The sequence below is a fragment of the Glycine max genome, chromosome 6 (genome assembly GCF_000004515.6).
Source record: "Glycine max cultivar Williams 82 chromosome 6, Glycine_max_v4.0, whole genome shotgun sequence".
Taxonomy (NCBI): domain Eukaryota; kingdom Viridiplantae; phylum Streptophyta; class Magnoliopsida; order Fabales; family Fabaceae; genus Glycine; species Glycine max.
The window spans coordinates 39,510,139-39,582,227 of record NC_038242.2 but is presented as its reverse complement, the minus strand read 5'-3'; the positions used below and the strand labels follow the sequence as shown (position 1 = coordinate 39,582,227).

Sequence of the window (72,089 nt, the reverse complement as noted above, 5' to 3'; positions counted from 1 at the left end):
GGTGCTTTGTTGGCTTTAAAGTACAATGTTACAATGGGAATAAGTATGGAGAGAACAGGATATCTTTCCTTAACAGGATATCTTTGCAGGATTAGCTATTGGGATTTAGAAAAAAGATTATCTTTTCAATACTGAGGACAAGTTGAGACATGGATAGAAGACATTTATCTACCCCTCCATGTATGTATTGTTAGACAAGTGGCCTTAGATATCTTAAGAAGGGGGGATTGAATTAAGATATTACAAACTATTTTCCCAATTAAAAATTCTACTTTGATTTTAATGCAAATTCCAAGTTCCCTTAAAGATAAATTTCTAAATGATAATTAAAATTAAACAATCTGAATGTAAATGTTAAGCAACAATAAATAAAATAGTTTAAGGGAAGAGAAAGTGCAAAAACAGTTTCTATACTGGTTCGGCAAAGTCCGTTGCCTACGTCCAGTCCCCAAGAAACTCGCTTGGGAGTTCCACTATCTTACAAATCCTTTACACTTTCTGAAACACATAAGGACAACCCTTCCTTTGTGTTCAGATACTTTACAACAAGAGACTCTCAGTCTCTTAGCCCTTTGATTAGAAAGAGAAGAAGAAGAAGATCTTTCTTGAAAGAGATAGATGTTTAGAATGAAGCACTCAATTCCTTATTGAATAACACAAGTGTTTGACCAAGGAATGTTGGATGATAAGAGATTTTTGTTTGAGAGGATTATGCCTTTTGTGAATAGGGAAAACTCTCAAGAAAATTCGCACCCAAGTCACCTATTTATAGGCCTTTGATGGCCATTTAAAAATCCAATGAAAAGATGTGACTGTTGGCAGATTTTCTGAAAACTCTCCACTGGTAATCGATTACAATGTTAGTGTAATCGATTACACATTTATTTTTCTTGAATAGTTGTGACTCTTAATTTAAAATTTGAATTTCCAACGTTTAGAGCCACTGGTAATCGATTACATATTTTGCGTAATTGATTAGAAGGTTTTTCAAAATATTTTTGAACGTTAGAAGCATTGGTAATCGATTACAATGCCATGGTAATCGATTACACCTTTGAGAAACCTTGTTCAGAAATGTTTGGGCTTCTGGTAATCGATTACTAGAGAGTCAAATGCTTGGAAATTTTTTGTTAAGATAGAAACTCACTTGGCCAATCATTTGTGCTTTTCAAAAACTTTTCTAAGAGTCTATCTTAATTCTTATCTTGAGATCTTTGCTTTTGCTTGACATCTTGCTTTCTTCATCCTTGAAATTCATCTTGAATGATCTTTGAAATTCCTTAGCATCATCAAAATAGTTCTTGAAGCTTTGCTTCTACATGTATGTATGTATGTATGTATATATATATATATATATATATATATATATATATATATATATATATATATATATATATATATATATACACATACATACATAGATACACATACATAGATTTACAGATTTTAGATATGTGCATGCCTATAAAAACTACTAACTAAAACTTGCTACAACCTTAAACAGAATATGAACCTTCTCTCAATTAACCCTTTGTTCATTTAATTACTAAAATAGTTTACCATAGAACTATAGATCTGCCGAGAGAACAAGGCTCCCACCCACTATGGTAGATATATGTAGTCTTACCCTCACAAGTGGGAAACTGTTTCCATGATTTAAACCTGTGACCTCCAGGTCACAAGGCAGCAACCTGATTGTTGTGCCAAGACTCACTCTCATACAAGTCCAAATTAAGAAGTCTGAAGTCTGAACATACCATATGATTCATGAAACACAGGAACCAAAAGTACATAAATCCAACGAACAAAGCTTAAGAGTTAAGACTTTTATGCAACTATGTAACAATAATCAATTTTAATATGTTTTATCATTAAAATTATAATTATTAATCCAATAAATTACCAATCAATAATTACTTAATTCACAATAGGTCTTAAATATTGTCTTAAGAGTGACGTGATGTTGGACTGCAGGTCTTAAATATTGTCTTAAGAGTGACGTGGGTGGAGACTATCATGCACTTCAAAGTAGGGTCTGTTCATTCACAACTACTACCCTTTTTATTAGTTGCACTTGAGGTTATTCGGAGAGGGCATTGGAATTTCTATGGGTATATTTTATCATATTTTGAAGACATGACCGAATTTTTTATCCTTTAGAATTTCCTTCTTGAAATAGTACACATACTTAAAAATGCCTATCTCATCCAATGTAACACAAACTATTTCACTATTTGTGTTTACCAATAAACAAGTCCTATTAAAACCACTTACTTTTAGGTACTAGCCTGTTAAAACTCAATGTTTTTAATATACTCCTGACATCAAAAAAATGACTTTAGAATTTTGAATTTGCCTAGATATTATACTGTAGAACTACTTTTTTAATTATAATTGTTGGGATACATTTGCAAAACTATAGGGTCCAACTTGGCAATTTATTTTCAAGTATTGCTGACCTTGTTTGAAAAACCAATAGGTCTTATAGTTCTTACTCAAAATCAATTATCTTGGCTGCAAAACCTACTACTGAGTTACTTCCATAGAATTCATTCCTAATACGAATCAATTCTAAACATCTTAACCTGACAACAAATACTATAAGCATTTATTTTGGCCTAACCAGATTGATTTTATATGGCACAAAATCTAAACAAATATGGCATTAATGTCCAACCATAAGCATTGAAAAAGAAGATACATGATTACTATACTCATACTGTAGCTTAATATGAACAAATTAAACTGGCACAATAAATAGAACTAACTCAGTTGCTATTACAGATGAAGGAAACAAGAATGAGTCAAGTATATATAGGGAGATAAATTGGTGAAATGGATTTATCAGTCCTTGCACCAGAGATTTCTTTTTCCTCTTTGTCTGATTCACTTGTTTCTTGGGCAGAAACAACATGGGTAGTGAACATGACATGTTTCGCAGAAGACAAATTTGACATTCTTAAGCACAACAATCTGAATTCTGCCAAAGAAGTAAGGGGACTTTTCGTCATTCAAATTGGGGTCAATGAACAAGTTCTGTACATGCATTGGAGTGGAGTTGCATCCACAATATTGGATAATTATGCACTGTACTATGATAGTATAGGGGAATGCCATGCCATAGAAAATTAGAAGATCAAAGTTGGGCAGGTGATTCAAGAGATGGGGGATGCTGGCCTTAAGCCAATTGCTTTTGCTTATAGACAAAGAGATGGAGAACAACTTCAGCAAAAAGAACTAATCTTGTTAGGACTGATAGGTCCCAAATGCACAGCTAGTGTTCAATCCATAAAATTAGCTTTGGAAAATGTCAGAAATGATGCAAATATATAGATGAAACTAGTCTCAGAGGATGACATCATGGAAGTGAAAGACATAGCTCCTGGACTAGGACTAGAACATGCTATTATGCACGAAGGAAGAAAAATTAAAGATTTGAATGAGGAAGCTATTAAACAAAGTGGATCAGCCCATGTAATGGTTAACTTGCATCCTGAAGACAAACTTTTATGATATAGTGCTTGTAAGACAAAGGTAAGGTAGTGAAATTCATTGAAACAAGGTTGATGACTAATCATACTTTCACTTCTAAAGGTAGCTGATGTAGTTTACATTCACTGGTTAGATTATGGAATGGTGCCTGAATTGAACAATAAATATACATGTCTGCCTCACATTAATAATACCATGTTCTGTTAATGGGTTTTGTATACAAGGGGTGTGTGTAGAAGAAGCTTATGCATGCCTCGCATTAAACAATAAATGTACATGTACATACCAACTTCAATCACACTATGCTCAATTTCTCTAAACGTGATTTGATTCATTACAAAGTATGTACATTTCTTGATCCTTGATTACATACCTTATCCTATAAGCCTAACTACAAATTTCATTGGCACTTACAGGTTATAGTCAGATCATTGCTCAATATTATTCTTAGTTACAAGATAGAAATGCCTACTTAAAATTCAAGTTAAGTTGATATAAACAGGAAGGAAAAAGAAATATGAACATCCACTTAATAAATGAAATAACACTATGCACAAACCAAATAACTTAACATGCCAAAACTTGTGTAGGTGAGTACCTTATGAAGAGGCCAACTACCTTGTTGATGAGGACATGACCAAGAGCAAGGGAAAGGATCCACTAGAAGGACTTGGAGGACCTATGACAAGGACTAGAGCAAGGAAGGAAAAGGAAGCTCTTCAACAAGTGTTGTCCATACTATTTGAATACAAGTCCAAGTTTCAAGGAGAAAAGTCCAAGGATGTGAGTTGTATCATGGCCCAAATGGAGGAGGACTAAATGGCACCACTTCATCTCAATTTTAGAGTGTTTAGTTTGTCTAAATAATGGCCCAATCCATTTAAAGTTGGCTGACCAAAAATATGTTTTGGGTTAATCAACTAAAGGGGCTTTAGTTTGGTTTAGTTTAAGTTGTAATAAGGGCCCAATTGGCAGCTTAGGCATCAGCCTTGGGGTGACTTTTGGTTGCCACAATTTCAGTTACACTCAGCCATTAAGTTCTTTTAATTCCCTAGGTTAGTGGATCATTACTAAATTTAAGTGGATTGTAATTGCCTTTAATGAAGTATATGTAAAATCTGATGGTAAAGCTTCTTTATAAGCTGAACCATTTTATCAATAAACACAAGTTGAGTTTTATTCAGAAAAATTAGAGTTTATCTCTTTTATCTTAGTGAGAGTGATTCTCCTAAGTTCTTGAATGATTCAAGAACACCCTGGCTATATCAAAGGTCTTTCACATCCTTTGTGTGTTGCCCTCGCCAGAAAGAGTGATTCTTTCCTTCCACCATTTCATCTTCAACCTTGTTCTTTCAAACCACAATTCCAGAAAATCCAATTTTGCCCAGAATTATCTCGTGACCATAACTCTCATTTTACTCGTTCAAATTAAGTGATTCTTGAGCCTAAATTGAAATTCAAAACAAGAGCTTTCACCTCGTTTTGGAATCACATCATTTGGAGCCCTGTAGCTTGAGTTATAGCCATTTCTATATTTCTGTCCAGTCACCACTTAACCTTCGTTTTTACCATCTCATTCCTCTATTTTATGTCAAGATTCACCTTATTAAGTCCTAGGAAATTAGCCACTGCCAACCCTGGAATGTTGCCAATTTCCCATCCTTTTCTTAATCAATTTTTTGAATTTTCCAACAAGGTTTAGTCCTAGACAATCCTAAGTCAGCCCTTGTGCCATGAGGGTTCATATCATTTGGTTATCAGAGCTCCGATTCTAGGATCATCATTTCCTTTGATGGTGTTCCTAGACAAAACCAAATTGATGGTATTAAACTCAACATTCCTCCCTTTAAAGGAAAGAATGATTCGAAGGCCTACTTGGAGTGGGAGATGAAAATAGAGCATGTTTTCTCATGCAACAACTATGAGGAGGACCAAAAGGTGAAGCTTGCCACCACAGAGTTTTCCGACTATGCTCTTGTGTGGTGGAACAAGCTACAAAAGGAGAAAGCAAGAAATGAAGAGCCAATGGTTGATACATGGGCGGAGATGAAAAGGATCATGAGGAAGTGGTATGTGTTGGCTAGTTACTCAAGGGACTTGAAATTCAAGCTCCAAAAACTAACCCAAGACAACAAAGGGGTTGAGGAGTATTTCAAGGAAATGGATGTGCTCATGATTCAAGCAATGATTGAAGAAGACGAGGAGGTAACTATGGCTCAATTTCTTAATAGTTTGACTAATGATATCCATGATATTGTTGAGTTGTAGGAGTTTGTTGAAATCGATGATTTGCTTCACAAAGCAATCCAAGTAGAGCAACAATTAAAAAGGAAATGAGTGGCTAAGAGGAGTTCTACCAACTTTGGTTCTTCTTGTTGGAAAGACAAAGGAAAGAAAGATGGGGCTGCTACTTCTAGTAGTTTCGTACCTACCCCATTAAAAACTCGTTCAAAGTTCCAAGAAGAACCCTCTAAAAGGAGTAGAGATGTGAAGTGTTTCAAGTGCCAAGGCCTAGGACACTATGCTTATGAGTGCTCTAACAAAAGGTCCATGGTTCTTAGAGATGGAGAATATAAAAGTGAATCCGATGTTGAAGAGGAAGAGGAGAGTGAGTACATAGAGGAAGAGGAGACTCTGGAGGGAGATTTGTTGATGATTAGGTGGTTACTTGGTGGTCAATTGAAGCCTGTGGAGGAGAACCAAAGAGAAAACATCTTTCACACTAGATGTTTAATCAATGGCCAGATGTGCATGGTGATTATTGATGGAGGTAGTTGCACCAACGTGGCTAGTGCTAGATTAGTGTCAAAGCTAAATTTAGCTACTAAACCACATCCTAGGCCATATAAACTTCAATGGCTTAGTAAGGATGGGGAGGTGCAAGTGAGGCAACAAGTTGAAGTGGACATTTCCATTGGGAAATACAATGATAAGGTACTTTGTGATGTTGTTCCTATGTAGGCTAGCCACTTACTTTTGGGGAGACCATGGCAATTTGATAAAAGAGCCAATCATGGCAGTTTCACCAACATGATCTCTTTCATGCACCAAGACAAAAAGATTATGCTCAAACCATTGAGTCCACAAGAAGTGTGTGAGGATCAAAAGAAAATGAGAGAAAAACTTCTGCAAGAGAAGAGAGAAAAAGAAAAAGTGAGCAAAACACTTGAGAGTGAGAAAAAGAGGGAAACACTTGAGAGGAAAAAGAGTGAACAAAAGAAGAGTGAAACACTTGAAGTGAGGGAGAGCTATTTAGCCACAAAAAGTGAGGTCAAGAGGTTGTTTCATGCTAAACAGTCACTATACATCTTGCTTTGCAAAAATCAGATTTTGACCACTAACACTTTTGATGGTTTTGAAGTGCCTTCTAGTGTTAAATCCCTTTTGCAGGATTTTCAAGACATGTTTCCATCAAGTGTGCCAAGTGGACTACCACCTTTGAGGGTAATTGAGCATCAAATTGATCTCATTCCGGGAGCTTCTTTGCCCAATAGGCGAATATAGAAGTAATCCACAAGAAACCAAAGAGATTCAAAGACAAGTGGATGGACTCATTAGCAAAGATTGGGTAAGAGATATTATGAGTCCTTGTGTTGTCCCGGTGATTTTGGTCCCTAAAAAGGATGGGACGTGACGCATGTGTTCCAATTGTAGAGCCCTTAATAACATCACCATTAAATATAGGTATCCTATACCTAGACTTGATGATTTGCTTGATGAATTGCATGGTGCATGTTACTTCTCTAAAATCGATTTAAAAAGTGGATACAATCAAATTAGGATTAGAGAAAGGGATGAATGGAAAACCGCTTTTAAAACAAAATATGGTTTGTATGAACGGTTGGTTATGCCTTTTGGCCTAACTAACGCTCCTAGCACTTTCATGAGATTAATGAACCATATCTTGAGAGAGTTCATAGGAAAGTTCATTGTGGTGTACTTTGATGATATTCTTATCTATAGCACTTCACTTGATTTGCATATTGATCATTTAAAATTTGTCTTGAATGTTCTTAGAGAAGAACAATTGTATGCCAATCTTGAAAAATGCATCTTTTGTACTAACCATGTTGTGTTTCTTGGTTTTGTTGTGAGTTCAAAAGGAGTGCAAGTTGATGAGGAAAAGGTTAGGGCTATTCAAGAATGGCCTACACCTAAGTCCGTGACCGAGGTGAGGAGTTTTCATGGCTTAGCAAGTTTTTATAGACAATTTGTGAAGGATTTTAGCACATTGGAAGCACCTTTCAATGAAGTGCTCAAGAAAAATGTTGGTTTCAAATGGGGAGAGAAACAAGAAGAAGCTTTCAACGTTCTGAAGCAAAAGCTAACTAATGCTCCCATTCTTGCGTTGCCAAACTTTCAAAAATCTTTTGAAATTGAGTGTGATGCTTCAAATGTTGGGATTGGGGCTATTTTGTTGCAAGAAGGTCATCCAATTGCTTATTTTAGTGAAAAGCTAAGTGGTCCTACCCTTAACTATTCAACTTATGATAAGGAGTTGTATGCCTTAGTGCGGGCTTTGAAAACATGGCAACACTACCTTTATCCGAAGGAATTTGTCATTCATAGTGACAATGAGTCCCTCAAATATATCAAGGGACAAGGTAAGCTTAACAAAAGGCATGTCAAGTGGCTGAAATTCCTAGAGCAATTCCCTTATGTTATCAAACATAAAAAGGGAAAAGGTAATATTGTAGCTGATGCTCTTTCTCGGCATCATGCACTACTTTCTATGCTTGAAACAAAATTGATTAGTCTTGAATGTTTGAAAAACATGTATTAAAGTGATGAAACTTTTGGTGAAATTTTTAAAAATTGTGAAAAAATTTCAGAAAATGGTTTCTTTAGACATGAAGGCTTTCTTTTCAAAGAAAAAAAAATTGTGTGTGCCTAAATGTTCTACAAGAAACTTGCTTGTTTGTGAAGCGCATGAAGGAAGTTTAATGGGGCATTTTGGGGTCCAAAAGACTCTAGAAACATTACAAGAACATTTTTATTGGCCTCATATGAAAAAGGATGTGCAGAAATTTTGTGAACATTGCATTGTATGTAAAATGGCAAAGTCAAAGGTAAAGCCTCATGGATTGTATACTCCATTGCCAATTCCGGAGTATCCTTGGATTGATTTATCCATGGATTTTGTTTTGGGGATGCCAAAAACAAGCAGTGGTAGAGACTCCATTTTTGTAGTCGTAGATAGGTTTTCTAAAATGGCTCATTTTATTCCATGTAAAAAAGTTGATGATGCTTCCTATGTGGCTGATTTGTTTTTCAAGGAGATTGTGAGACTCCATGGTTTGCCAAGGAGCATTGTTAGTGATAGGGACTCTAAGTTCCTAAGCCATTTTTGGAGGACTTTGTGGGGCAAGTTGGGCACTAAATTGTTATTTTCAACCACTTGTCACCCACAAACCAATGGGCAAACGGAAGTTGTTAATAGGACATTGGGAACTTTGCTTAGCACAGTTTTGAGGAAGAACTTAAAAACTTGGGAAGCTTGTTTACCCCATGTTGAGTTTGCTTACAATAGAGCTGTTCATAGCACTACTAATAGTTCTCCTTTTGAAGTTGTTTATGGTTTTAACCCACTAACTCCTCTTGATCTTTTGCCAATGCCTAAAGTTCTATTTTTAAGCATAAAGAAGGTCAAGCAAAGGCGGACTATGTGAATAAGCTTCATGAGAAAGTAAAAGATCAAATTGAGAGGAAAAATAAAAGTTATGCTAAACAAGCCAACGAAGGGAGAAAGAAAGTTGTCTTCGAACCCGGAGATTGGGTTTGGGTGCACATGAGAAAAGAAAGGTTTTCGGAACAAAGGAAATCAAAGCTTCAACCAAGGGGAGATGGACCATTTCAAGTGCTTGAAATAATCAATGACAATAATTACAAAGTTGAGCTACCCGGTGAGTATAATGTTAGTTCCACCTTCAATGTATCTGACTTATCTCTTTTTGATGCAAATGGAGAATCCGATTTGAGGACAAATCCTTCTCAAGAGGGAGAGAATGATGAGGACATGACCAAGAGCAAGGGCAAGGATCCACTTGAAGGACTTGGAGGACCTATGACAAGGTCTAGAGCAAGGAAAGCAAAGGAAGCTCTTCAACAAGTGTTGTTCATACTATTTGAATACAAGCCCAAGTTTGAAGGAGAAAAGTCCAAGGTTATGAGTTGTATCATGGCCCAAATGGAGGAGGACTAAATGGCGCCACTTCATCTCAATTTAAGAGTGTTTAGTTTGTCTAAATAATGGCCCAATCCATGTAAAGTTGGTTGACCAAAAATATGTTTTGGGTTAATCAACTAAAGGGGCTTTAGTTTGATTTAGTTCAAGTTGTAATAAGGGCCAAATTGGCAGCTTAGGCATCAGCCTTGGGGTGACTTTTGGTTGCCACAATTTCAGTTACACTCAGCCATTAAGTTCTTTTAATTCCCTAGGTTAGTGGATCATTACTAAATTTAAGCTGATGGTAAAGCTTCTTTATAAGCTGAACCATTTTATCAATAAACACAAGTTGAGTTTTATTCAAAAAAATTAGAATTTATCTCTTTTATCTTAGTGAGAGTGATTCTCCTAAGTTCTTGAGTGATTCAAGAACACCCTGGCTATATCAAAGGTCTTTCACATCCTTTGTCTGTTGCCCTCGCCGGAAAGAGTGATTCTTTCCTTCCACCATTTCATCTTCAACCTTGTTCTTTCCAACCACAATTCCAGAAAATCCAATTTTGGCCAGAATTATCTCCTAACCATAACTCTCATTTTACTCGTTCAAATTAAGTGGTTCTTGATCCTAAATTGAAATTCAAAACAAGAGCTTTCACCTCGTTTTGGAATCACATCATTTGGAGCCATGTAACTTGAGTTATAGCCATTTCTATATTTCTGTCCAGTCACCACTTAACCTACGTTTTTACCATCTCATTCCTCCATTTTATGCCAAGATTCACCTTATTAAGTCCCAGGAAATTATCCACTGCCAACCTTGGAATCTTGCCAATTTCCCATCCTTTTCTTAATCAATTTTCTGAATTTTCCAACAAGGTTTAATCCTAGACGATCCTAAGTCAGCCCTTGTTGCATGAGGGTTTATATCACTTGTGACAACTAATAAGGAAGATCGAATTGAAGAAATTTCTGCATATATAATTCAAGATATTTTGTGTCAGCAATGTATGTTGTGTGAATAAAGCTTCAAATAAGTTAATGAGGTTGACAATGATGCTTCATAGAGGCAATGTAAAATTTACTCAAACTAACTCAAGCCATTCTAGCTTAAGACCAGACTGACTATTAAACATGATTCCAATCTAAGCAGTACAAGTTGTAGTAAAATTAATTTTAAAAGGTCAAACACTATTAAAATTGTCCAAATTAATCTCAATCTTAGATATCTTTTCAACTCTTGAAGATCGTTTGTTGCACAGTTATTCCTAAGATCCTTAAGATTTAGATAGCACATACATTACTCTTGCTGAGTAGATAGATATTTAAGTTACTAAATACTGACACACTCAATGGAAACTTAGTAATGAACTTCACTTGTCTTATTAACTCATTTCTAATTAGCTTTAAGCAACATTCCCCATTATTAAAATCCTAGTACTACATAGTGATAATACAAACTTCCACAGAAGAGCAATGTGGTATAACTAGACTAGTCAAGGATGGTTGAAGTACTTCATAGAAATTATTCTAGCGTCATATTACAAATCAAAAACCTAGCCAAGACTGAATATTTAAACACGGGACGAACATGGGTTCTTACCTTTAACACAAAGTTGATAGATGAAGTGCTCTGCCATTGCTTCACAAACCTTCAAGTGAGAGACGACCCAGGAAAAGCTTGAGTGATAAAGAAAGGGTGAATTCAAGGGTCACAATTGTGAACATAAGCACAAATTCCACAAGGGTCACACTAAGTGGAAGACAAACAGAAAACTAATAAGGGGGCTTTGAGGGAATGTATTGAATACAAACCTTTGAGCGAATGATCTAAAGCTTTCGAAGACTAAGTGGAAGACAATGATGAACTAAAGCTTTCGAAGGAGGATGAAGCTAGGTTAATTAGTGTCATGGAAGAGGGAGAAAGGGTTTGCCAAACTGAGTACGCAGGCGGGGAAGAGAATTTGCTATTTTAATTTATGAATAACACAACATCGATTTTCTTGAAAAAACCGATGTTAACGGTATAAACTTAACATCGGCTTTGATGAAACCGATGTTAAGAGATTAATGTTAATATCGGGTTTCAAAAAAACCAATGTTAACATCAACTACTTCACATCGGTTTTTTCAAAACCGATGTCAATTAACCGAATTTATTACCATCATGCCCTTGTTAACATCGGTTTTTAAAAAAATTGATGATAACCTACTTTGTTAACATTGGTTTTTCAAAAAAAGGATGTTAATAAAGTCTCATTATTTACCATTTTGCCATCGCATTTTCATTAACATCAGTTTTTGATAAAATCGATGTTAACTTAACGATGTTAAATCTAGATTTTGTAGTAGTGATTGTTTGATAGAAAATTACCTTACAACTACCCAAACAAATTATTTATCTCGTGCATTGCATGGGACAAAAATTAGTTTATAATAATGAGAAATAACAAAATAATGTAACAAATAAGATGATCAAGACTAGGGTGAACCATTTTGATGATTAGTTATGGATGAATATTTTTAACCATTAGATTCATTTGGTTCACACATACTAGATTCCCCTAACTTCCTCCCACCATCCCTCCAACAATCATTCGCCGCCACTGGAGGTGATTTCTGGCGACGGTGCACCGTTCACAGTTTGCTTCAACTTTATCCTCTTTTCTCATAAATCATAAGAAAAAACTAAACTGCTATTATTCACTTTCCATATGCGATCTATTGGGCCCACAAAGAATGCACCTTTGTGAATGCCCTTTTCAAAAATTGGAATGCCAAATCTTCTTTGTTTGGAAATGCCAAATCCCCCTTTTTGGTTGTTGAAATTTTCTCAATCTCAGGTGAAAAAAATGGAAATACTCTTGAGTTGAGGAATGTGGTCTACGTAGTTGCGGAAAATTGAAAATAATCGCAAACACACTCTCTGTCAAAACATCCAACCAACGTCGAAGTCGGGTCTGAGAGGCAAGGTGCGATGAGTCGTGTGGAAGATCCTGCTGCAACGGAGGGCGAATCATGCTCAGGTGAGGCTTAATGCGCAAACACTGCTTCCGTCGCCGACACTCCCCGTCATGGTTTCTTTGGTGGAGAATGTGTTGGAATAAGTTTGGGTGGGGCCAAAGAGGAGGGACAAGTGGTTCGAAGTGGTGAGCAAAGAAAGGAAAAAAACTTATACGCTGCTGCCATAAATCGTTATCACGGGCGACAAATGGTGGTCGAAGGAATGGTGGGAGGAAGTTGGAGAATCTAATATGTTAATTATATTTATGATAACGGATGAATCCAATATGATTAAAAATATTGGTCCATAATGAAACACCAATCAAGGTGATCCTCCATAGCCTTGACCCAAATCAGATAGTGTAATAGTGTCAAACTTAGAAACCGAACTAACTAGTAGGGGTGGGTAAGCGGGCTAGCCCGCCCCGTGTAAGGTTTGCCCACATAAGCCCACATTGGCAGCGGACCGGGTCAGTCCGCTCCGCTTCTTACACGGACCAAATAAATTGGTCCGCCCCTGTCCCGCGGGTCAAACGGGCTTAGTTTTAAAAGAATTTCAATTTTAATAAAAATACAATACAATTAAATTAAGTTCAATACAAATGTAAATAAAATCTCAATAATTAATGAATTACATCAATAAAATAAATAATGTCTTAACAAAAGAAAATCCAAGCAATAAATCTAAAATATGAAATTTAAACATCTCCAACAACAAGTGATTCCATATTTGAAGTAGCTTGAGCCTTCTCCATCTCCACATCTTCATCTCCTTTTCCTAAAACTCAAAATAATAATAAATATTAGAATAAAGTGTTCTTAGCCTGCTACAATGATTACTACTAAATATGATGTGAGCTATTTTTTATAATAAAAATATATTGAAAAATTTTTAAAAATATTTATTTAATAATTATTTTTGGTTTAAATGATAAGAATTGATATTTTTATTGTTTATGGCTTACAGATATGAAAATGATAAATTAAAAGAGAAAAAGATCAAGAAAATATCAAAAAGGAAGATTTTTAACATGTTATCACTTATCTTTTTTATCTTAATCTTTTATTTCTGTTATCTTTTATTTTTCTTATTTTATCATTTTTTATCTTTATCATCTTTTAATTTAAATCTTTTATTTTTATCTTTAAATCTTTATCTTATCTAATATATTTCTTTATCTATTAGTTTAAAAGAAAAGTTTAAAGTGAAAAAGAGAAAACCAAACCTAATATAATTGGATCAAGGTCACACAAATCAAATCTAATGCGGGTTGCGGGTAACCCGTGGGTCAAACCCGCATAGTCCATGAATTAAGCAAGGCGGACCAAAAAATATGACATAACCATGGACCATTTAAAAAAATTGATCCATAACCCGCACGAATCATGAACCCTGTAGGCCAATTCATGGACCATGCCCCGTTTATCCATCCCTACTCACTGGTTTGTGAGCTCGCCAGCCAACAGGTTCAAATAAAAATCCGTTGTTTGATGACATATAATTTATGATGTCCACAACATTGTTCAAAGCAATTGCAAATTGGTTAACAAAGAATCTCCTTACAAGTTTTCCCTCCACGGTCCACACGCCAGTCTTTGACAATTAAATATCTAAATCCTTAATTAATCAATGATTACTCCTGTAATCATGAAACATTTATTACTCCTGTTTTTGGTCACATACCACGAGATCTTAATAAAATATTCTCCAGCAGTACACCTTGGGATAATGCAAGTTAGGATACCACAATATTTTTTGGGTTATTAAATTAATTACCATGGGCATTTACTACTGGTTTTAAAATTCCTTACACCATGTGTCCTAATTGTTTATATCCCTAAACCTTGTTGAGAGGTAAGGCCACGTAGTTTAAAGCGGAAATAAATAACCAATAACATGAAGAGCTCACGCTCGTGGCTAGAGCTAGTGGGTGAGAACTCGGAAAGCAAACACAAAAAAATGCTTGGATAATTATTTTAACAAAAAATTATGAGAGAAAAAATAAAAATAAAATTAAAATGAGTTAAACTTTTTTATAAGTTAATTAATTTATAAAGCCCTCCCATTTGAATTTTTTAAAAGCTGATTTTAAGAGATATATAAGATAATTTTTATTTATTAAAAATACTCATATATTTTATTTTCTATAAATTTATTTACAAATATCCAAATAAAATTATAGGATATTGAAAGAGACTCAATGTGAAAAAGGTCAGAGAATGCGTAAAAAAACTATTTCCCTTTTTTTTTCATTTGTTAAGATACAATGTTCTTTTCTTTTTACCCGTTCTATTAAAGGATCTTGATTCTTGAGTAGATAAAATTATTAACAATAAAAGATTTTCTTAGTAATTTTAACACAATTATATTTTTAATATTTCTATTTCACACCACTAATTAAACTAAAAACATGTTACACAGTGAGAAAATATAGTAATACGTTTTATTTATTTATTTTTACCCGGGGAATGTCTTTTTTGTTTCTGATTTTTGGTCGTTTCATACTTTAATTTTCTTTTTTATATATATAAAAAATATCTTTTGAAGTGTGTTGCTTTTTAAATGAAGTCATGTGGGTAGGTTCAGTGTTTTGCAAGTACAACTAGAAACTAGAGAGTTTGGTATAGCTTGGTCTAGTAGAAACAGAACATACTTCTATGGTGATAATACCTCTCTCCCTCTTTCTCTCTCCATATATCTCTGGTGAACATTTGGAACCAAATGAGAAAATTTTGATCCTTTTTTGAGGGCCAATGTTGTTTTTCCATATTTTCGAGCTATCTGCGCCATAATGGAGAAAAATCTATATCTAAAATTAAAAAAAAAATAAAATGTATAATTTTTTTTGGTTGGATTCTCATAATATTTTCCAATGTTGCCCCTTAAAAAAGTTTCTTTTTTGACTTCTGTTGAATTGTTTTTTGTTTACCAGGATGAATTGCATGCTGATAAAGTTCATGAATTCACGTTGGTAACTTTGCAGGAAATTTTGTCAATGCGTTCTGTGGCAACAAACTGAGAAATTGGTCTTGATTCTTGAAGTTGGCCTACTGAGTATATCTTTGTGGCACGAGTGTGATACATGTTGGATAATTACCGTACAGTATATACATTGGCATTCATGTAACTCTTAATGGATGAAAATGAATGGTTGATCTGCTGGGTTTCCTTGGCAGAATATTTTCATTTCTAGAGCCTTAAATTGTTTTGGAGGCTTTGATAGGTACTCACAAAGGCTTTTCAAGATTCTAGCTTCAAAAAACCAAAGAGACAGGGTTGTGTTTGCTCAAGGTGATGAGCATAAAAACCTTGGTGGTTTTTTTGGTGTATTTGAGGATAAAGTAGGGGTTGAACTTGAGACCCTTTTGTTTGTGCTATAGAATGGGTGATATTAGCTTGAGGCTATGGTTGGATAAACCTGAACGATCAGTGAATGTCTTTGAATGCTTGCACATATTCAGGGAAATAGTAGAAATTGTTCATGCGGCTCATTCTCAAGGAATTGTTGTTCATAATGTGAGGCCCTCCTGCTTTGTCATGTCAGCTTTCAACCATGTCTGGCTTATCGAGTCAGCAACTTGTTCACATTCTGGATCAGATACATTAGAAGAGGCTGTTGAGATCAAAACTCCAACACCTACCTCTATCCATGATATGCATCAGCGGAGATGTTTAGGAAGTGAAGATTTTGTGCCTGTCAAGACTTCAACAGCTTCTTTGACAGACTCCAGTTGCATGTTGTCAAGTGTGGTGTTTCTGGCACCTGCATCATCAGTTGATGACACAGAAGAAAATAAAATGAAAAACAGGAGAAAGGATGAGGAAGTTGCAGGAAAGAAGCAATCATTTCCAACAAAACAGGTACTGCAGATGGAGACAAGTTGGTATACTAGTCCTGAAGAGGTTGCTGGTACTTCTTTGCCTTCCTGTGCTTCAGACGTTTACCAGTTGGGAGTTCTTCTTTTTGAGGTTCACAACAGAAATATACAAACCATGTTTATGTTGCTAGATTTTAGTTGGATCTTTTTTATCTGATTTTTCTTCCTTTTCATGTTATTCCAATGGAATTATAAAGTTTTCACAGATCCTTTGTTCTTATTTTCTATTTCAATTTATGCTAACTTGAGTATTGTACTTGTGATCAGCTATTTTGTCCACTCATCTCAAGAGAAGAAAAGAGAAGAACCATGTCCAGCCTAAGACATAGAGTTCTTCCTCCACAGTTACTTTTAAAGTGGCCTAAAGAAGCTTCATTTTGCTTGTGGTTATTACATCCTGAGCCTAATAGTCGTCCAACAATAGGGTAAATTCTCTTCATCACATGCCCTTTACATATGAAATATCCAAATTATTTTCACATGTTCCAATTACCTTCCACTTGTATGCATTGTTTTCTTTTTCCTTTCTGTTATGCATCATGCTTAACTGTTGATTGGAAGGTTGACATTCGGCTAATTGGCTAATAATTTTGAATAAATTAAGATCTTCAAGATGGTTTTTCATAAGGACCAACACTGAATTTAGGTCTTGAGATTATTTATAGTTTAGGGTTTGTGATCTGCATTTCTCCTTGATGGATTCAATATGGAGTTTGTCTTTTAGATGTTCGATCATGGATAAAAGTAGTACAACCAAACACACAGGGAGAAAAGATCGAATGTAGAGATTGAGTGGGAAACAAAACAGGAAAGAGAAACTGATTTTGCATAATTGAAGATGAGATGCAATCAATCAAATAGCATGTAGTACAAGTAATCTCAATCAAATGACACTTTTCATCCTTAGTGATGCCATCTGAGTGATGTCTCAACAATGTTCATCTAAATTTCTGTGATTGATTCTACATCATCATCATCGTTATCATCATTATTATTTTATTGTGCTGTAGGGAGTTGTTGCAGAGTGAGTTTCTTAATGAACCAAGAGATGATATAGAAAAGTGTGAAGCAGTGGTAGAAATTGGAGAAAGGATAGATGACCAGGAGTTGTTGCTAGAATTCCTTTCGTTAATTCAACAGAAAAAAGGGGAAGCTGCTGAGAAGTTACAACATACTATCTCATTTTTGTGTTCAGATATTGAAGAAGCGACTAAGCAGAAAACTGTATTTAAAGAGATGACAAGCACTGAACTAGGGAGTGATGATTGTTCAACATCAAGTTTCCCATCCATTACTGTTGTTGGGAATGAGGATTCTGCTTGTCTAGGGACCAGAAAACGGGTCAGAACTATTCCGTGTGTTGATGACACTGACACTGAAGGATGTGAATGTGATAGTAACATGGTTGATGATCAGAAAAATGACACGAGTATTCTTTCAAAAACTCCACGGTTTTTGAATAATTTAAAGAAACTAGAGTCAGCATACTTTTTGACACGATGCAAATCTGCCTATTCCTCACGGAAACTTGTGGTTCAAGATTCACCTATTGATATTACTGATGAAAAAGGGTCTGTTGTTGTGGCTGAAAGGAATTGTGCCAATAAAGTAGAATTAAAAGAAATGTCCAGGGAGGGCAAAAGTCTTTGGACAAATCCTTTCCTTGAGGGTTTGTGCAAGTACCTATCGTTCAGTAAGTTGAAGGTTAAGGCTGATCTTAAACAAGGGGATCTTTTGCAGTCTTCCAACCTGGTATGCTCACTCAGCTTTGATCGCGATGCAGAATTTTTTGCTACTGCGGGAGTAAATAAGAAGATTAAAGTTTTTGAATGTAACACAACCATAAATGAGTATCGTGATATCCACTATCCAGTAGTGGAGATGGTTAGCCGGTCAACATTGAGTAGTACATGTTGGAATACTTACATCAAGAGTCAAATTGCTTCGAGTAACTTTGAAGGTGTTGTACAGGTAGGCCATCACATGAGAAATTATTACATGATTTTGGACCATTGTGATCCCTATCAATTTCCACATGACACATAGTCGAGCTTTATTAATTCTTTTTTGTAAATTAAAAAATTAGGCTGCTGTCACGTAGAGATTAGCCAAGACCATAGTTATGTGATGGTTCTGACTTCGGAACTATGTAATAATTTCTCGTCAACACATTTTTTCTATGATTTCCATACCATTAATTGTACCTTACCATTTATCTTGTTTCAGTTATGGGATGTGACAAGAAGTCAAGTGCAGTCTGAAATGAAGGAGCATGAACGAAGGGTATGGTCTATTGATTTCTCATCAGCAGACCCAACATTGTTAGCAAGTGGGAGTGATGACGGTTCTGTCAAGCTATGGAATATCAATCAGGCAATCAGACCGAACATTCTTTAGCTTGTTTTATGTGTTTAATCTAGATGCATGATGGATTGTTTCCCTCACATGTGCTTTTACTGCAGGGAGTTAGTGTTGGTACCATCAAAACAAAGGCAAATGTGTGTTGTGTTCAGTTTCCCCTTGATTTTGCTCATTTCCTTGCATTTGGTTCAGCAGATCACCAGATATATTACTATGATCTTCGCAACCTGAAAGTGCCTCTTTGTGCAATGGTTGGACATGATAAGACAGTGAGCTACATCAAGTTTGTAGACACCATGAGCCTAGTCTCTGCATCCACAGATAACACATTGAAGCTTTGGGATTTGTCCATGTGTGCTTCTCGAGTTATAGACTCACCAATTCAATCATTCACTGGTCATAAGAATGTTAAGGTACATTTGTTGACAACAGTAATTTGTCTCTTCTCTGGAAAATGAAGAAGCTTTGAAAAAAAATATATTTTAAGGAATGGTATGTTATTACTAGGAATATAGATTATGGCACTTTGTTGGTATGTTGACCAAAACATTGTTTAGAATGACATAAGGTGCCAACCACCCATAAGTGATTGGTGGTATTGGCCAAAGTCACTGTCCACCATTAAGTGCTAATAGGTACATAAGGTGCCAACCACCCATAAACTATAAGTGATGGTGGAATGTATCCAAATTCCTATAGTTATTAGATTCCATCTTAAAACAATCGATATTATTTAACTGAAATTACTAAACAAGTATATAAACCACACCCTAGTAATTGAGGTAGGTGATGTGGGATTTTTTAACATGTACCCTCGTTCAAAGATGCTTGCTTGACCAAATGATATGATAGAAACTATTGAAATGGTGGAGATCCCTACCACAAATCATGGAAGCAATGAAAATATACTATAGGCTTTCATATCGTCATGTTAAAAATAGGCCAACTGGCCTAACCCCTAAAAGTTGGCTCAGAGGAGGAGGATTTTCAAATTTTCAAGGAGTAATTTGACCACATTTCTAAACAATGTGGAACATCTTAACACATATCCTTCATGCTTAGGATCAAACATTTGGTATGTGAATTTTGCAAGACTGAACATCAACTAATGGTTCAACATTAAGACTAAATAGGCTTTGATTCTAAGTTAAGTTTCATCTTAAAGCCAATTGATATTAAGTGAAGTTGTCCAATAAGTATATAATAATATAAACTACACCCAATAACTGAGGAAGGCAACATGGGACTTTCCAACTCCAGTGATTAGCAATGGTGGTTGAAGCCATTTGTCAATGGGAGACATAGCTTGATTATTGATTCTACTTGGAAAGGATACCCTAACATGTTTCCTAAGCTTAGATGGTTCATTGTTGAAAAATTACAAATGAGAAAGATGAGTAACCTAGAAATGCTTAAAAAGATTAATAAACTATATTGTAGCACATATAGTAGAGAAAAAGGCTAGAGATAGTGTAGAGACCACTTGTTTTAGATTCAACTCTAGTTATCTCTTCCAAGATTTGGTCTTGTATAAGAAAAGAACCAATAGTAAAGGTGTTCCAACATTGTCTATGAGATTCGTTAAGATAACACATCTGAGGTATTGTTTGATTTGATGCATGATTGCTCTGTCATGGTTTTTTTCATTAAAAGGTGCCTCAATGCATTAAGGGAGAAGGGTGTTTATAAAATATTCTCGGTCTCAAATCCTAAGCGATGTGGGACTTTTTGACATACCGTAACAAAAGGTTATAAAACAATTTAGAGAATAGTTTGACTAATTAAAATGAATTGAATGGACAATCATATACAAGTTTCAAAATATAAAGGCAATGATGGAGAGGTGAAGCTTATCAATGTCAATAGGGAATACCTTAAAGCCATTGGATGTCAATGAGAATTGTATGATGTCGTGTTTTGGGGGATAATAATTTCGAGAAAAGGGAAGGATTACTAGCTGAATGATTACAAACACCATAATCCAAAATCCAATAGGTGTAGAATGAGACAAACCATAGAATTACAATAGTAAACTACAATGGCTAAGGAAGAAGCTTGTTGGGATGCTTTAAGTTGAAGGTATCCTTTATTGTCCCTATGCTCGTGAATATTTATTTGCATCATTTTAATTTTTTTATTTCATAGAATCGTTCATCAAACCTCTTGTGTCCACATGCCTTGGCATTGTCGAGAAAAAAATTAACACTTGGTTGAAACAACTAATACCCTACTACTTCATTGCAATGTTCTTTGATTTTGGAGCAATATTATTATAGCGTGTTAATTGTCCAATCACATGCCTTCCTCCATGCTTTAGAACAAAGTCCTCATTCTTTATTGTTCCCTCACAAAGAACTATACTTTGTTCCTCTCTAATCTTCAGTTGTACATATTTTGTTTGTGATATTACATGAGTATTGACAAATATTGTGCTAAATCTCTCAAATGCATTTTTCTTGCCTATTGATGCCTTCATAAAGGTTGTCGTTTCTATTCTTCTACACTTATAGTATGTGTTGATGATATTACCATATAGCTTTTATCATAGAATTTGGGAGCTTTAGGCAAAAGAAGCATTAACGATGATGAGTATTGTTCCACCATGTTTGTAAACTTTCAAACCTGAATTGCCTCTTATATTCCTCCGTTTCCACCAACTTGAGTCATTCTCAATTCTCATTTGACCAATTGCCTCAACTTGTACCTCCTTCCTCTAATCCTATAGACTTATCTTTCCCCAACTGAGCTTCTGAGAATGTCACATTCACTTGGGCTTTTCTCAACTCTTCTTGTTGGGGCTTCTATTGGTCTTTTCCTCATATTCACCAAACCATTATCGGATACATCCATTCTTTGTCTTTGGTCATATATTTGTTTCTCAATATGTGCTACTCCAGCTTTTTCTTGTATATTACATAAAAAAAACTTTTTCTTGTATATATTCATTCTTGGTCTTTGATCTTATATTTTTGTATTTGTTAATGGTGTAGCTCGTTTTATTGTGGTGTCTGAGATCCATATATTCAAAATTAATTGTTGACCCTGCAAGTAGGTGACTATGTAGTGAAAGTACAAGCATTATATGCAAATTTTGGGCCATTTGTAATTAATTTCTGCAAATTTTTATGTATTGTATTTAAATTTCTGCGGCAATATGATGATGCACCTTCGCTTTGTTGCAGAACTTCGTGGGGTTGTCTGTATCTGATGGTTACATTGCTACTGGTTCAGAGACAAACGAGGCAAATTGCATTTTTCTCTCTCATCGATTTATTAATTATCATTGATATATAATTGTTACTGAGTTCCTTTTATTTGATTTTTAAAAATGTTACACTAGAAGATATTGCTTTTGCATACCTTTTTGATAGATTCTATTATAGATCAAGTTGTTAGAAATATAGGAATTGTTTGCATGAGAAGAGAAAAGACAATATATTTCACTAATTCCACTAGTCAGGACTATGAGTAATACTGATCTTATATGGTTTGAACCACTAACCTTATACTTCTATCTATACTATGGTTTTGATCTAAAACAACCAAACTTCATGCATTTTTTCTTGAATTGCATTGTATTAATTAAGGTCTTACTCTATGTTAATTAGGTGTTCATATACCACAAGGCTTTTCCCATGCCAGCATTATCTTTCAAATTTTACAGTAGTGACCCTCTTTCTGGGAATGAAGAGGATGATTCGGCACAGTTCATCACTTCTGTTTGTTGGCGCGGTCAGTCATCCACCTTAGTGGCTGCAAATTCCACAGGAAATGTCAAAATTCTGCAGATGACTTAAGTAGGTCTTTAGTTGGGAATAATTTTCTACATTAGGTTACAGAATAATTGTTCATGCATGGTTAGCTTTGTGTTGCCGGAAAAGGCTATAGAGAAGCGTATACAAATTCCATGATTAGGGTGTCTAAGGTGTGAAAGTTAAAGAACTTACGCACTATGTGGAAGCTTATAAGAATGGGGCAAGAATCATGTGTACCATCAGATTTAGCAATAAAAAAAGGAATGGATAGGATTTGTTGATGTCTACCAGTTTGGGGGTATTTGTAAAAAATAAGGTTATTGAAAATGTTTCTGTGTAGTGAAAAAATGATTCTTATTTGTTTGGTAGGCACTAGCTCGATCCGGTTACAACGCTTTGTTTTGTCTTTATTTTTTTAAGGTTGTTTTTGTTAACAAAAACGGAAGAGGAAAAAATAATTGAAAATAGAAGTGAGTAGGGGTCGAACTCACATTTCATTGACCATTCAATAACCAATTAAGCAACTATAAATATTTTATATATTTTACATGTTATGTAATATGTTTAATTGCACTTAAAAAAATTTATACATTATTTCATAAGTTTTAATCATAAGATTATATGTTTAACTTTTATTTCAGCATGCAACATTAAGCTAAATACATTACAATTAAGCTTATATTTTTTTACTACCTACAAAGTTTGTTATTTTGATTTTGGTATCCAAACTATAATTTTTTTTATTTTAGTATATCATATACTTTTATTTTTTTATTATATTATTTATCGTTAATTGATGATTTGAGTAACAGTGTTTTGACATCATAGTCCATATCATTTAAAAATCATTGACTTAGGATATCTTTTTCAAAAGAAAAAATTTGTCAAAAATCAAACAAAAATAAAGGTTAAGAGGAGTGTATTCAATTAGGATTTGAAAAGATTTCAAAAGTCTTTTTATTTGATAAAAACTCGTGTAATTCAATCAAGATTTTTTTCAACTTAAAAAAGACTCCTTATCTTTATTTGTTATCTTTTTTCATCGACTCTAATAATTATAAATATTTTCTAAAAATCCCAAGTCTTTTAAAATATTATAAATACATAAAATCTTTTCGAATCATATGAATTCACATTTTATAAATCCATTAAATTATATCTAAACTACAAAATTTTTAAATATGATATTTAATTATTTAACTATTGTTAAGCCAAAAGACATTTGTGTGTTTAAAGATGAATCGTGACTCTTAATTATCTTGATTAGATGCAAAAAAAAATATATATATATATATATACAAATGATATAAGTTGTATCTAATGCGTTATCAGATCATGGTCTGTAATTTAGCATCTGAGTTTTCTGACGATACATCAATATAAAAAGATTTGGGATAACATTAAGTAATGCATTCAAGACCTTCATTTGATACTTTCTATCTGAGATTTTTTGTTGTAGAAAATATTCTCCTAGGATCTGTTGAATCCTATGAAGAATAAAGAAAGTCCAAAGTCTGGAAGTGTTGATCTTCATCAAATTAAAAGACACGCTTTTCTGGTGCATACTTTGATGGAAGAAGTGAATTTCCTACTGAAGTATAAGTCAAGACTTCAGATAAAGAACACATATAGTGGAGAATCCATCCGTTGAAAGACAACAAATACTTAAAGACAAATGCTATAAATAAAAGAAGTTTTGAAGATACAAAACACGAACAAATTATTCGATTTATTCTTTCATTCTTGTGAAAAACTCTTTGTAAATCTCTGTAAAGATATTAAGCTCTAAAAGCACCTTGTAAATCTTGAGAGAAAAAACTAAAGTGTTGAGTGATATATTTGTCTTTCTTAAACTTCCAAAAAGCATAAGTTATGCATAGACAAGCTCTACCCCAAATATAGTCATTGTGCAAACTTCCAATAAATTTTGTTGATTTGTTTAGCGTCAAGAGTGACTTGGTAGAACAAAGAATATTGGGTTAAAGTCAAGCTTGGGATAGAGCTTGTCTTTGTAGACAGTATAACTGCCTATGTGTTATTCTTTATTGTTTTGCTTTGTGTTGACTAGCAAAGAGTTTGAATTTGTTTTTAGATCTTATATTTGAGGTAGAGCCTGTCTTTGTAAAAGGTAGAAGTGACACTGAAGAATACATGTAGCATTTGATAAGTTAGTGAAAACTTGGTGGCTTGCCAAAAATTGAATGTAGTCTATAGAGAGTATAACTTCCTGTGTGTTATTCTTTTTTGTTTTTCTTTGTGTTGACTAGCAAAGGGTTTGAATTTGTTTTTAGATCTTACATTTGTTTTTGATCGGTTAAGAAAATTGTTTTGCCATTGTCTGATAAAGTCTTTCTTAAATATCTCTTATCTTTTTTTAGCTAAATATACATCACACACATGTTTTTAGTCTAAGAAAATGTTTAAAATTTCTAAAATTACAATTCAACCTTCCTTGTTGGAAAAAAACTTACACTCATAGAATGAAGGGAGATGAATACACAAATTTGCACACCATTTTTATTGAATAATAATCTGTTTAAATAGAGATTTTTTGTAACTGAAAGAAATTATAAAAACAATAAATGACTCCCTAAACAATAGCCACTAACATAACAGCTATTGTAACGGAAAGGAATCATAAAAAGCAATAACTGAAAATAAAATAAATTGTCCTAAACACTCATGATACGCAATTGCTGATACACATGTTCAACACTCCTCCTTGTATAAGTGGTTGACAAGTCCAAGTTTCTCTCTCAGTAACTCAAATCTGCTTCTTGGAAGAGCTTTGGTGAAGATATCTGACAGCTAGTCTTCAGTCTTGTAGTACTTTAAGAACACTGCACCTTCCCTCTGTACATCTCTAAGAAAAAATAATTTGATGCTAAAATGCTTTGTTTTTCCATGAAAAACTGGATTTTTAGAGATGGCTATGGCTACCTGATTGTCCACCATTACTTCAGTAGTTGTATCTTGCTCCAAGTACAAATCAGTTAGCATTTTCCTTAGCCATAAGGCTTGATTAACAACTGCTATGGCTGCTATAAATTCTGCTTCAGCGGTTGACTGTGCGACAATTTCTGGTTTTTTGGAACTCCAAGAGAACATCCCTGATCCAAAACTAAAAGAGTAGCCTGTGGTGCTTTTCATGTCATCTAAAGACCCTGCCTAATCACTATCAGAATAGCCTTACAACTTGAAATCTTGTGATTGACTGAACTTCATTCCATAATTTAAAGTCTCATTGACATACCTCAACACTTTTTTTGCTGCTTTAAAATGAGATTCTTTAGCACAATTCATGAATCTTGAAAGTACACTTACAACATACAAGATATCTGGTCTTGTTGCTGTGAGATACATTAAGCAACCAATTAAACTTCTGTAGAGTGCTTCTTCCACTTGTTTTGAACCATCATCGTCGCATAACTTCTCTTTTTGACACATAGGAGTGTTCATGCCTTTACAGTTCTCCATGTTGAATTTCTTCAGGGTCTCCTTTGCATACTTTCTCTGACTAATGAAGATATCATCTTCATTCTGCTTAACCTCCATACCAAGGAAATAAGACATTTCTCCTAGGTCTGTCATCTCAAAGACTTACATCATATCATCCTTGAACTACTGAATAAGTTCAGCATTGCTGTCAGTGACTAAGAGATCATCAACATACAAAGAGATCACAATGAAGTTAGCTTGATCACCTTTGATGTATAAAGTGGATTCACTAAGACTTTTAACAAAGCCTAGTTTTGATAAGTACTCATCAATCCTGTTGTACCAGGCTCTTGGGGCTTGTCCTCATGTCCTTTCACAAGGAAACCTTCAGGTTGCTCAACATAGATTTCTTCCTCCAGAAATCCATTTAAGAAAGCTGACTTGACATCAAGTTGGCAGATTTTCCATCCCTTTTGTGTTGCAATAGCTAGCAACATCCTAATGGTATCTTGCCTTGCAACTGGAGCAAAAGTATCAAAGAAATCTACTCCAAAAATTTGAGCATACCCTTTACTACTAACCTTGCTTTATGTTTGTTGATTGAGCCATCTGCATTCAGCTTTGTTCTAAACACCCACTTCACACCTATGACTTTTCTGTGTTCAAGCCTTTCAACGAATTCCCAAGTCTGATTTTTATCAATCATGACAAGCTCCTTTTGCATTGCAGCACTCCATTTTGGATCCTCCTTTGCATCCCAATATCCTACAGGTTCTAGAACTGCTACATTGCATCTTTCATAAATATCTGAGAGCAATCTAGTGCCTCTCACGGGTGCATCATCAATTAACTCATTTTGATTTTGCAAAGGGTCAGCTATCAGCATCTTTTCAGTATCATTCCAGCTCCATTTCTCATTCTCCATGAATTAGACATCCCTGCTTATCAGAATTTTCCTTGTGTGAGGTTGGAAAACTCTATAAGCTTTAGATACTGAACTATATCCCACAAAGATACCAGGTTCATCTTTCTTGTCTAGCTTGTCTCTCTTAATCTGTGGTACATAAGTAAAACACAAGCATCCGAATACTTTAAAATATTTCAAGGAAGGTTTATAACCATACCAAGTCTCAATAGGAGTCTTCCCGTTTACTGCTTTGGTGGGAAGTCGATATAGCAAGAATACTGTAGTGTTTGCAGCTTCTGCCCAATATTCCTTAGGTAACCCTTTCTCATGAAGCATACATTTGACCATTTCCATTATCGTTCGATTCTTTCTTTCACTAACCCCATTTTGTTGAGGGATGTAAGGACCTGTTAATTGATGCTCAATGCATGCTTCCTCACAAAATATGGTGAATTGTGCTGAAGTGTACTCCTTACCGTTATCAGACCTCAAAGCTTGAATCATGCAGCCACTTTGCTTTTCAATCCACTGCTTAAATCTCCAAAAATACACTTGCAACCTCTGACTTAGACTTGAGAAAATAAATCCAGCACATTCTGGTGAAATCATCTATAAAGATGATGTAATATTTACTCTCTTTAAGCGAAGCAGTCCTTTGAGGTTCGACCAAATCTGTGTGAATCAAATGTAGCTTCTCTGTTGCTCTTCAGGTTGATTGTTTGAAGGGTAATCTTGCTTGCTTACCATATTGACATGCTTCACAACTTGTTAATTTAGAATCTAAGTGAGGTAAGCCATGAACCAACTCCTTTCGTTGCATGTTCAGCACAATTGCATGATGAAAATGACCTAACCTTTTGTGTCAAGCCTCTGTACTGTTTACAGTAGCTGGATAGGCTGCTTGCTCCTCCTTTAGTGGGTCAAATGAGAAACTTTTGCCTCTCATTTTGATACTGAAAATTTCCTTGTCATTGACATCTTTAATCAAACAGTGCTTATTTTCAAAGATGACTTTAAACCCCTTCTCAACCAATTGTCCCACACTTAGCAAGTTTTGATCAATCTCAGGTACATACAAAACATCATAAATTAATTTTGTACCTGTGCAACTTTCAATGGCTACAGTTCCCTTTCCTTCAACAGTGATAAGATCACCATTTTCGATTCTAACTTTTGATACTTGTGATTTTTCCAACTCTCTGAAAAGCTCTTGATCATGGGTCATGTGGTTGGTACAACCACTATCCACTAGCCAACATTCAGTTGAGCTATTGCTTGTAAAACAAGTTGCTACAAACAATTGCTCTTCCTCTTGTTGATCTGCAACTTAAGCCTCATTCTTTTGTTGAAGATTGCTTTTGAAAATTCTCACATGATGCCCCAACTTGTTGCACTTTTCACACTTAACATTGGGTCTTCTCCAACATTTGAAAGAAGGATGACCCATTCTGCCACAGTGTTTGCAAGGAGGAAATCCTTTGTTGTTGTCTCCACTTTTGTTCCTAGTGTTAGCCACTGCTTCTTGTGTGTTGAAATTCTTCTTCTTGTATTTCTTCCACTTGCTTTTCTCTCCTTGGTTAATTTGCAATTTAGCTTGCAATGCTCCTTCCACAGAATCATCAACCCTCATTCTTCTTCTTTGCTCTTGGGCTTGCAAAGCATTTACAAGTTCTGCCAAGGTAAGTTTTGACAGATCCTTAGTATTCTCCAAGGATGTAATAGTAGCCTCAAATCTTTTAGGGACAGCCACCAGTATTTTTCAACTATTCTTGAATCAGAAAATTCAGAACCAAGCAATCTTACTTTGTTGGCAATGCTAAGAAGCTTGTTAGCATATTCTTTAATTGTTTCAGACTCCTTCATTTTCTGCATCTCAAATTCTCTAACAAGATTCAGGGCTTGCATTCCCTTAATCCTTTCATCTCCTTCATATTCATTCTTGAGGAAACTCCAGATTTCATATGCTGATTTGATGGTCATTATTCTAGTGAAAATTTCTTTTGAGACAACAACAAATAAAGAAGCTCTTGCCTTTGACTTTCTTGCTTTCCTCTCCTTTTGATTTTTTATCTGAGCCATTGTTGGATTGGTTGGTAAAGGAAGAACTTTGTAGTCTTCCTCAACTGCTTCCCAGAGATCATTTGCCTCCAAATGTGCCTCCATTCTTGCTGCCCAGATTTGATAATTATCACCATCAAACACAGGTGGTGCTAGTGTTGTGTACAGTGTTTTAGAATCCATCTATTTGATGAATTGAAGCAAGGTGTTTTGGCTTTTTGTGGTGGGTTTCACTCGGTTCACTCACAGGTCCCTCTTAAGAAGAAGGCTCTTGATACCAATCTGTTGGAAAAAAAAAACTTAACTCACAGAATGAAGGGAGATGAATGCATAAATTTGCACACCATTTTTTTATTGAATAATAATCTGTTTAAATAGAGATTTTTTGTAACTGAAAGAAATTATAAAAGCAATAACTGACTTCCTAAACAATAACCACTAACATAACAACTATTGTAATTGAAAGGAATCATAAAAAGCAATAACTGAAAATAAAATAAACAGTCCTAAACACTCATGATAGGCAACTGCTGATACACATGTTCAACACACCCTGTTATGTTATTTGCTTCTACAACTATTAAGCTAATTGATTTATATTTTAAAAAATATAAAAATTAAATCTATAATATGTATTATGTCACTAAAGAATGTTTTTAACACCGTCTCTTTAACATCAGTTTTTGACAAAACCGATGTTAACAAAAACACAGTAACATATTTGTAAATAACATGAGTTTATTAACATTTGTTTTTCAAAAACCGATGTTGGAGTGTCGATGTAAACATCGGTTTTTGAGAAACCAATGTACTTTTGTGAATGTTAACATCGGTTTTTATGAAAACCAATGTTGTGTTTTTTTTTTAAATTATATCTTCCTCCCACGTGTTGTTGGACATTTTAGTGTAATTGATCTCTTTATTATGTTAAAATAAAAGTGCACGCTTGTTTTAATGTAATAACGAGATGTTCGGTTTAGGAAAATTTTGGAAATTACATGGAAGTAACTTTCAGGAAAAGGCAGTTTTTAAAAAAGATAAAACTTCCATCAATCGCCTAAAACCACCTGTTCATCAACCGCCAAAAACCACCTGTTCTTTGATCATAAATAATCATTCTGGTTCAGAAAGCATTACGGGTGACAAAACATACAAGACCAAAACAAAACTCTTGAATTATAATCTTTTGATTTTATTCGATTGAACAATTTTGGTTGAACCCCGAAATTTGATTCAATTTAAAAGTGCTATACACGACTTCAGATTTATCCAGTATTATCTCGATTTTCAAATTAACCAACAAAAGATTGAATCAAATTTTTTTCGAGATGACGAACGATAGTTCGAAGATGACAAGCAAGTTTGCGAAGTTGGACAAGTTTGAAGGGCAGGATTTTAGAAGATGGCAGAAGAAGATGCACTTTCTCTTGACAACATTGAAGGTGGTGTATGTGCTGAGTACACCAATGCCGGTGCTTATGGAAGACGAAACTCTGGATCAAACAAGGAAGCGTTCGAAATGGGAGAACGACGATTACATTTGTCGTGAACACATTTTGAACGGTATGTCTGACTCTTTCTTTGATATTTATCAAAATGTTGAGTCTGTTAAGGAATTATGGGACTCTCTTGAATCCAAGTATATGGCAGAAGATGCCTCAAGTAACAAATTCTTAGTTAGTAATTTCTTTAATTACAAAATGATTGATTCGAGGCCTGTTATGGAACAATATAATGAATTGCTGCGGATTTTGGGTCAGTTTACTCAACATGATTTGAAAATGGATGAATCCATTGTAGTTTCATCTATAATTGATAAACTGCCTTCTTCTTGGAAAATAAGCAATCGAAAATGAAACTGGAAATTGGAAAGAAGCAATCCAAAGTGAGATGGATTCCATCATGCAAAATAATACCTGGAAATTGGTTGACTTACGTCCTGGATGTAAGCCATTAGGATGTAAGATGATCTTTAGGAGAAAGATGAAAGTGGATGGTACTGTTGACAAGTACAAAGCCAGATTGGTTATCCAAGGCTTTAGGAAAAAGGAGGGTATTGATTTTTTCAATACATATGCTCCTGTTGCTAGGATATCCACTATTAGACTGTTGTTAGCACTTGCTGCTATCCACAATCTGGTGATTCACCAAATGGATGTGAAAACTGCATTCTTAAATGGTGAATTGGATGAAGAGATATACATGAAACAACCTGAAGGGTTTGTTATGCCAGGAAATGAAAATAAGGTGTGTAAACTGATGAAATCTCTTTATGGTTTGAAACAAGCGCCTAAACAATGGCATCAAAAATTTGATGAGGTTGTGTTGTTTAGTGGTTTTGTTCTAAATCAAGCAGATAAGTGTCTATACAGCAAGTTTGATACTCTTGGCAAAAGAGTTATCATTTGTTTGTATGTAGACGACATGTTGATCTTTGGTACCAACCAAGATCAAGTTGATGAAACTAAGGCATTTTTGTCTTCTAAGTTTGATATGAAAGATATGGGGGAGGCGGATGTGATCTTAGGAATAAAGATCAAACGTGGAAACAATGGCATTTCCATCTCTCAATCACATTATATTGAGAAGATATTGGAGAAATTTAATTTTAAAGATTGTTCTCCGGTAAGTACTCCCATTGATCCTAACCTGAAGATATTACCTAATAAAGGTGTAGCAATGTCTCAACTTGAATACTCAAGGGCGATAGGATCACTTATGTATGCAATGATTAGTACTAGGCCTGATATTGCTTATGTTGTTGCTAAACTTAGTAGGTTTACAAGTAATCCCAGTTCTCATCATTGACAAGCTATGAATAGAGTATTTAAGTACTTAAAGGGAACCATTGACTATGGTTTGACATATACTGGATTTCCTTCAGTTATTGAAGGTTACTCTGATGCAAGTTGGATAACCAATATGGAAGATTATTCATCCACAAGTGGTTGGGTATTCCTCCTTGGAGGAGGTGCTATCTCTTGGGCATCCAAGAAACAGACCTGCATTACAAATTCAACAATGGAATCTGAATTTGTAGCTTTGGCAGCAGCTGGTAAAGAAGCTGAGTGGCTAAGAAATCTGATCTATGAGATTCCATTGTGGCTCAAACCTATACCTCCCATGTCTATCAGGTGCGATAGTCAGGCTACTTTGGCTAAGGAATATAGTCAAGTGTATAATGGGAAGTCTAGACACTTGGGTGTTAGACACAACATGGTTCGGGAGTTAATCATGCATGGTGCGATATCAGTGGAGTTTGTGAGAACTCAACATAATTTGGCCGATCATTTAACCAAAGGGTTAAGTAGAGATCTCGTGAAAAGGTCGGTTGTGGGATTAGGATTAAAGTCCATCTGAAATCTCTTATGTTAAGATACCCAATTCCCATCTAATATGACATTAGATGCTGAATTCAATGTGGAAAGCTTAACATGTAGAGATTGGAACACATCATCGAAAGTATCCCAAAAGGTATGTGTTCGGTTCTGTAAGTTAAGGAGGTTGAAGTATAACTCCTCAATGGTTCTTTTGAAAAACTGCATTTGCAGGTGCAAGAAAGAAAATGACTACCTGTATAAGCATGAAGTTTAGCCGCTTCAAGAAGCTGGGACTTGGCTTTGATATGCTTATGAAGGATAGGGACACAGGCTAGTAAACTAGTGTCGAGCAAGAGTAATGTTATAAACTATTGTGTAGATTATCTTCATGTATTCATTATGAATAGAAAGGGTTCAATCCTTAGTGACACCCTGATATTCGAATATTTGAAACGTGTAATTTGCTAAGATGAAATTCAATCGTCACGATATTTCATCTATGCAGTAGTTTGTGGTATGTTATGACTTTGGTGATTTGATCGGTAATTACACTAAAATGGGGGAGGTTTGTTGGATATTTTAGTGTAATTGATCTCTTTATTATGTTAAAATAAGAGTGCACGCTTGTTTTAATGTAATAATGAGATGTTCGGTTTAGGAAAATTTTGGAAATTACATGGAAGTAACTTTCAGGAAAAGGCAGTTTTTAAAAAAGATAAAACTTCCATCAACCGCCAAAAACCACCTGTTCATCAACCGCCAAAAACCACCTGTTCTTTGATCATAAATAATCATTCTGGTTCAGAAAACATTACGGGTGACAAAACATACAAGACCAAAACAAAACTCTTGAATTATAATCTTCTGATTTTATCCGATTGAACAATTTTGGTTGAACCCCAAAATTTGATTCAATCTGTAAGTGTTATACACGACTTCAGATTTATCCAGTATTATCTCGATTTTCAAATTAATCAACACGTGTTCACTGTCACAACCATTAGTTTCCCTCCCTTTTGTCTCTCTCTCACATTGACGAAACCCTTTAGTCCCTCTCGCCGCCCACGCGTTCATTGTCATCATCACCACACTTTCACATGTTCACTGTTCGTCTTTCCTCTTAGTATTGAAGCTACCTCACGACTTCAAATCCTCACCGGTGGCATTTCCCTTTCTCCGCGGCTATGCTTCCTCCCCAGGTTAGTAGCTCTGTTCCTAACTAAATGTTTGTTTTTGAGCAATGCCTTTGCTTTGTCTCTGAATATATTTGGGTGCATGCATTCGCATTTTAAAGGTTTTTAAGCTAAGCCAGCTGAAGAAGCTCAAGTAGGATTTGACATGAATAATTGAATGTTCCACAGCTTTCGAGCGCGTCTCCATTTTTGTCGAACCCACTGCCCATGAAACTTGCAGAATGTTGATGTGGTGTGTGTGTGGTTCAATATATCTATCCTTTTCAGCTAAATTGCTACCTTTTTCATGTATTGATTATTACGTTTTTGTAAACAGGCTCTGGCATGAGCAGCGTCTGCAATCACTGCTACACAGATTAGTCTTTTGAAGTTTATTTCCCTAGGACACTTTTTTTTACACCCAAGGATTCTTTCCATTCAGGCGATGACGCTTATGTAAAGTTTTGGCTTTTATGATCTGTCTTCTATGCACAATGAGTATTAGTCACTTTCGTTCTATTGTGGGATCGTTTATCAAATTGGAACTTTCATTCCTACAGATCAGAGTGATAGTGAGTAGTGAACTACAATCCCTTTTGGCATTACTCGAGTATTATAAAGAAGGGGAAAGGGAAGATAGAAATGGAGTGTAAGAAAAGGTATTACTTGAGATCTATGATCTGTCTTTTGGTTGTGGCTACGTATTGGTTTAGTCGAGAGAGGGGCTTGTTGTTTGTGTGAGAGTTGTGTTGTGGAAGTGGGGGCCTTTCAGGCTCCACTGGGTACTAATGGTTGGTCTTGTTTAGTGTTGACTAAGCTTTATATATATATATATATATATATATATATATATATATATATATATATATATATAAGGTTTGACTAGTTTCGATTGGATTATGGTATTTGCAATATTGCAATATCAAGGTTTCATGAGTGATGCAAAGCACATCAGAGAGAGAGAGACAGACAGAGGTTTGTGGCAAGCTTTGGTTTGTGGCTTTCCTATTTGTTTTTGCAAAGGATAAATTCCAAGCTCTGGGGATCTCTCTCTAATATAGCCAACAGTGCAAAGTGTATCAATTTTCAGATTTTTTTTTGTTTCTTGTAGCTAGCTGCTACTATTGGTAATTAATAAATGAAAATGAAAACGAAAGTGATTACACCAGGATTTGGGTGATAATGGTGCCAACCGTCGCGATCCTAATCAATTTTCTCGTTTGCCATTACTGGTCTTATTATATATTTGATTGGATATCCTTCTTTTCTTTATTTCTTGATCATTTTTAATCCAGCTTTTTGGAGTGTATGCTACTCTGTTTGGCATAACATGGGCTCGATCAGTTTGTAATCATAGTCATTTTATTTAAGTTTTTGAATAATTCAAACATTATTCATGCCAATATATTATTAAGTTTGTACTATTAATAAATAAAAACTACATACTTGGAATACTATATATATATATATATATATATATATATTTGATTACAATGTCTAGATAATATGGAAATTTATTATTATAATCTTTGTGATATATAATTAGATTTTCAAAACAATTACTTAAAATTTATATTTGAAATGATTTTTAATTAATTAATATTTAAAAAAAAAAAAATTTATACATCGTGTGTGTGTATGCGCACACATATTTTGGTACACATGTGGTAGACATTTTTTTCCTGATTCATTTCAATATTAAATATGAACGGATAGTCTGGAACAGTATGTTCATTGTATAGTTGGGGTAAATTGGCTGAATTTGACTTTGAAAAAATATATATTAATAAGAACATCATTAAATATAAAATTTCCCTGTCGAAACCATTAGTTTCTTGCTAAATCCTACATAGGAGGCGAATATGTGGAATTGCTTCAGCAATAATATTGATTAACATGGCTGTTCTAACTTGCCTAGTTGGCTGCAGCAAAATTCATTCATAAGAATAAAGGATATTTAGAGTTGAGTGTTTGATTAGTTTGCCTCCCTTTGTTTTTTAGTTTTATGTGATACAATTTCTTTTATTAATAGGAAATTAAAAGACACACACAGAAGAGACTAATGTCTTGTACGGTAACACCCATCATTAGCCTAATACATGCCAAAAAGAAAGGATGGACAAGAGTCCATAATCTGCATTTCTTCATGAGATGAGGATCCATACTTTGTAATAAGCCCATCAACACGCATGTTACCCTGTCATAGACATGCTTGAAGGAAAGCTCCTTGTTTTTACGCTCTATGTAATTTATTGTATTTATCACCGCTATTCTTACAGTGATTCTACGGAACTCAATTAAAATAAGATCGCACTGTATCATGAAAAATACAAGAGATATCAGTGATACATAAAAACTGCAATTCTTGCATGCCCATATTTCTTGAATCTTGACCTTACAGCCCGAGTCCAGAGTCATAAATGGGAGACTGTAAAATGTAAATAAAATAGGACACTATTGAATCAAGTTAGAACTTTTTAGATGAAGTAGGTATTATGGATTTAGAGTGCCCACTGCTCATTGATGATCCATATAGGAAACAAGGATACGACTATTAATTACATAATTATTTACATGACAGTAGGTGATGCAATATTAATTCAAATATTACTTTCTTTGTCCCATAATAATTATTGTGTAAGAAAACAATTATCTTAACATAATTATTATTTTAAGTTTTCAATATAACATTAATTTTTTTTTCACTTATATTTCTTATAATATTAATGATATGAGAAATAAAAATTTTAAAAAATTAAAATGATAGGATTAATTTTGTAATATTGATCTTTTTTTTCATCCATTTGTAATTGTCTTTGTGAGTTTTTCTTTGTCTGAACATTGTACTAACATTGTAATTGTAATTATAATTTGTAGGCACTTTTTGTTTCCTGTTTGCATCTACATCATGACACTCATTGTTAGAGATTATTAGTGATCATCTTGATAGATACGAATGTCTTTGATACTGGTTTGAAACTTTTGTGTTACAAATATTTTTATAATTTATTTTATGTGATTAATGACTATTGTTTTATATACAAGTTATGTTGATCATGAATGAACCTTAGTTCACCGTTTGAGATTTAATACAATGATTCTTCCGGACAGTTTGGATTAATTGTTGTATTGAATCTTGAATTGTTCACTTGGAAAGTTTGGGAACACTTATATTTTATAGTAAATTCATACGCATAGGTTAACTTTCTTTTCTTAAATTTCATGAAATTTCGATATAGTGCATTTTACTTTGTTCTCCATGTGAGTACTTGATTTTGGTGGAATTCATGTTGTTGCTTTCATGTTGTGTACTAGAAGATTAATATGCAAAATGCTATCAAAATTTCATCAAATCTAAGAAAAGAAAGTTAACCTTTATCTATGCATCTATTATAAAGAAATGTCTTTCTGAATAAGATAAGGCCACACCTTTAATGAAAAAGTGAGATTTTCATGCATCCAATAGACTTTGTGACTATCACAAAGTTATTAGTTGAATCAAAGTTTGATGAATGCAAGTAGCATGAACTCTGCATATGAGGAAGGAGTTGAACAGTTCTTGGATTTTTCTTTGGAAAAAAGACGACCGGATGAGGATGAAAAATAGTTTTGTCCTTGTATTAATTTATGAATGTGAGACAACAAGTAGCAGATGACATATGAGAACATCTTCTATGTGATAGGATTAAGAAGAATTATCATTACTAAAAAAAGCATTTTTTACATCGATTAATTTGCATATTCTATGTCGGTTATTAACTGTCGTCGTAACCAACGTCATAGGAAGTCTGCACTTATTACGATGATTCCATAGAGAACCATCTTAGAGAAAGATATCATTCTAAGATGGTTCTTAGTTAAAAATCATCTTAGAACAATACATTTTTTAAGACAGTTTTTCAGAGAACCGCCTTATAATGTTTTTTTCTATAAAAAAATTAAAATATATTGAAGATTCTAAGACGATTTTTTGAGAAAACCATCTTAGAATGTAGACATTTTAAGATGATTTTTTAGAGAATCGTCTTAGCATGTACTTTTAAAAAAAATAAAAAATTCATATACATTATTGTTCGAGCTGAAATTCTGTAATTGAGCAAATCATATATCAATACTATACAAAATATTAGTTTATGTGGCACCACCAAACATACCAACTCTATTCCAAGTCAACAATAGATAGCAAAACATAAATAAAAACCTAATTGATAAATGAGTAATGTAGAAAACTATATATAACAAAAGAAAAAAGATTGTTAATGATAATGATAATGTACCGAGTAGGGAGAAAATGCTACAAAATCAATCAGTAAAGAAAAAAAATGAATATTCTAAAGAAAAAGATAAACACCTTGTTACCAATATAGCCCATAACACCAACACCTACAGATGATCTCCTTTTACGCTTCATTAATACCTCAACTGCTAATTCTCCACTTGCCTAGGATGTATTATTTTCTACTAAAATAGCCTCCTTTAGTTAATTTGAGTTACATCCATTTTTTATATGCAAAAATTGAATATAATATAATTTTTTTTTACAATAAATCACGTTCTTTACTTAATCAATTAAGCTATTTAAACTCCCTTAATAGCTTCATTGATTAAAATATTCTAATAGATTATTTATTATATATTTATTTTTCTTCTATTTCTTCGTTAACTCTTTATTTCTTTTATTACATTTATCAATTTTTTTCATTGTTTTATCTGTTATCCATTATCTCACCGATTGCCAATGCCACGAGGGATGTGTGTGTAGCAGTGAAGGTTGATCTATTACGATATATGGCACACATGACTGGTGCTGTTAATTAGTTTTGTAAGGGCTTCTAGAAGCTTGCTTTATTTTTACACTTACTCAAATTAAAAAATAATTTAGTAATTTACACTTACTCTATACTCAATAGTTAATATTTGTCATTTATAAAAAAACATTTATAGTAAGAGTTTTGATAAAAGCATTAAATGCATTAAGTTTTTTTACAAATTAAATGCCTTATGCTAAAACATTGTTTTTAATTTCTATACAGAAAACCTTTTTTTATTTATTTGGAGTTCTTGTTCTCTTAGTATTAAATGCATTAAAAAAAATATATGGCTAAGATTTTAAAGTTTTGCCAAGGGTTACGTACCTGCCTACTCCTATTTTATTTAAAGGAAAATGAAGGCATTGAACTCTTGGATCAGCCCATTGATTGTTCCAGAATTGGCAATTTGGTATAGATTCCCACAACTCTATACACTCTGTTATCCAATCCCTGCCAATCCAATTATAAAATTTACTTCGAAGGAAGTCATGTCAGAAATCACACACATAAAAAATTATCCAACCCAAAGAAAAGGAATTAAAAAGAAAACAAATTAAACCAAAAGCTTAAAGTTGAAAAATAATATAAAAGTCCTAATACAGGTCCAGCATGATTCCACTCACTAGTACAAAACTCACCTACTAAAATGTGTGCTAACCAGTGTATCATACAGTGGCCTCCATTCAATAGTTAGTGAAATCTTTTTACTATATTTGTTGAGTAGTCTAACTAATAAATTTCCCCATCTAACCTAATAAACAAAAAATGGCACAATCATTTAAGAGCAAGCAGAGACATATAGAGAACAAGAAAACTCAGCATCTCATCTAAGACAAAATGCAGCAGCACCTAAGCATAATGCTTATTACGGGACACATGAAATATCTCAAGGCCCTTCTGAATAAGGTTGTGAACATCCTCCAAAGCTACATCACTTTTTTCCTTTATGAAATTGCACAACACACATAAAAAGTTAGATTTCAACCCAACAACCAACTCCATCTGGATACAAGCCATGAGTGAAAAAAAAAACACTCACATCCACTACTTATATATTATGCAGTTTTGGAAGTAAAAATAGAGCCATTACTTATAACCAAGGTTTTTCAAAAAAGGTTTGTGACAACAATTTCAGACACAACATCAAGGTTTTTGGAATCACTGCAACCACATTTTTCTGGTATTTCCCGCAATGTAAAGGAAAGCAACAAAACTGCAACCGCAACTGCATTTTAAAACCTTGCTTATAACAAAAGTATTCCACTAGATAACATACACCGAAGAAAGCAATAACAGTATTACACAACTTCGGCCAGTTAACATACAATATACGAAATCTCTGACACTGATAAGAGTTAAGTAAGCATACTATATCTTCAGAACACACAGTGAGAGAAATCACTTAATCTTATTATCTTGTTTTGAAAGGAAAAAAATCATCATTTCCTTGTAATTAAGCAGAATAAAACATCTTAAACCAATTTAATCAGCTAAACTATATTTTTCCATTCACATAATCAGCTAAATTGCTCACAAAACCATGAATCTCACACTCCTAAGCCTTTCAGTAACTTCTAACAACACTTCGCAACCTTCAATCTCAAATTCTACATCATTTTCCAAAACCTCGCACCATAGCACCTGCTAAAAAACAAAAGTGGAAAATCAATCGAAATGATATTCCAGAATCTTTCGAATTGAGCCCTACGGGAGAGAAATACAGCAAAAGCAAAAAGTAAGATAAAATTGAAGAACGAATAAGGAAAAGGAGAATGCGGAGATTGAGAAATTGAGGAGTGGTGAAACTAATAGGTCGAGGACAGAGATGAATTTGAGGGTGGAGTAGACGGAATCGACATCGTTGGAGTAGAAGGAGGAGTTGACGGCGGCGATGATGCAGGTGAAGAAGGTCTCGTTGAGTTTCCTCATGTTCTCGATGGTGCGAGGAACCTTCTTCTTCAGAGGCAACAGAAAAACATGAAGAATCGTCACCGATATGTAGCCAATAGCCTTCTTCTCTAGAAGGAAGCTTCAATTGGGCCACTAGACACCTTCAACAGCGGCAGTGGAAACCTTTGACGGAGGTGCGAGTAAGAAAAGGTGATCGAGGTCGTATCCGAATCAAATAAACATTAAAAATGCAGTATCTAGGAAGTGATCCTAGGTCGTCTCCCAACGAGCAATGGTCAACCAAACGTTCATAACAGATAGTAATAAAACAATAACGAATTGGGGGCGAGGCTTGTTTGCGTTTGTAAATTAAACAGCGAGTAAAATTGAATTAGAAAATATCAGAATTAAAATACGTTGCTTCCCCTTGATTCACGAGCAAGTCTCTTATCCTAGGTTGTGAGAATTTATCCTTTATCAGTTCAACCACTTAATCCAACCCTAAATTAAATTACTAAGCAAAATTTAACATAAGGCATTCATTATGTGATTAAGCAACACATACACCAATTACTCATCAACGATCATTAAGCATGAACGTAAATTAAGCGCAGAGACAATTAATCAAGCACTAAGCATGCATGAATTAATAGCAACAAATTCAGAATAATTAATGAAGAGGAAAAACTGAACAGAATTTAACAGTAATAATAGAACCTCAAAGAGAACTGTGCTTGATCCTCAAGAGAATACAATGCTAGGGACTTAGCCTTCTATTAATCAATAGAAAACAAAATTATAGATTGAAGAACAAAATTTTATTGCTAAAACGAAAAGTCAGAACTGGAATTGCCAAAAACGAAAAAAAGGAGAAAGAGAAGAGAGAGGAGAGGGAGAAGAGAGGAGAGGGTCTAAACTAGAACCTTTGTGCTGTTATATAGTTTTTCAGCCCCAAAGCTTACAAATCTGTTTTAAATCCAAGCCCATAAATAAAATAAAATCAAATCTAGATAAGATAAGATAAGATAAGAGATCTAGATTAGATAATATCTAGATGAGATCAAATCTAAATAATATCTAGATAAGATAAAGTCTAGATAAGATAAAATTTTGTAGAATAAAATAGTCTGCCCTCTTCAAGTCCAAGCCCAATTCTAGATTCAAGCCCAATGCTTCATTAATTCCTGAAATTAGATTAAAAACATCAAATTAGCTGAATGAGCCCAAATAATAAAACTGCCTAATTAATTTAACAATTAAGACTAATCAATAATTAAAATGGTGCAAAAAGGGTTAACAAATAGGAGAAAATAATGGCACATCAAAAGCCCCCATACTTAGCCTTTTGCACTCCTGGGCAAAATGAAATAAAGAACAAAATCCAAGGATATCAAAGAGAGACAAACAAAAACATTTACATATTTCTCAATGAACATCAAGTAATGAAAGGAATGGGTAACATCTAACATGAAGAGATCCAAAGAGTCAAGACATGCATGGAAATCATCCAAGCAACCCAATCATGGAAAAATAGTTAATCAGCTCAAGAATGGAAAGTGATAAAGCCTCACAATATATACACTCTATCTCTCAAGTGTCTAGGCTATTGTTTACTCTCGAAGCACCCATGAAAACAAACACCACATAGACTTGGCAAAATTCTAAAATTTGCAAACAACTTGACAAACACATGCACATGAGGATCAAAAGGTCTTTAAAGGTTGTAATGGGGCCAAGGACAAGGTAGGGAAAAAAATGTGGAATAAGTAGCTAAATCCCAAAGGAATAGAGGAGCAATGGGGAATAAGTGGAAATTAAGCACGAGTAGTAAACCCAAACCCTCTAATATCAACATAATCAACCAAGGCTCCCAAATCAAGTCCTCATAACAAGACCTCATTTATTCAACTTCACTTCTTTTCTTCTTCTCTTTTTTTTTCATTTTTTTTAACAGTACGAATTTGAAGATTAAAGCAAGAACTAGGCAATATATATATATATATATATATATATATATATATAGACACACACACACACACATCAAGCATGGCCAAAAATTATATCTTCCAATGAAACATACCCCCCACACTTATTCCCAACTTATTCCCAAAACAATTCCAAAACTCCAAAATTCCTTAAGGGTAAGGTGATATCATGGTTTTTCACTTAAGGCTTGTAATGAGCTTCAAAATAAAGAAAGGGGAACATAGGCTCAAAGGGGCTATCAAAGGAATTAATTCAAGGTAAGTCCATTTGGCTAGAAGCTTATAAGAACAAAATTGCCTAAATCATTTCCAAATATGCATGTGAATTAGGAAGCATCAACAAGAATCAAGCCAAGGCTATTGTGCAAGCAATCAATGGGGCAAAACACACCAAAAGATTATGATGATGGATGGCTCAAATTCTCACAAAGGTAAACTTATCACTTTCAAATTGAGCTTTCAAAATTATCATGACATGTAGAGGAAAAACAAGGATTTCAAATCACAAAATGTCAAGAGACTTTTATTTTCAGAACAATTACCCATTTCTTGAACATATCCTATAATTCAAAGAAAAATATGAAAGTTGTACATGCAAACATAATTGACCTAAAATATTAAACTAGAAACCCAACAAAACTAACAAATTTAACACAAACAAAACTAACAAAACTAGCAAAACCAAAACCAAAGAACACTCCCCCCCATACTTAAACAACACATTGTCCTCAATGTAGCACAATTAAAAGATTAAAAGCAATTAAATCATCAAATAGAATCAGACAAATGTAATAAAAGTAATGAAGGAGATAGGAAAAGAAAAACTCCCTAAGTCATGGTGGAGGAAGAGTAGGGTGGAGTAAGGAAGTCTCTTCCACCACTACGTCCACTAAAGAAGGGTTTGTGAGGAATGGCTTAAGTCGGTGTCCATTGACCTTGAAGCTCTTGTTTGTGGAGTCACTTTTGATCTCAACTGTACCATAAGGAAAAACATTAGTAACAACAAAAGGACCAATCCACTTAGACCTCAACTTACCACTCATGAGTCCGAGCTTAGAATTATACAATAACACTTTTTGCCCTACCATGAAGTCCTTCTTAATTATCATGCTATCATGGAACTTCTTGGTCTTTTCTTTGTATAACTTGACATTCTTATACGCTTCTAGGTGGATCTCATCTAACTCACTCAGTTGCAACTTTCTTTCCTCACCAGCTTGATCCATAGAGAAGTTGCAGGTCTTCACTGCCCAGTATGCTTTGTGCTCAATCTCAACTGGAAGATGACATGCCTTTCCAAAGACAACCCGATAAGGAGACATTCCTATGGGTGCTTTGTAGGCAGTCCTATGTGCCCGAAGAGCATCATCTAGCCTAGTACTCCAATCTTTCCTGCTTGGCTGCACAATCTTCTCTAAAATTCTCTTGATCTCCTTGTTAGAAATTTCTGCCTGTCCATTGGTTTGCGGGTGGTATGGTGAGGATACCCTGTGTACAACCCCGTACTTTTTAAGCAAGGCATGCATTGATTTGTTGCAAAAATGGGTTTCTTGATCACTAACGATTGCTTTAGGTACTCCAAACCTGCAAAACAAATTAGATCTGACAAAATCTACAACAACCTTAGCATCATTATTTCTAGTGGGCTTGGCTTCCACCCATTTTGAAACATAATCAACTACAAGGAGAATGTAAACATAACCAAAAAATACAGGAAAATGGCCCATGAAATCTATACCCCAGACATCAAACACCTCACAAAATAGCATAGGTTGCTGAGACATTTGTTGTCGCCATGTAAGTGCACTTCCTGCTCTCTAACACTGTTCACAAGTGCTTCAAATCTTCCACGCATCTTTAAAGATGGTGGGCCAATAAAAGCCACAGTCAAGCACTTTGCGAGCTGTCCTTTGAACACCCATATGACCTCCCGGTGCGGAAGAATGACAGAATCGCAAGACTGAGTCAATCTCATGATTTGGAATGCATTGTCTAATGACCTGATCACTGCACAATTTCCACAAGTAGGGGTCATCCCAAATAAAATGCTTAGCATCACTTTTAATTTTATCTTTTTGAGCCTTAGATGCTAAGGGAGGAAAAACAAAAGCAACTAAATAATTGACAATGTTAGCAAACCATGGAGTAGAAAGAGAATCAGAAATACTATGCAATATATATAAATGATCATCTGGGAAATCATCCCGAATGGGTGAGTCCTCATCAGACACATGTTCGATCCGACTCAAATGATCAGCAACCAAATTTTGTGCTTCGCTCCTATCACGGGTCTCCAAGTCAAATTCTTGGAGCCAGAGCATCCATCGGATCAACCTAGGCTTTGAATCAGCCTTCTTCAACAAGTACTTTAAAGCTGCATGGTCAGTATAAACAATAATGCGAGTACCAACCAAATAAGAACGAAATTTTTCAAGAGCAAAAACTATGGCTAGTAGCTCTTTCTCAGTAGTAGTATAATTCGCTTGGGTAGTATCTAAAGTCCTATAAGCATAATATATCACCCTAGGCAATTTATCAATTTTCTGAGCAAGGACAGCCCCCAATGCATAATTTGATGCATCACACATAAGCTCAAAAGGGGTTGTCCAGTCGGGTGCTTGGATGATGGGGGTGGTAGTTAGTGCTCTTTTAAGGCAATCAAAAGCCTCTTTGCATTTACCATTAAAGTCAAACTCCACCTCCTTTTGCAACAAGTTGGATAGTGGAAGGGCTACAAAATCTCTTATAAAGCGCCTGTAGAATCCTGCATGACCAAGAAAAGATCGCACCTCTCGCACGCAAGAGGGGTAAGGTAATTGTGAAGTAACTGAAATTTTTGCAGGATCTACTTCAATGCCCTTATTGGAAATAATGTGGCCTAAAACTATACCTTGCTCAACCATAAAATGACATTTTTCAAAATTTAGAACAAGGTTAGTTTCAGTGCATCTATTCAAAACCTTTTCCAGACTATCCAAACAAACATCAAAAGAGGATCCATATACAGTGAAATCATCCATAAACACCTCTATGCAATTTTCTAAAAAATCACTAAAAATACTAATCATGCACCGCTGGAAGGTACCAGGGGCATTGCACAGGCCGAAAGGCATCCTCCTATAGGCAAAAGTGTTGAAGAGGCAGGTGAATGTGGTCTTTTCCTGATCCTCAGGAGCAATAGTGATTTGCATATAACCAAAAAAACCATCAAGGAAACAGTAGTGAGATTTACCTGCCAGGCGTTCAAGCATCTGGTCAATGAATGGTAGGGGAAAATGGTCCTTTTTGGTAACCTGGTTCAGCCTCCTATAATCGATGCAGACTCTCCAACTGTTCTGCACTCGAGTAGGAATCAACTCCTCCTTTTCATTTTTGATCACGGTGAGGCCGGTTTTCTTCGGGACTACCTGGACGGGACTTACCCATTGACTGTCGAAGATAGGATAAATGATGCCAACTTGCAAAAGCTTGGTTACCTCCTTCTTCAATACATCAAGAATCATCGGGTTGAGTCTTCTTTGTGGCTGTCTTACTGGTTTAGCCCCATCCTCTAAATTTATCTGATGCATACATGTGGATGGGCTAATACCAGGAATGTCCGCCAGGGTCCAGCCTATAGCCTTCTTATGCTTCTTGAGAACAGATAACAACTTCTCCTCTTGCTCATCAGCAAGGGAGGCATATATAATTACTGGAAAACTTTTGCTTTTATCCAAGTAAGCATATTTTAAATTTGATGGCAGAGGCTTCAATTCTGGTGTGGGCGGCTGGATAATGGTAGAAAGAGATGGTTTCTCAGCCTGTACCTCATAAAGAAAGTCAGAGGTATGTGTACTTCCTGAAACATGGTTAATTCTATCTGACTCTAGAAAATCAATCTCAAGAGGTAAAACATCACCAGACATGTAATTAATATCAATTTCAGATTTACTCTCAACATCAAATTCAGACATATGATCAAGTACAAATTCAGATTCAATGCATGAAGTGTGATAGGCATGCAGATTAGAATGAAGATCAGTCATGTATTCATCAACAATATGGTCAATTATTTCAACACGAAATATAGAAAGATCTTCAGATGGGTGTTTCATAGCATCAAGAATATTAAAATGAACAGTTATATCACCAAACTCCATAGATAGTGTGCCTGCAGATACATCTATCTTAGTTCTAGCAGTTTTCATAAAAGATCTGCCTAGAATGATGGGAACTAATCCTTTAGAAAATCCCTCCTCCATATTCAAAATATAAAAATCAACAGGGAAAATCAGTTCACCAACTCTAACTAAGACATCCTCTATGAAACCAACAGGATAGACAACACTTCTATTAGCTAAATGAATTACCACATCAGTTGATTGCAAAGGACCTAGAGATAGAGAATTAAAAATAGACAGAGGCATAACACTAACAGAAGCTCCTAAATCTAGCATGGCATTGTCAAACTTATTGTTCCCTATAATACAAGATATGCTGAATGTACCTAGATCTTTACATTTTTCAGGGATTTGGGGAACAGATTTACCAATCAATGCGGAGACATTTTTGCCCATACTAATTCTTTCACTTCCTTTAAGCTTCTGCTTATGAGTGCACAACTCTTTCAAGAATTTAGCATATCTTGGAATTTGCTTTATTGCATCCAGCAGAGGTATGTTTACCTCTACTTTTCTAAATGTTTCCAATATCTCCTTCTCTGTCACATCCATTTTTTTGTTGGAAATTGCTCTTGGAGGGAATGGAAGAGGGATATGCTGCTTCTATAAATCAGAATTACCAGTGGAAGATTCACCTGCATAGAAATTGTTAGGTAACTTACTCTTTAAATTTTTGTCATCATCTTTTTCTGGAGTAGAGTGAGGTTGGGCAGGTTCATTTGCGGATGAGGAAGATGTTGCTGGTTGAGGTTCTTGACACTGCTTTCCTGACCTCAATGCAATGACACTCACATTTTTGGGATTTTGGACAGATTGAGAAGGTAATCTGTCAGAATGCTGGGACTGTTGTTAATTTAACTTTGTAGCCAATTGTCCCATCTGATTAGTTAAGCGGAGGAGCCTCAACTGTTTGCTATTTCTGGGGTTGTTGCTGTTGTTGCTGCTGGATTGGTGGAGGAACGTATGGTTTGCTTGGGCCAGCAACATTTTGAAAATAAGGTTGTTGATGCTGCTGTTGTGAAGGATTCGACCATCTAAGGTTGCGATGATTCCTTCACCCGGGATTGTACCTGTTGCTGGAGAGGTCATAATTGTTCTTTGTGGCTGATTTTGTTGCTGAGGTTGAGGAGGTCTATTGTAGATGTTTGCAGCATAAGCTTCAAGCTGTTCAATTGCTTCAGATTGTAGCACAGAAGGGCAAAGGTCTGTGTGGTGGTCAGAAGAGGAGCATAAACCACAGAGTCTGGCGACAGGTGCAGATTTTTGAATCATGGCCAGTTGGGTTACCAGGTTAACCAAGGCATCTAGTTTACCTTCAAGCTTCTTAGTCTCGACTGATGAAGATGAATTCGTGGCTACTTCATGCACTCCTCTAATGACAATAGCATCATTTCTGGCACTAAATTGTTGGGAGTTGGAAGCCATCTTCTCAATTAAATTTATGGCTTCAGCAGGGGTCATGTCTCCAAGGGCTCTACCACTGGCAGCATCTATCATACTTCTCTCCATCTTACTGAGTCCTTCATAAAAATATTGGAGGAGAAGCTGCTCAGAAATCTAGTGGTGAGGACAACTGGCACATAGTTTCTTAAATCTCTCCCAGTATTCATATAAGCTCTCTCCACTGAGTTGCCTAATTCCTGAAATATCTTTTTTGATGGCCGTGGTCCTGGAAGCAGGGAAATTTTTTTCTAAGAATACTCTCTTGAAGTCATCCCAGCTCGTGATGGACCGTGGAGCAAGGTAATAAAGCAAGTCCCTTGCCACTCCTTCTAATGAATGAGGAAAGGCCTTCAGAAATATGTGATCCTCCTAGACATTTGGGGGTTTCATGGTGGAGCAGACAATATGGAATTCCTTCAGATGTTTGTGTGGGTCTTCACCTACAAGGCCATGAAACATTGGAAGCAAATGGATCAGTCCAATTTTAAGAACATATGGGACATCCTCATCAGGGTATTGGATGCACAAGCTTTCGTAGGTGAAATCATGTGCAGCCATTTCCCTTAGAGTCCTCTCACGGGGTGGAGGTTGTGCCATGTTCTCAAAATGTTCAAAATCAAAATGTTCAAAACTATAATGCTCAAAAATCACCAATAACAGAATGCTCAGGATGCTCAAAAGGTACTAAATGATGTCTAACTAATCTATGAAATGTCCTATCTATCTCAGGATCAAAGGATTGTAAGTCAGATTGCCTCTAGTCATACACTATATTCAGCATGCACAACTAGTTGTCTTCTTATGCAAGTAACAGTGAAGGTTTGAACTACAGCTACCACTAAATGATATCCAAATGACTTGAAATTTTGTGCGCAACCTTATAAAATGATGAGAAGATAGCACAAAAAATTTCAAACAAAAATTCAAAGTCTAACTATAGAAGCTAAAAATGATAAGTTAAGAAAAGTAAGAGAATAATACTTGGAAAATAAAAAACTTTTGACAAAATTGAAATTTTTGGAAGCATGAGACCTCAGCCCGCCTATGGCTAGCTGTCACAGCATGGGAAATTTTTTTCTACCCCAAATACATATATAATAATTGCGATTCTGATAACTGGAGCAAAAGTTATGGTCGTTTGAAGTTTTGACAAAAATCAAATTTGCTACTTTTTTGGAACTTTCAAATCTGACCAAACTAAGGGCTCCATCTTTAGTGCGCTTAGCACGATAGAAGAATCTGGAAGAGCATAAATATCAAGGCTGCGTGAGATCTGCTCACTAAGCATGATAGTTGTCTTTAGCCAAGCTCAGCGCATGATTGGCGCTATGCTCAAATCCACTAATTCGCGCTAAGCGCGAGGGTGACGCTAAGCGCATCATCACGGATTCAGAGCCTATTTAAAGTCTATCTTATGCAGAATTAAGGTACACAATTTTTAGAAAGCAGTACAGAATTCCAGAGCAAGTAGAGATTAGTGAGTTGTAGAGTGATTGTGAGATGCTGAGAAGAGGATGAGGGATCCCCCTTCTTGTGTAAGGAACAATTATTTTGTACTCTCAATCTCATTTGTGTTAGGGTTTTTCTATAATGGCTGGCTAAACACCCTTGTTGGGGATTTCTAAGGAACAACTGATGTAATTACTTTAATATCTAATTAATTGTGTTTTATTTGTTCAATGCTTCTTTCAATGCTTAATTCCTGCATGCTCTTGGTCTGATCACCCATTTGTGTGTACAGTTAGGTGACTTTAGCATTGGGGAATGTATTGTTGCCTTAGAACTTGATAGAAGCAGGACTGAATAACCACATTACTAGGGATGGATTATTGGGGTTTTGGTTTTCTGAATATGTTGTTACGATAATGCTGTTTAAGTTAAGCCTATTCTTACAAGAGGGATCTACGGACGAAGCTTAGGTTAAATTAGTCTAAACTTAAGAGGGATCGAGGTTTAGTATTTTAGGCTACAACATAGAACACAAAGGCATGGTTGATTAGAGAAATATCTTTATATGCATCAGCTTGTTGGTTAGAAAGACCCAATGCTTTTTACCTATTCCTGTCAACTTTTACTTGCATTTTCTGTTTTTACCATAGAAGTAGTTTATTTCTGTTTTTAACCATCGTTTATGAATGTTGCTCCAACAATGCTTTACTTCTGAATAAAACTCTGTCTAATAAGAAAGTTCCTTGAGTTCGATACTTGGATCACTCCATTTTAATTTTAAATACTTGACGACCCGGTGTGCTTTCCAGTATTTCATTTCCCTTTAATATATTTGTTGAAAATTGGAGAAAAAGGAACAATATGGGAAATTGAACAAAGTATTTATAGCACCGTAGTCGGGGAACTTAATTCATTAGAAGAGTTCAGTTCAGTTTTAAGGCATTGCTTTATATTTTTCTCTTTGATTCATTGATTCTTTTTGTTCATATTTTAGTTATTGTACAAATTCATTGTTCTTTGGAATAGGATAATTGCTATTTTGTTTTTCTTGTATGCAAAGAAGATCTACTGTAGGTGATTTGATCCCCATCGATTTGGAGATTAACGCTGCTTGCAGGAGGCGCAACGCAGAGAGAATTAGAAAAATTTTGTAGGACTTAGAAGCAGCAGCAACTCCAGAAGAAGAACCTTGATCTTCCGAGGCGTCTTCTAGCTTTCCTATTCTAGAGCAATCTCATACAGATTTAATTGAAGAAGTTATCATGGCTAAAGAGCCAAGGAGAGTGACCCTAAAAGATTACTCAAGTTCAAGTGTGCCACAATTTTTCACCAGCATTGCACAACCAGAGGTTCAGGGCACAAACAATCACATCCTCCTTCTTTGATACAGCTGATTCAAAATAATTTGTTTCATGGTCTACCAAATGAAGACCCATACGCACACCTGGCCACTTACATTGAAATATTCAATACTATTCGATTGGTTGGTGTACCTAAAGATGTAATTCGATTAAGCTTGTTTTCATTCTCATTGTCTGGAGAAGCTAAGAGGTGGCTTCACTCGTTCAAAGGCAACAGTCTTAAGACTTGGGATGAAGTAGTTGAGAAATTTCTGAAGAAGTATTTCCAAGAGTCTAAGACTGCAGAAGGAAAAGCAGCCACCTCTTCTTTTCACCAATTTCCAGATGAATCCCTGAGTGAGGCCTTAGAAAGATTTTGTGGTCTATTGAGAAAGACACCCTCTCACGGATTCTCAGAACTAATTCATCTCAAAATTTTTATTGATGGGTTAAGGCCACAGTCCAAGCAGTTATTAGACGCTTCTGTTGGGGGAAAGATAAAGTTGAAGACTCCCGAAGAGGCCATGGATCTTATTGAAAATATGACTGCAAGTGACATTGCTATTCTCAAAGATAGAGCTCACATACCAATAAAGAAAAGTCTTCTGGCATGGAACTTACATCACAAGATGCGTTGTTGGCACAAAACAAGTTGTTGTCCAAGCAATTGGAAGCATTGACTGAAACACTAAGTAAGTTGCCAACTCAAATACATTCTGCGCAATCTTTACCATCTACTATTTTGCAGGTTGCAGGGTGTGCCATCTGTGGTGGAGCTCACAATTCTGGCTGTTGCATCCCCAATGAAGAACTAACTCATGAAGTCAATTATATGGGGAATCAACCAAGACAAAATTTCAATACATGTGGATATTCTAGATTTCAGCATGGCCAACCATATAATTCACAGCAGAGACAATGGCAAAATCACCCTGGTAATCAATTCAACAAAGACCAAGGTGGTCCATCTAACAGGCCACAACAACAAGAGCCTAGTCTCTATGATCGAACAACAAAGCTGGAAGAGACTCTAACTCAATTTATGCAGGTATCTATGTCAAACTAGGAGAGCATAGAGTCTGCCATTAAGAATCTGGAAGTCCAAGTGGGCCAACTCGCAAAACAATTAGCGGATAGGCCGTCAAGTAGCTTTACTGCAAATACTGAGAAGAATCTGAAGGAAGAATGTAAAGTTGTAATGACAAGGAGCAGAATGGAAATTCAGGCTGATGAAGGTAGAGCTGAAGAGAAGGTGGAGGGATATAAACAACAACTGGCAGCTGAGCCGGCACTGGAACTAGTTTCTGACTTTGTTGAACTTGAGGAAGTTGTGGAAGATGAAGATGACCAACAGTAGAGAGAGACACCAATAAAAGATAGTCAAGAGGGAATAAAGGTGAAGGAAGAACAAGAAAAAGAAAAAGAAAAGAAAAAAGAAGAAGTAGAAAAAGAAAAAAATTAGAAAAATGAAAAATAAAAAGAGAAAGTTGATGAGGAGAAAAAGAAGAGCAATAGTGAGGTTTCAAGAGAGAAAAAGAGAGAGATTACTTCAGCTGAAGGCAAGGAAGTACCATATCCATTGGTACCTTCCAAGAAGGAGAAATAGTGACACTTAGCCAGATTTCTCGACATCTTCAAGAGGCTGGAGATCACTTTGCCTTTTAGAGAAGCTCTCCAACAGATGCTACTGTATGCCAAATTTTTAAAAGACATGCTGACAAAGAAGAACCGGTACATACACAATGACACAATAGTTGTGGAAGGAAATTGTAGTGCGGTCATTCAGCACATCCTTCCTCCGAAGCATAAGGATCTCGGAAGTGTCACTATACCATGTTCTATTGGTGAGGTTGTTGTGGGTAAAGCTCTCATAGACTTGGGAGCTTGTATCAATTTAATGCCCACACACATGACCCTCCAGTTGGCTGATCGCTCCATCACAAGACCATATGGAGTGATCGAAGACGTTTTGGTTAAGGTCAAACATTTGATCTTCCCAGCTGATTTCGTAGTGATAGACATTGAAGACGATGTTGACATTACCCTAATTCTTGGAAGACCTTTTATGTCCACCACAAGTTGTTTGGTAGACATGGGGAAGAGGAAACTACAAATGGCCATAGAAGACCAACAAATCAGTTTCGATATGTTTCATGAAGAGAAAGCTTTCCCTGACCAAAATGTTTGTTTGAAGGTGAATATGATGGAGGAAAAGAGACTAGAGAAGAAGGTTCTGGAAGTTGGAACCTTGTTGGACCCAGGATAACAGGATAATGCATCAAGATAGTGACGTTAAAAGAGCACTTACTAGAAGGCAACCCAACTTTTCTTTCCCTTTTCTCTTTTTCATTCTTATCTCTTATATGTAATTAGGATAATTGCTTATGATTGTGATTAATTTTTCAGCTTGTTTAGTTGTGAACAAGAGGGTTTTTAAGCTTATGTGAAGAGATGGACAGAAAAGCAAAAAAATTTTTTAGTTGTCCATCCACTAAGCGCAACCCTTGTGCTAAGCACCATGTCTTCACGTGCTAAGCCTGAGCTTTCTCGTGCTAACCGCTTAGACCCTGACTAGTTGGCTGAATAGTTCAGCTAAGCGCACATCACTGCGCTAAGCCCATCATCTTCACTGGAAGTAAACTTCAAGTAGTGGGCTTAACGGAGATGATGCACTAAGCACCACTTCTTTTTTGGAAAAATTTATTGTAGCAGCGCTAAGCGTGCTGTCCTGAGCTAAGCCCCAAATCCATTATTGAATTGAACTTTCATGAGTTGGGCTTAGCGGCAGGATGCACTAAGCGCCAATCCCTTACTGTTTTCGAAATGCTTGGAAGTGCGCTTAGCGTGCCTATTGCGCTACGCCTGAACTACTCTCTGTAAGTTGAAGCTTGATTGCACGCTAAGCCTCACATCTCAGGCGAAGCGCATATTGCAGAAATTTTTGTGTTGCAGAAAGCGCTAAGCGCCACCTGCTACGCTAAGCCCCAGATGCTTACTGGAATCTAAAACTTCAAGTTGGGCTTAGCGCGAAGTTAGGCTAAGCACTTGGGCTTTAAACTCAAATGTCACGTTGGCATGCTAAGCACAACTATGCGTTAAGCACACCAAATGAAAATGCTAAAATGAATTAGAACTGCCTTAGGCATGTGTGCATTTTGTTGTTGTGCCTCAAGTACTTTGTGCATCTTCCTTGCTTCTTCTTGCATTCCATCACAATCCAAGTAAGTAGTGCATCATTTTCACTTTCATTTTCATGCTTTGAACCTTAGGATAGACAATTTCTTGCTTTGTTAGCTTGCATTGCTGTTTAGGTTAGGGTTTCTAGCTTTAGAGTTTGTTATTTTAGGATTTTAGGTAACTTAGAAGCCCATTAGGGGCAATGCGGCTGAAAAGAGTGAAGACCCCTATGTTTATGTTTAGAAATCGCGATGAACGCGCTAAGCACACCTGCTGCGCTTAGCCTGTTCATCACAACTGTTAATTTTTTTGGATTTCCAGATGATCCCGCTAAGAGGACCATGTCACACTAAGCGCATTCATCCCTGCTGATGAACAATAGCGATGAACGCACTACGTGCATTTGTGCGCTAAGCGGGACTAGTGTTTCAGACATTTAGGATTTTTAAAATTTTTGTTCAGCGCTAAGCTTGACCTGTCAGGCTAAGCGCCAATATGCTTCTGTTTTTTAGTCCTTTGAATAAGGCTAAGCGCAACTGCTATGCTAAGCCCTTGTTGTCTGTCAAGGAGGTTGAGCTAAGCGCGCCATGCTGCGCTAAGCTCAACTCTCTCACCGTTTTTGAGTTTTTGTGCTTAGGCTAAGCGCGCCCTGTGTGCTAAGCCTAAGGGTCATTCTTCTAAGGCTGAGCTAAGCCCAGCATGCTACGCTAAGCCCAAACCCTCTTCTGTTTTGAAAATTGTAGATTTAGGCTAAGCCCAGCATGTGGCGCTAAGCCTAATCTGCAAGAAAATATTTACTGTCTTTAGGCTAAGCGCGAGTCTGCTACACTTAGCCCATGAGTTAGGTTTTATAAGGCGCGCTAAGCCCAGCCTGCTGCGCTAAGCGCCCAGTTTAATTTTTAGTTTTATTTTTTCCGTTTTGTTGAAAATAACCCTAATTAATCTTGTTGTTTGATCTTATATTTTCAGATGGCATCAAAGAAGAGAAAGGCACCTGCCACACCTTCCCAGGTCCGATATGACCGATCTAGGTTCACTTCTCCTGAGGCCTAGGTAATCGACATCGTACCCAAATCAAATAAACGTTAAAATGCAGTAACTAGGAAGTGATCCTAGGTCGTTTCCTAATGAGCAATGATACACCAAATTTTCATAACAAATAGTAACGAATGGGGGGGTTGTTTGCTTTTGTAAATTAAACAACGAATAGATGTGAGTTAGAAAATATCAGAATTAAAACACGTTGCTTCCCCTTGATTCACAAGCAAGTCTCTTATCCTAGGTTACGAGAGTTTATCCTTATTCAGTTCAACCACTTAATCCAACCCTAAATTAAATTACTAAGTGAAATTTAATATAAGCATGAACATAAATTAAGCGCAGAGACAATTAATCTAGCAATAAGAATGCATGAATTAATAGCAACAAATTCAGAGTAATTAGTGAAGAGGAAAAACTGAACAGAATTTAACAGTAATAATAGAACCTCAAAGAGAACTGTGCTTGATCCTCAAGAGAAAATAACACTGGGGACTTAGCCTTCCATTAATCAATAGAGAACGAAATTATAGATTGCAGAACGAAATTTTATTGCTGAAACGGAAAGTAAAAGCTGGAATTTCTAAACGAAAATAATGTCTAAAAGAAGAAAAGCCTAAAACTAAAAACGAAAATAGGAGAGAGAGAAGAGAGACCTAAACTAGAACCTTGGTGCTGTTATATAGTTTTCCAACCCCAAAGCTTACAAATCTGTTTTAAATCCAAGCCCATAAATAAAATAAAATCAAATCTAGATAAGATAAGAAAAGATAAGATCTAGATGAAATAATATCTAGATGAGATCAAATCTAAATAATATCTAGATAAGATAAAGTCTAGATAAGATAAAATTTTGTAGAATAAAATAGTCTGCCCTCTTCAAGTCCAAGCCCAATTCTGGATTCAAACCCAATGCTTCATTAATTCCTGAAATTAGATTAAAACATCAAATTAGCTGAATGGGCCCAAATAATAAAACTTCCTAGTTAATTTGACAATTAAGATTAATCAGTACTTAAAATGGTGCAAAAAGGGTTAAGAAATAGGAGAAAATAATGGCATATCACTGGAAAAGGTACATTGACATTGTTGTACCTAGGAAGCTGCTTCCTGAGCGGAATATGGTAATCTACCACACTGAGTTTGATGAGTTCAAGGAAGAATTGGAGAGAAGAAAATGGGACGAGGAGTTGACTAGTTTTGATGAAGGCAGCATTGATGTTGCCATTGTGAAAGAGTTTTATGCTAACCTCTATGATCCCGAGGATAAATCACCTAAGCAGGTGAGGGTGAGAGGCCATTTGGTGAAGTTTGATGAGGACACGCTGAATACCTTCCTGAAGACCCCTGTAATCATCGAGGAGGGGGAGACATTATTAGCTTACTCTAGATTTGCACTCTTGGGGCCTGATCCTCAAGAGTTGGCTGCTAAGCTCTGCATCCTAGGGAGGGGATTTGAGCTTAATGTTGATGGTCAACTTCTGAAGATCCTTAGGAAGAACATGACCATACTCGCTCAGACATGGAGTGTTCTTTCTTACTCCAACTTGATCCCTACCTCCCACACTTCTGACATCACACTGGATCGGGCTAAGTTGATTTATGGCATTATTATGAAGATGGACATGAATCTGGGCTACCTCATATCCAACCAGATTTCTATTATTGCCCAGCATGACTCCTCTAGGCTTGGATTTCCAGCCTTAATCACAGCTTTGTGTAAAGCTAGAGGAGTCACATCAGATTTCAGATCTTTGGAGAGCCTTAGCCCTGCCATTAACTTGGTGTATATAAAGAAGAACTATTGGAATCTAGATGATCCAACAATGACATTCAAAGGGCCAAGGAAGGCCATGGGTAAGAGATCTGAGGCTCCCCTTACTTCAACAGCACCAGATACTTCTGCTCCTTCTTTACCAGATCCTTCTACAGCTCCTTCCATTACTGTTCCATCTTCTTCTACTGCAGCTCCCTTATCAGCTCCATCAGTTCCAGCTCCTCTTATAGGACCTTCCTCATTCACCTCTGAGACATTATTTGCTATGCTACAGAGCCTGCACAGAGGCCAGATCATCATCATACATAGGTTGCAGAGCTCTAGCCAACAACCATCTATGAGTATGGAGGAGTTCCTTACACAGGTGGCTTGGCCAGGAGTCCAGCCTTCTCCTTCTAGAGGGGGTGAGGCCTCCGCAGCCCATGAGTTTGTGCCAGATGTAGAGGATGAGCCTGTTCCTCCTAAGCCATTTATCTTTGAGACAAATCCAGTCACTCAGGAGGAAGCAACAGCTCATGATCCTATTTCTCCAATTCATATCTCTCCAGCACCCATTTCAGAGGACACCGGCCATGGAGCCAGGGCAGCCCATTTTTCAGGATGTACCAACTGCTTCAATGCTGGATTTAAATGAAGATCAGCCACATGATGAGCAGGATGTTTAAATTCTGTTTTGTTTTAATTTTTGCAAATCATGAACAATTTAGTTGCTTTTTGTTTCAGTCATTTAAATTCCAGTTATTTTAGTGTTGATTGCTTGTACAAAAAGCTTGTTTGAATAATGAACTGATTGATTATGATATTCAGTGGTGTGATTTCTTATGAATGAGTGTTTGTGAATGACTTGAATGAGCAAATGTATGAATTGAATGGATTGGAATGTTTAGATTTTGCTCTAATCAAGCTTGCAGCCATTAGAAGAGAAGAGAAAGAACATGTGATTAGATGTATGACTGAAAATGCTAGTCAGTTTGTCAGATTGATTGTGAAGGAATGCATTGACCGTATCCCAGTGAGCGTGTGATCCTTAAATTTTAAGAGAAATGACTATCATTTAATACTGATTTTTGCAAGAATCTCTGAAGTATGGACTGAATGCATGAATTAAGGATGATGAAGGCCATGTTTGATTGTGATAGCCACTTAGCCAAAAAGCTGACCACGTGCTTGAATGATTTATCCCTTGCACCCAGTTTGAGCTGAATGAATTACTAATTGACTGAACCTTTAGCCTATACAGTGTTATCTCCTGCTACCTTGTTTTAGGTTGTAAGAGAGCATCATCCACTGAAAGCTTGGTTCAAATTAAGTAAATTTGTCCCAAATTTGGGGGAGTAATTGCCAAGGTAAATTTGTTCCAAATTTAGGGGAAATATTGGGTAAAGAAATAAAATGGTCAAAACAGAGCAGCATATACACACTGTTTTCTGTATATAAAAAAACTGTAAGTATAAATAAAAATGTATAAAAGTGTGTGTGCTGCAAATCAAATCAATGAAAGCTAAGTGCCTAAAAAGAGGCAAGTATTAGGGTGAGAATGAATGAAAAGTAAAGGTTTATCTATGGATGAATGTTCTCCTAGAATCTAAGCTTTTGAATCCTAGAAAAACCATGATTTGTTGGCAGCCCAACCTCATTACAAGCCTAGAAAGTCCTTCAGATTCATTTTGTGTGTTTATTTTTGTATGTTATGAGATGAAATGCAAAGATTAGGACTTGTGTTAGTTGTTTATGATGGAATGAGCCTAAACATTTGTGTTTGAGTGAAACAATGACTGTGAGGCTTTGGTTGATGATCCCTCCTTGATATTTGTCATTCTTATTAGCTTATTTCAGTTGTGAGCCTAATAAATATGTTCCTATCTTTGAAAATCTGCATGTTTGTGAAGGGAAATTGATTGAAGTATTCCATGATATTCACTTCATATGATTGAATTTCTCTGTGAAGCAAACACTATTTGAATTGACCACTATATTTTGTCACTTGAAGACAAGTAAACTGTTCTTTCTTTGCTTGAGGACGAGCAAAACTGTAAATTTGGGGGAGTTTGTTAGTCGTCTTATACGACTAACTTTTGTATAGAAAATATTTTCTAAAACTTGTATAGTTTCCCCAATTTATAGTTATTTTGGGATTTATAAATAAATCTTGTTTTATTGTTATAGTTGTCTCTAGAGTATCTCCCATGTGATTTAATGATAAAATTTGCACAATTTCAGGTCAAAAGAGGCTAAAATCTTGAGGTGCTAAAGGGAGCAATTACGCTCAGCTCACCATTTGGGCACAGTGCGCATCCAACACTAAGCGTAGCTTCAGGGCACTTAGCACAATAGAAGAATCTGGAAGAGCATAAATATCAAGGCCGTACGCTAAGCGCGAGATCTGCTCACTAAGCGCAATAGTTGTCTTTAGCCAGGCTTACCGCATGACTGGTGCTAAGCTCAAATCCACTAACTCATGCTAAGTACGAGGCTGGCGCTAAGCACAACGTCGCAGATTCAAAGCCTATTTAAAGCATGTCTTGTGCAGAATTAGGGTACACAATTTTTAGCAAGCAGTACAGAATTCCAGAGCAAGTGCACCACAGTGCAAATTTCGTGATAGAAGCTCTAGAGGCAAAAAGAGGAGCAGCTTTGAAGAGAAGCCTAGGGTTCTTCAATTAGAGAGAGATTAGTGAGCTGTACGGTGATTGTGAGATGCTGAGAAGAGGAGGAGGGATCCCCCTTCTTGTATAAGGAACAATTGTTTTGTACTCTCAATCTCATTTATGTTAGGGTTTTTCTGTAATGGCTGGCTAAACACCCTTGTTGGGGATTTCTAAGGAACAACTAATGTAATTACTTTAATATCTAATTAATTGTGTTTTATGCATTCAATGCTTCTTTCAATGCTTAATTCCTACATGCTCTTGGTCTGATCACCCATTTGTGTGTACAGTTAGGTGACTTTAGCATTGGGAAATGTACTGTTGCCTTAGAACTTGATAGAAGCAGGACTGAATAACCACATTACCAGGGATGGATTATTGGGGTTTTGGTTTTATGAATATGCTGTTACGATAATGTTGTTTAAGTTAAGCCTAGTCTTACAAGAGGGATCTGCGAACGAAGCTTAGGTTAAATTAGTCTAAACTTAAGAAGGACCGAGGTTTAGTATTTTAGGCTACAGCATAGAACACAAAGGCATGGTTGATAGAAATATCCTCAAATGCATCAGCTTGTTTGTTAGAAAGACCCAACGCTTTTTACCTATTGCTATCAACTTTTACTTACTTGCATTTACTGTTTTTACCATAGAAGTAGTTTATTTCTATTTTTAACCATCGTTTATCAATGTTGCTCCAACAATGTCTTACTTATGAATAAAACTCTGTCTAATAAGCAAGTTCGCTGAGTTTGATACTCGGATCACTTTGTTTTAATTTTAAATACTTGACAACCCGGTGCCCTTTCCGGTATTTCATTTCCCTTGAATATATTTGTTGAAAATTGGAGAAAAAGGAACTATATGGGAAATTGAACACGTATAATTCTTCTTAATTTCATTTCACAGAAGATGTTCTCTTATGTCGTCTAATGCTTGTTGTCTTTTATTCAAATAGTTTATACAAGGACAAAAATATTTTCCATCCTTATCCAAATTGACTTCTTTCAAAGGTAAATTGCCAGAACTATTCAACGCTTTCCTTATACACAGGGCTCATGCAACTTTGATCCATCTAATTAATAACTTTATGATACTAACAAAGTTATTCCATTCATGGAAATCTCACTTTTTTCATTAAAGGTGTGACCTATCCCATTCAGGAAGATATTTTTCTATAGTAGATTCATACATAAAGGTTAAGTCTTTTTTTCTTTTAGGAAAAATAGATTTTTAACTAACATTCATCACTTAGGATATGGGTAATTCCTTCCACAAGTGTTCAACTCATTTCCTAAACATAATCTATTTGGCCCCAGAGTGGGTGACATTCCCTTTGGACAAGTTTTCAACTCATTTTCTAATGAGTTTTGCTTATGAAAAGCCTATTTGCATGGCTCACATGACCATAAAACTTAATTTTACATATGGACCAAGGTGTTCATTTTATGATAACAATGATGTCACATCAAACAATTTCACAACCACATCAATTTTGTAGAAGAAAGATATTTTGATGTTTTGATGATGCCAAAGGATCAAGTGCTTCTCAAGTTTTATTCAAGACAAGAATTCAAGAATCCAAGAAAATCAAGATATATGATCAAGTTGATCTCTAGAATCTTAGGAAGAAGTTTCCAAATTGAAAAAGCAAAAGGTTTGGCCAAAGAATTTTGTCTAAATCATTTTAAATTGAGATTTACTCTCTGGTAATCGATTACCAGAGGATGTAATCGATTACCAGTGGCCAATATGCTTTTTGAAAAGGTTTTAAATATTTTAGAAAGCATGTAATCGATTATCAGAGGTTTGGAACGTTTTAAAACAGCCATAAGAAATTTGAATTTAAATTTCAAATTTGTGTAATCGATTACAGTAAGTTGGTAATCGATTACCAGTGTTTAAATATTCAAATTTCAAATGAGAATAGTCATAACTCTTCAGAAGTAACTATGTAATCGATTACACCATTATTGTAATCAATTACCAGTGAGGATTTTCGAATATAACTCCCAACAGTTACATATTTTCAAATGTTTTTGAATGGCCATCAAAGGCCTATATAAAAGTGACTTGGGATACGAAAATTCTTAAAAGTTTTTATTGCCCAAAAAGTCTTATCTTCTCAAAAGATTAAGAGAGTTTTTCTGTACTGAAATGTCTTATCCTCTCAAAAAGGATTCTTTGGTCAAACACTTTTATATTCAATAAGGAATCTTGATTAATCTTCAATTGTAATATCTTTCTCTTTCAAGATAGATTTCTTCTTCTCTTCTTCTTACTTCTGAAAAGGGATTGAGACTGAGGGTCTCTTGTTGCAAAGGATTCCTGAACACAAGGGAAGGGTTGTCCCTGTGTGGTTCAGACTTTGTAAAAGAAGTTTTACAAAGAGAGTGAAAAATCTCAAGTGGGTTGCTTGAAGACTAGTCGTAGGCACGGGAAGTGGCCGAACCAGTATAAATCAAGTTTGCATTTCTCTCTTCCCTTAAACTTCTTTTATTTATTGCTATTTATCTTTGGCTTGAAAGAAGTTTATTTTGAATTGTCTTTTGAGTAATTCATGTTAAGGGTGCATTGTTAATCCAAAAAGAGAGAGTGAAATTTTAATTAGGGGATAGTCTTTGTATCTTAATTCAACCCCCTTTCTTAAGATAACTGAGGCCATTTGTCTAACAAGTGGTATCAGAGCAGGATTCTTGTATAAAGTTTAAAAACTTCAAGAATAGATATGGCCTTATCCAACTTTCCATTTCCTGAGGGAAATTCTATTAATAGGTCTCTTATGTTCAATGGCGAGGGTTATCACTATTGGAAAACCCGAATGCAAATCCTTATTGAAGCCATAGATTAAAATATATGGGAAGCCATTGAAGTTGGTCCCTTTATTCCTACAAAGTTTGTGGGAAATGCAACTATAGAAAAACCAAGAGAAGAATAGAATGATGATGAAAGAAGAAAGGTTCAATACAATTTAAAGGCCAAAAATATAATCACTTCTGCATTATGCATGGATGAATATTTTAGAGTCTCAAATTGTAAAAATGCAAAAGAAATGTGGGATACATTGCAAGTAAGCTATGAAGGCACAACTGATGTCAAGAGATCTAGAATAAACACTCTCACACATGAATATGAACTGTTCAGAATGTTTCAATATGAGACCATAGAAGATATGCAGAAGAGATTTACTCGTATAGTTAATCATCTTGCATCATGGGGAAAAATATTTCCTAATGAAGATCTTATTAACAAAGTGTTGAGATGTTAAAGCAGGCAATGGCAACCAAAAGTAAAACCAATTACACAATCAAGAGATCTCACTAATATGTCTCTTGCCACTCTCTTTGGAAAACTTCAAGAACATGAAATGGAACTTATGATACTCCATCAACATGAAGAGAATGATATAAAGAGAAAAGGAATAGCACTCAGAGCCTCATCATCTTTTATTCAAGAAGAAAGTGACAAAGAGGACTTGACTGAAATAGAAGAAGATGATGATGATTTCAGATTCTTTGTGAAAAGGTTCAATAAATTTCTAAGAAACAAAAGAAATAAAAGGGAATCAAACATCAATACAAAGAAGAAAGAAGAAGATTCCTCCTTAGCCCCAACATGCTATGAAAGCAATCAAAATGGGCACATGAGATTCGATTGTCTTGTCTTTAAAAGAAGAATAGAAAAATCCGACAAGAGGAATCTCAAAGAAAAGAAAGAAAAGAAAGCATAAATCACTTGGGAAGATCATGACGTAAATTCTTCAAGTGATTCAGAAAAATAAAATCATAAATTTGGGTTTCATGTTGAAAGACTATGAAAGCGGAGAATAAAAAAGTTGATACATTGATAGTAATTTCTCCAAACACATGGTGGGAGATGCATCAGAGTTTATTCATATTTCTCCTAAAGATAGTAAATATGTGATCCATGGAGACAACAAACAAAGGTCACTTGTGTTTGATTAATTACTTTTAATTATTTTTTGCTTATGATTGTTAAATCTTGATTGAATTTTGATGCTTGTTTTCTGCTTAAATGTTGATTGTCTTTGATGATTGTTTTTGAATGAGTTTTTGATTGTGTTTGAGATTGATGTTTGATTTTGTTTAATTGTAAGTATTTGATTGTGTTTTTGATTGATGTGTTATTGTGTTTTGATTTTGCGTGATTAATATTGTATGCTTGTTAGTATAATTGATTGATAGAGTTAGATGATGTTCTTAGATAATAGAAATAGGCAATTTTTAGGAGAAAAGCCTTGTTTGGTGTTCTGATAATCGATTACCATTACGTGTAATCGATTACACAAGAATAGGTAGCCTATAATCGATTACAGATCCCTATAATCGATTACCAGTAAGCAGTATGGTCCTAAAATTGATTACCAGTAGGCAATATGGCCCTGTAATCGATTACCATTCGTCCTCGACTATAAATAACATGTGTTTCAAACATTGCAGTCACGAAACTCATGATTGTGCGCCCTTTTTTTTCTTCCCAAACTTCAAATCCTCATATCTTCTTCGTTTCTTAACCAAATCACGTTCCACAAAGCTCAAACTTCATCATTTTCTATCCTCTTTTGATTCCATTGATTGAAATCTGCAAAAACTTCCTCCAATGGCTGAATCGATGAAAAAGCAAAAGGGCTCTTCCACCACCACCACCACTGCTGGCCATCGACGCCACGGACCATCTGAAGCACCCACAACACCAGTTGCTCCTTCCTTGTCATCTCCATGATCATCTACTCTATTTTCTTTAGATGATCAACGTCTGCAATACTCTTCTCAATTTTCTACTAGAACCATATTAGACCCTAAGTACCTAGACACAACTTTCTTTGATGATGAGACATTTGATTGCTATCAAGTATTTCAAAACTCTGGTTTAGTTGATTTTATGTCTTTAAAGTTGCCTCATTATCCTGAACTAGTTAGAGTCTTTTACAATAACTTAAGAATTCAGGATAGTACACTTTACTCTGAGGTGCATGGTATTCCTCTTGTCATTGATCATTCTCTGTTTTTCTCATTGACTAAATTACCCATTCAAGGTGTTCCTTTTGAGGGCACTGTTGTTGATGACTGGAAGTTTGATTATTCGAGTCATGGTGCTCACTGTATGGTCTGTAATGACCGGCAGATTGCTTGTCGGGTCATTAACCTTTGATTGCCGCATCATGCACTACATCATTGTTAGAATTTTGTTATTCCGTTCGTCTAATCTTGCTCAAGCCTCTGAGGAGGACTTGATTTTGATGTGGGCTTTTCTTACCAATCATCAGATCGACTGGGCCCACTTGGTTAAGTACCGTATGCATAAGGCATTACGAACCAATGCACCTCTTCTGTATCCTCAGTTAGTCACTCTTTTTCTTCGTTACTTTCAAATTTCTCTCGATGATGAACCTTTTGTTCAAGTCAAGAGATCTTTTACCATTGGTGCTGGAGCGGTAACTTCTTTTGGGTACCGTAAGGATATTGATGGACAGTGGATTAGGAAACAAGATTTACCACCACCAATTCCTGATGAGTGTACTCCATCTCCTCTGCCACAGAGAGATGCTTCCTTTACTCTTATGCATGAAGTCATTTCTAAATTGTGTGGCCTTCAAGCATTCGTAGGTGACCGTTTGGATGCCATGGATGCTCATTTTGAAGGCATGGATACACGGATTACTCAGCTTAAAGACAACATGGGTTTCATTCGCTGTTGCTTTGATCCACCGACTGCTCCATAGTTCTTTCTAGTAGTTCTTTATTTCAGCCATGTATTTGGCTTTTATTGTTTTAATTATGGTTAACTTGCACTTTTATTACTATTTCTTGACTTTAAATTGATTGGTTAAGACTTTGTGTGGTCTGCTTCAGTTTATGACTGACTTTGTTTACTATTGATTGTTTTCCATAGTTTTTTCCCTTATACGTTGTTGGATTTTTGATGTTGCCAAAGGGGGAGAAAACATGGGTTAGAAATCACTAACTTAGGCGTAAATTCCAAAAGATAGGGGGAGTAAGGGTTGTGTGTACGCGCTATCAACTTGTATATAGTTTATCTTGATTTCAGGATATTGTCATCATCAAAAAGGGGGAGATTGTAGAAGCAAGATATTTTGATGTTTTGATGATGCCAAAGGATCAAGTGCTTCTTAAGTTTTATTCAAGACAAGAATCCAAGAATCCAAGAAAATCAAGATATATGATCAAGTTGATCTCTAGAATCTTAGGAAGAATTTTCCAAATTGAAAAAGAAAAAGGTTTGGCCAAAGAATTTTATCTAAATCATTTTAAATTGAGATTTACTCTCTGGTAATCGATTACCAAAGGATGTAATCGATTACCAGTGGCCAATATGCTTTCTGAAAAGGTTTTAAATATTTTAAAAAGCATGTAATCGATTACCAGAGGTTTGGAACGTTTTAAAACAGCCATAAGAAATTTGAATTTAAATTTCAAAGTTATGTAATCGATTACAGTAAGTTGGTAATCGATTACCAGTGTTTAAATATTCAAATTTCAAATGAGAATAATCATAACTCTTCAGAAGTAACTGTGTAATCAATTACACCATTATTGTAATCGATTACTAGTGAGGACTGAGAGACCGAGGGTCTCTTGTTGTAAAGGATTCCTGAACACAAGGGAAGGATTGTCCATGTGTGGTTCAGACATTGTAAAAGGAGTTTTACAAAGAGAGTGGAAAATCTCAAGTGGGTTGCTTGAGGACTGGACGTAGGCACAGGAAGTGGCTGAACCAGTATAAATCAAGTTTGTATTTCTTTCTTCCCTTAAACTTCTTTTATTTATTGCTATTTATCTTTTGCTTGAAAGAAGTTTATTTTGAATTTAATTGGGGAATAGTCTTTGTATCTTAATTCAACCCCCCCTTCTTAAGATAACTGAGGCCATTTATCTAACAAACTTCAGCCTGTGCCTGCTGCATCATGAACATTAGACAGCCAGATAGAAGATATGATCTACATTATATGCTTAAGAACCTGACTTTGCATTAGTTGAAAAGTTAAAACCAACTCCTGAAACTAATTCATTAGCGACAACTAATTCTAATGTTTTTTTATTGACTCTTTATTGAAATTAATAAAGTTAATCACAGGACATTATTAATTAAAATTTTCAAAATGCATTCAATTGTGGCCCTTTCTATTATTAAGTAGCATGTGATGAAGGTTTAAAGGGACATGGACAGAGAAATTATAGAGATTATAATGCTAATAAATTAATTACGATGAAAACCTAAAATGATTCAAAATAGCCCCACTTTTGACCATCACAGCCTACCAAAAATGAATAATGAAAACTACTTCAACACCCTAGAGCAACAAAATATGTCATTGGCAAACAAAATATTCATGATACAACTTTTCATACGAATTAATATGACAAATTATGGATATGATATGACAAAGATACAAATTTCTGATTAAAATTAAAGGACCATGAGCTTCAGCTTCTGGAACTAGCTTAGCTTAAAACCCTTTTAGCCCATGATTTGTGTTAGAAACAAAGAACACATTTTCAGTACGAATATGAGTAAGTTAATACACCAAGCACTTTAAAATGTGAATGCAACCACCCAAGTATATAGCTCGAACAAGAAGCAAAGGCGTTGCTCAGAGAGCACATTTTCTGGTGCTAACATGAAGAGGAAGTGTCACCATAGAAACAGGCCACGAAACCAAAGAGGGCTTCAAGTCGCGAGGTAGTGAGAAGACAAAATGGTGACAATGTCATAGCAGACCACGTGGGAGGCGGTGATGGGGTCACAACAGTGAGGGAGAGTGAGAGCGGTGAGACTGAGGGTGAGGACCGTTGTGAGTCAAAGTCGTGAGGGAGAGGAGCATCACAAGGGTGAAAGTGAGAGCTCTGGTGAAGGGTTTGGAAGGAAATTAACCGACTTTACATGAAAAGAGAACAGAGTGATGATTGGGATTTTAATTTGGGTTAAAACACAATATCGGTTTTTTTTTTATAATAAAAACCGATGAAGAATTAATCAAAATAACATCAATTTTTATAAAAACTGATGTCATTTTAGCAGTTGTTAACATCAGGTTTTTTCAAAAACCGATGTTAACGAATTGATTTTTTAAAAATCAATGTTAGTGAACTCACATTATTTATGAATATGCCAGTATATTTTTATTAACATCAGTTTTATAAAAAGCAATGTTAACGTAGTGTTGTTAAAAACATTCTTTCTAGTAGTGTGAGTTTGTTGATTAGATGGTGATTCAGACTAAGGCTTGACTACATCATATGGTTTGACCTCATATGTTCATGGAAGATTAGACAAACCAATTTACATATTTTTTATATCACCTTTAAGATTTTATAGTCTCGTATCAAACATTAGTTCATCATTGAACTTGACATTAGGGGTGAATCCAAATCGGAAAATCCAGATTGGTTCAGATCATTTGTTCGAAATGGATTGAAAAATTACAAATTTAATGAGTTTGAATCGAATCTCAAATTTCACTTGTAAAAATATAACTCGATTTGATCCACCTGATTACTTAGTAAATTTTTATTTTATTTTATTTTTTGATATATTTTTTAACCTTTAGATTTGGGCTTTTTAGCCAACCCAATTTATCATATATTTTTCATGTTAAGGCTAGTGATCTATTATTACTATAATTATAAGGGAGATGCTAGGTGCACCCAGCAATATTGTTGGTGCACCCAGCAACTTTTATGAATGGACAATTTTGCCCTTTAATAAAAAATTATAAAAAGCCCCCCCCTCTCCGGAAGAAACTTTTCTGCTGCTGCTCATTCCTTCCGCGAAGCTTGTTCTCCCTTCTCCGCGAACTGCTTCTTCTTCTCCGGCAAGGCAAGCGCGAACCTCGTCTTCTTCTTCTCCGCGAACGAGGTTAGTCTCCCTAACTCCCCTTTGCTTGTATGATACAACATTGTTATAGCTTGTAGCAGTGGAACCTTAGGATAGTTACCTTAGGATAGTAACCTTAGGGTAGAAGACGAGAGGAGAGGACGCCGGAAAAAATGGGGAAAGGAGGCTGACGGCGGAGACTTCCGGAAGACCCGTTAGGGGTTCTTCCGGAAGTTCCGGAAGAACATTTTCCGGAAAGTTTCCGGAAGAAGGGTTCTTCCGGAAAGTTTCCGGAAGAAGGGTTCTTCCGGAAGTAACCAAACGTCTTCCGGACCGGAAAAACCTCTTCCGGGAACTTTCCGGAAGAAGTGGTTCATCCAGAAGAATTCCGGAAGACGCGCACTTCCGGAAGAAGTTTCAAATTTCCGGAAGACCTTTCCGGAAGAACCCCTTCTTCCGGAAGGTTTCCGGAAGAACCACTTCTTCCGGAAATGGTTTTTTTTTTTTGTGTTTTTTTTAAATTTTTTTAAACAGAAATTGTTTTGTTTTTTTTTAAATGAATTATTTTATTTATTTTGGTTATTTTGTTTTTTAGATTTTATGAAAAATGAAGTTTGGGTTTTTGATGTCATATTTTTTTTATAATTTAAATTGTGTATTTTTACTAAATATTAATTTGTAAATTAATTTTTTTATAAAAGTAGTTGTGTTTGTTTTTGTTTATTGTTTATTTTTTTAAATTAGTGTTTTTTCTTTAAAAATGAAGTTGTCTATTTTTATAATTAAAGTTGTGTGTTTTGGAAGTTTTATAAAAATACTAATTTTTTATAATTAATTAGTTTATTTTATTATAAATGAAGTATTTTATTTACTAAAAAAATTGTGGATGTTTACTAAATAATTTTTTTTTACATTAGTTGTTTAATTTTTTTAAAAAATTAAGTTGTGGATGTTTAGTAATGAATTATTTTTATATTAGTTGTGTTTTGTTTTTATAAATGAAGTTGTTTATTTTTTTAAAAAAAAAATTAACTTGTTGATGTTTACTAAGTAATTTAGTTGTGTTTTTTTTTAGAAATGAAGTTTCTTATTTTTTTTTAAATTAAGAGTTGGATGTTTACTAATTAATTTTTTTTACATTAGTTATTAAAGTTGTGTGTTTTGGAAGTTTTATAAAATACTAATTTTTTATAATTAAGTTGTGCATGTTTATTAATAATTTTATATTAGTTGTGTTTTTTTTTTTTATAAATGAAGTTGTTTAATTTTTTTTAAAAAAAATTAAGTTGTGCATGTTTATTAATAATTTTATTTTACATTAGTTGTTTTTTTTATATAAATGAAGTTGTTTAATTTTTTTTTTAAAATTAGGTCGTGTATGTGTGAAAATGATTTGATTTAAGTTAGTCTTATTTGTTTATAAATAAAGTTGATTTTTTATAAAGAAAATTGTGTATATTTTGACCGAAAAAAAAACGTGTTCGACATGATTTACAGATCATGGCCAGAACACGAGGTTTAGGTCGTGCCATAGGTAGATTTGTAGGCAGAGATAGAGTTGCTGACGAGGATGCTGGCGATGTTCCCGAGAGGCGTAGGCCTACTGCCTCAGCCCGTAGGCTACGCGTTCATCAGATGACTACGGAGGGACGTGATATGGCTGAGGACGTCGCTGACATGACTGATGATGTCCCTGAGCAGCCTACGGAGGCACCTGAGATGCGTGCGGACGCACAGGGTGCTGATAGTGGTGAGGGGTCAGATGGTGATGATGCTGCAGAGGGATTCCCTGGTGGTCCACGTGACCCGTCAGTGCTCACATCATTTGCCGAGCATGTTGCACATGCCGTGTGGAGTGGACAGGTATTTTAATTTGTTAATTATTTGTCATTGTTTATTTATTTGTTTATGATTAATTTTTTTTAATAATTGTATAATTTGTACTTCAAATCAGGAACGTCCTGATTTGAAGTTAGTGTCACATGGGAGGAAGCTGACACTGATTGGGAGGCCAGTGCCTGAGATTGAAGGCCTGGTGGCTGCCACAGGATTAAGTCCACTGATAGATTGTTCAGTTATTACTGGCGATCCTGGACTTATATCCGCATTTGTGGAGAGGTGGCACAGTGAGACTAGCACCTTCCACCTTCCAGTAGGAGAGCTGACGATCACATTGGATGATGTGTCGTCCATTCTACATTTGCCCATCACTGGCGCCTTGCACAGTTTCCACGCTCTTTCTACGGAGGAGGCCAGATTCTTGCTCACGGAGTTGCTGGAAGTGTCTGCGGAGGAGGCCAGAGCCGAGACAGCACTCACACGTGGAGCATATGTACGATTAGGATGGGTTCGTGACATTTATGAGACCAGATGTCAGGCCCGGCGGTGGATTGTCGCAGCTCGCGCTTATTTGCTGCACCTTGTCGGTTGCACTCTTTTTGCTAATAAGAGTGCAACATACGTGCATGTGGTCCACCTTGACGCTTTCCGGGACCTCGCTCATAGTGGTGGTTACGCTTGGGGGGTTGCCGCGCTGGTTCATATGTACGACCAGTTAGATGAGGCTTGTAGGACAACCACCCGACAGCTTGCGGGGTACTTGACGCTATTTCAGGTAAATTTTGTGTTTATTAATATGTTAGGTTCGATTATGATTTAAACATGTTTTTATGTTATGTTAACCTCAATTATTGTGTAGTGCTGGATCTATGAGCACTTCCCTAGTGTGCATCAGTGCGTGACTGACGATACATACCAGGAGACGTCCCCACGTGCTTCCCGGTGGTTGACGTCGAAGGCGCACATGAAGGGCATCACAGGAGCACCCTACAGGGCACGTTGTGATGGTTTGACCGTCACAGATGTGTCCTGGTTGCCGTACACGGAGCATCGGGGTGTTAGGGCGTTTCAGGAGATTTCATCGTTCCAGGGTCAGCTCAGATGGGGTCCTATGATCGTCGCAGTTCGACCGGAGAGGGTGGTACGCCAGTTCGGTTACATCCAGAGCATCCCTCCGCCGCCTGTTAGTGCACGATTGTCACAGGATCAGATAGATGACAGGTGGATGGAGTTTGCGGATCACTTACTACCTGCGGGTCAGCCTTGTTTAGTGCCTGGGCAGGTATCTGCGGATTACATTGAGTGGTTTTTCCGCATATCTCACCCTTTCATGACACCGACCCAGGCAGCTGACCAGCAGAGGGATGCACCAGCTGCAGACCCTGAGGACTACATACAGCCGCCCAGCCCCCAGGTTCCAGTGGCATTTGACCCCCCTCCATATGTGGTAAGATTATTTGCGCGTTTAATGTTTTATGAGTTGTTGTTTATTTTGAATTTCATAATAAATGTTTTTACTGACTTTGACAGGATGATTACGAGGGATATGAGGCGATTGCATAGAGGTTGGAGCGTGTGCTCAACCTTAGGATAGTCACTGCAGGCACAGAGTTATATGACATTATGCAGGACTGCCTGACGATCGCGAGAGGGGGACCCAGTGCTGATGGGACGGTCAGGGCTCATCAGAGACGCCGCACGGACCATTGATCATTGTATATATTTTGTTGTGTTGTAGTTGACATGAATATTTGTAATTATTACAGTTTTTGTTTAATATAGTTGACGTGTTTTGCACAGTTTATTATTTTATAATATAGTTTGTTATTCCGATTGTTTGTGGTCCTTAAGCGAAGTTTACGGTTGTTTTAAATTTATTTTTAAAAAAAGGGAACCTAGAATCATGAGTTTTGTTTGTAAGAATTACATAAAAAATAAAAGTTTTTAAAATGATTAATAATTCATAAGTGAACCCTTTTTCCATGTTCAAGTACCCATGTTTGTAAGAATTACATAAATGAACCCTTTTTCCATGTTTGTAAGAATTACATAAAAAACATAAGTTTTTAGAATCATGAGTTTTGTTTGTAAGAATTACATAAATGAATCTTTTTTCCATGTTCAAGTACCCA

The 72,089-nt window shown here is 35.7% G+C and overlaps 2 protein-coding genes, 1 long non-coding RNA gene and 1 other non-coding gene across 5 annotated transcripts; all 4 read left to right on the top strand.

The window, feature by feature from the left end:
• Positions 1-15,267: 15,267 nt before the first annotated feature.
• Positions 15,268-23,122, top strand: LOC100784064 (protein SPA1-RELATED 3). Of its 2 annotated transcripts, none has more exons than XM_003526006.5 (8): positions 15,268-15,319; positions 15,643-16,628; positions 16,805-16,962; positions 17,548-18,508; positions 18,764-18,910; positions 19,000-19,311; positions 22,081-22,140; positions 22,507-23,122. In XM_003526006.5, exons 2-8 carry the CDS (start codon positions 16,041-16,043, stop codon positions 22,693-22,695), a joined length of 2,415 nt encoding a protein of 804 aa, XP_003526054.1. In that variant the 5' UTR covers positions 15,268-15,319; positions 15,643-16,040; the 3' UTR covers positions 22,696-23,122. The 2 variants fall into 2 exon arrangements, with proteins under 2 accessions (XP_003526054.1, XP_040872006.1); XM_041016072.1 differs by lacking the exon at positions 15,268-15,319 and adding an exon at positions 15,333-15,492 and having other exon boundaries at positions 15,592-16,628.
• Positions 23,123-33,376: 10,254 nt separating this feature from the next.
• Positions 33,377-34,334, top strand: LOC121174970 (uncharacterized). The gene is made up of 3 exons (XR_005891812.1): positions 33,377-33,575; positions 33,738-33,801; positions 33,886-34,334. It is a non-coding gene; the product is annotated as an uncharacterized lncRNA (long non-coding RNA).
• Positions 34,335-47,949: 13,615 nt separating this feature from the next.
• Positions 47,950-48,056, top strand: LOC113001991 (small nucleolar RNA R71). Its single transcript, XR_003267522.1, has one exon. It is a non-coding gene; the product is annotated as a small nucleolar RNA R71 (small nucleolar RNA).
• A 4,281-nt stretch (positions 48,057-52,337) lies between these two features.
• Positions 52,338-52,892, top strand: LOC102661801 (uncharacterized). The gene has a single exon (XM_006582603.1). The coding sequence runs from the start codon at positions 52,338-52,340 to the stop codon at positions 52,890-52,892; it is 555 nt and encodes a 184-aa protein (XP_006582666.1).
• Positions 52,893-72,089: the final 19,197 nt, after the last annotated feature.

Bases quoted from the DNA above. Each gene is read 5' to 3' on its own strand.
- LOC100784064 (XM_003526006.5), top strand. From the start codon at position 16,041: ATGGGTGATATTAGCTTGAGGCTATGGTTGGATAAACCTGAACGATCA. The intron at 16,963-17,547 runs GTAAATTCTCTT...ATTGTGCTGTAG, and splicing joins AATAGTCGTCCAACAATAGG to GGAGTTGTTGCAGAGTGAGT. The intron at 22,141-22,506 runs GCAAATTGCATT...TATGTTAATTAG, and splicing joins CTGGTTCAGAGACAAACGAG to GTGTTCATATACCACAAGGC.
- LOC102661801 (XM_006582603.1), top strand. From the start codon at position 52,338: ATGCTGACAAAGAAGAACCGGTACATACACAATGACACAATAGTTGTG.